Genomic DNA, 71,518 nt, shown 5'->3' with positions numbered 1-71,518 from the left:
AATCCCAACTTGGCTGCCCACACGCCGAGTACGCTGCTCTCCTCCAATCAGGAGCAGGATCAGCTCCTGGAGGTCATCACTCAAGTTGGCAAGAGGCAGCTGCGTAGAAGCTGTTTTCTCCTCTCCCAGCGCCATATTGTGGGAGAGCAGATGCATAGAATAAGTCTTAATTCCAGTAACAGTACAGTCCGAGTTGCTCCCCACAGATCCCCCTTTCTTTTTATTTTTTGGCGTTGATACGCGCCTGTCTTCGGTGTCCCGCGGCACACACTCTGCTCTGCTTGCTAGAGTTGCCACAGGTTCTTACAAGTCCTATCAATCAGGCAAACCGAATCCGGGTCCTCTCTTCGCCATGTTGTGAGGAGGTTTTTAGGCGCTGATGCGTGCCTGTCTTCGGTGACCTGCGGCTCATACTCTGGTCGAGCCGCCTGCTGGTGCTTACCGCCTTACTAATCAGGCAGACCGAATCCAAGCCTTCTCATTGCCATATTGTGGGGAGGCCTATTGGTGTTGATTCGTGCCTATCTTCGGTGACCTGCAGCGCATACTCTGGTCGAGCTGCCTGCTGGTGCTTATCGCCCTAATCAGGCAGACCGAATCCAAGCTCTCTCATTGCCATGTTGTGGGGAGGCCTTTCTATTTCTCTATTTCTCTATCTCCGGGCATTCCTATTTCTCCCATTTTGCTTCTGTCTGCCAACATTCCTATTTCTCTCATTTTACTTCTAAACTTCTGTTTCTCTTATCCCCGCGGCTTCCCGGCGCCCGCCCCGAGGCTGCTTCTCGGCGGCTTCCCGGCTGAGCCGCTTCAGCCCGCTTCTCTTATCTGCGCGGCTTCGCGGCTCTGCGTGGCTCGGCTTCGCGCGCACACTCCGCGGTCTCGCACTAGCCCAACATTCCCTATCTACTTGTGCCCCGCACGCTCTCTCTGCGTGCGGCAGCCTCCGCGAGTCACACAGCCCCAGCTCACGTCTCCGCCACTAGCATTCAATCCAAGTTCCCCGGGCTAACCTGGCGAATTCAACCCAGCTCACGTTTCCGCCCCACGATTTGGCTTCCCGTCCTTTGCTCCCCGGGCTAATCAGACGGATTCCAACCTGGCTTACGTTTCCGCTTCTGGTTTTAACTTTTCGCCCCTTATTCCCCGGGCTAACTCGACGAATCCCAAAGTGGCTTTCGTCTCCGCCTCGGCCTGCCCCCCGCGGCTTCAATTTCCCTAACATTTTTCTCTACCCGGTATGTTTCCCCAAGCTTTCCTCCAACGATACTCCTCCCTCATTTCTCCTGGCCTCTCCCCACAGTCCGCATCCGAGTCTGTTTGTTCTAGCTTTCACTTTCGCCTTCGACCTTAGAGATTTCTCCCAGCTTCCCCCCGTAGTCCGTATCCGAGTCTATGCCTAGGCTTTCAATAGCTTCTTCCGGCACCTTTTTCGTCCGGCTTTCCCTAGGCTGTTTGCTAGTCTCTCTCTCCGGTATTTTCCACTTCTTCCTGTTTCTTCCCTCCTAGGTTTCCTATCCGAGTCATGGCACCATTATGTCGCTCCCCCTCTTCATGGAGGAACGACACTAAACCCTGCCTAGGCTTCATATCCGAGTCACAGCACCATTATGTCGCTCCCTCTCTTCATGGAGGAACGACACTAAACCCTGCCTAGGCTTCATATCCGAGTCACGGCACCATTATGTCGCTCCCCCTCTTCGCGGAGGAACGACACAGGACCCTGCGCTGTTCTTTCGTCTGCTTGGCCCTCCCCGGGTTTGCTGCTGGTTCTTCCCGGGTTGGCTACCGACCCTTCCACCTCCGTGGAAGGGCGGTTCCCCCTGCCACATTCCCCACTTCCGCGGGGGAGCGGCACACTGCCGGCCGGCTCTCTCGGGGGCTGCACAGGTGTTCCTTCAGATGTTCCCCTTAGATGTTCCTGGTGCATGCCGTCTCTCTCCTCCTACATAGTCCTCCTCCGCCAATCCCAACTTGGCTGCCCACACGCCGAGTACGCTGCTCTCCTCCAATCAGGAGCAGGATCAGCTCCTGGAGGTCATCACTCAAGTTGGCAAGAGGCAGCTGCGTAGAAGCTGTTTTCTCCTCTCCCAGCGCCATATTGTGGGAGAGCAGATGCATAGAATAAGTCTTAATTCCAGTAACAGTACAGTCCGAGTTGCTCCCCACAGATCCCCCTTTCTTTTTATTTTTTGGCGTTGATACGCGCCTGTCTTCGGTGTCCCGCGGCACACACTCTGCTCTGCTTGCTAGAGTTGCCACAGGTTCTTACAAGTCCTATCAATCAGGCAAACCGAATCCGGGTCCTCTCTTCGCCATGTTGTGAGGAGGTTTTTAGGCGCTGATGCGTGCCTGTCTTCGGTGACCTGCGGCTCATACTCTGGTCGAGCCGCCTGCTGGTGCTTACCGCCTTACTAATCAGGCAGACCGAATCCAAGCCTTCTCATTGCCATATTGTGGGGAGGCCTATTGGTGTTGATTCGTGCCTATCTTCGGTGACCTGCAGCGCATACTCTGGTCGAGCTGCCTGCTGGTGCTTATCGCCCTAATCAGGCAGACCGAATCCAAGCTCTCTCATTGCCATGTTGTGGGGAGGCCTTTCTATTTCTCTATTTCTCTATCTCCGGGCATTCCTATTTCTCCCATTTTGCTTCTGTCTGCCAACATTCCTATTTCTCTCATTTTACTTCTAAACTTCTGTTTCTCTTATCCCCGCGGCTTCCCGGCGCCCGCCCCGAGGCTGCTTCTCGGCGGCTTCCCGGCTGAGCCGCTTCAGCCCGCTTCTCTTATCTGCGCGGCTTCGCGGCTCTGCGTGGCTCGGCTTCGCGCGCACACTCCGCGGTCTCGCACTAGCCCAACATTCCCTATCTACTTGTGCCCCGCACGCTCTCTCTGCGTGCGGCAGCCTCCGCGAGTCACACAGCCCCAGCTCACGTCTCCGCCACTAGCATTCAATCCAAGTTCCCCGGGCTAACCTGGCGAATTCAACCCAGCTCACGTTTCCGCCCCACGATTTGGCTTCCCGTCCTTTGCTCCCCGGGCTAATCAGACGGATTCCAACCTGGCTTACGTTTCCGCTTCTGGTTTTAACTTTTCGCCCCTTATTCCCCGGGCTAACTCGACGAATCCCAAAGTGGCTTTCGTCTCCGCCTCGGCCTGCCCCCCGCAGCTTCAATTTCCCTAACATTTTTCTCTACCCGGTATGTTTCCCCAAGCTTTCCTCCAACGATACTCCTCCCTCATTTCTCCTGGCCTCTCCCCACAGTCCGCATCCGAGTCTGTTTGTTCTAGCTTTCACTTTCGCCTTCGACCTTAGAGATTTCTCCCAGCTTCCCCCCGTAGTCCGTATCCGAGTCTATGCCTAGGCTTTCAATAGCTTCTTCCGGCACCTTTTTCGTCCGGCTTTCCCTAGGCTGTTTGCTAGTCTCTCTCTCCGGTATTTTCCACTTCTTCCTGTTTCTTCCCTCCTAGGTTTCCTATCCGAGTCATGGCACCATTATGTCGCTCCCCCTCTTCATGGAGGAATGACACTAAACCCTGCCTAGGCTTCATATCCGAGTCACGGCACCATTATGTCGCTCCCCCTCTTCGCGGAGGAACGACACAGGACCCTGCGCTGTTCTTTCTTCTGCTTGGCCCTCCCCGGGTTTGCTGCTGGTTCTTCCCGGGTTGGCTACCGACCCTTCCACCTCCGTGGAAGGGCGGTTCCCCCTGCCACATTCCCCACTTCTGCGGGGGAGCGGCACACTGCCGGCCGGCTCTCTCGGGGGCTGCACAGGTGTTCCTTCAGATGTTCCCCTTAGATGTTCCTGGTGCATGCCTTCTCTCTCCTCCTATATAGTCCTCCTCCGCCAATCCCAACTCGGCTGCCCACACGCCGAGTACGCTGCTCTCCTCCAATCAGGAGCAGGATCAGCTCCTGGAGGTCATCACTCAAGTTGGCAAGAGGCAGCTGCGTAGAAGCTGTTTTCTCCTCTCCCAGCGCCATATTGTGGGAGAGCAGATGCATAGAATAAGTCTTAATTCCAGTAACAGTATAGTCCGAGTTGCTCCCCACACAGGGTCATAGTCAAAGTGGAAGTTCTCTCCTCCCTTCAGAGAAAGGTACCTCCTTCTTTGATAGCCCATTCTTTCCACTGGGATCTCACTCGCAGAGATCTTTCATTTTTTCATTTAGTTTTTTTTTTTTTTCCCAGAGTGTCTTGGCTTTCCATGCCTAAAATACTCTCATGGGCTCTTCAGCCATCCGCATGCCTTAAGGGCTGATTCTGAGGCCAGAGTGCTATTTAGGACATCTGCCATTCTATGAGTCTGCTGTGTATCTCGCTTCCCATATTGGATGGTTCTCTCCCTTTTTGATTCTATCAGTTAGTATTAGCAGACACTAGTCTTGTTTGTATGATCCCTTTGACTCTTAGACCTATCAGTGTGATCAATTGTGAACAGAAATTGATCACTTGGACTAGTGAGATGGCATTGGTACATGCCACCTTGAATATTGAATAATATCATTTTCTATTCCTCTCAGAGTCAAGACTTTATTTTTACTGTGCAATTGCATGTCCGTTACTATGAGTGTGTTGGGATTTCTCAGAAACTACTGAGCCATCACCCGGGAGAAGGGTGTGGAGTGTCTGCGAGTTGACAGAACACTGAGTTGCCTTTCCTCCAAGACCCCACCAGCAGACCACTGGTTTTCTTCCTTGCTAAGATCACAGTGTTGCTTCTTCCCTCCGTGTTCCTCCAAGTCAGCAAGCTTCTCGTTTTCCTTTCCTCTTCTCTGACACCACCTCTGCCGCACCGCAGGCCTGGCCCTTCCCACCACAGGTGTGGTGCCTCAGAGGGATTTCCCCTTCAGCCTCTCCTGTGGGCTCTGAGCATGCAGCCTACAAGGTTTAAAATCGGATCCTTACTCTTGAAGCAATTAGAACAAAGTTGAGGTGACAGAAAAAAAAAAAAGACGTCAAAGTAGCCAGTAAGTGCCAATGAGTCATTCACGAAAAAACTTAAAAGTGCCACTACCTTGAGCAAAAGGGAACCATTGAGCTCCAACTGAAGAAAAAAAAAAAAAAACTACTGTCCCTACCCAAGGAAATAAAGTAAACTCTCCAAAACTTTGTAAGCATATTAACATTTTATTATCGCATAGTTACACAAAAACTATTTCCTTTAAGTTACCTGAAGAGACAAGCAGAGAGATATTCAGCTCATTTTTACAAATGAAGAAACTGAGTCAGAGAGTGAGAGAGTTTAAGAGAACAGCCAGACCACACAGCCAACAGGTGCAGCAGACAGGACTTTAGTGTGGCTCTTGAGTGCCCTGTCACTTGTGGGCCACAGGACTTTCTGCTGGAGACACTGACGTTTGTTCAATGCTAGTGTTTGAACTTAGCTTCATGTTTTCTCACCTACCACTTACAAGTCTGAAAGGTGAGTTTTATTGCTTGCATTTCAGAGATGAGAATGACTTTGGGAGGAAAGGCCAGGAAGGGAGGAAGTCTGTTAAATTATTTCCCCCCAAGTCTTAATGCCAAAAAGACATAAAGTTGGTAATATAAATCCAGGGTTCACCCAACCTATATCCTATTTTTCCACTATATTCCTTACATGGTAACGACTTTTGCCTGTGAGAGCAAAACATAATGCAAACAGCTAAATTTGGAACAGATGGGGGCCAGTTTTTGATGCAGTGCTGAAGACGCCAGTTGGGATGCTCACATCCCATATCAAAGTACTCAGTTCAAGGCCGGCGCTGCGGCTCACTAGGCTAATCCTCTGCCTGCAGCGCTGGCACCCTGGGTTCTAGTCCCAGTTGGGGCGCCGGATTCTGTCCCGGTTGCTCCTCTTCCAGTCCAGCTTTCTGCTGTGGCCCAGGAAGGCAATGGAGGATGGCCCAAGTGCTTGGGCCCTGCACCCATGTGGGAGACAAGGAGGAAGCACCTGGCTCCTGGCTTCGGATCGGCACAGCGTGCCAGCTGTAGCAGCCATTTGGGGGGTGAACCAATTGAAAGGAAGACCTTTCTCTCTGTCTCTCACTGTCTAACTCTGCCTGTCAAAAAAAAAGTACCGAGTTCAAGCCCTGCTTCTATTTCCAATCCAACTTCCTGCTAATGCACATCTTGGGCGGCAGCAGATGATGGCTTGAGATCTTGGGTCCCTGCCACCTATGTGGGAGACCTAGTATGAACTCCAAGCTCTTGGCTTCAATCTGATCTAGTCCTAGCTGTTTGTAGGCATTTGGGGAATGAACCAGCAGAGGGAAGATCTCCCTGGATTAGTCTCTCTCTCTCCCTTTCTCCCTCTCTGTTGTTCAAATAAGCAAATACATAATGTATAAAACCTTTGGCAGCAATGGCAGCTATATACTGGCACAACAACCATGGTTAGGCAATCCATCAGTCAGTCAAGCCTGGGCCTGGCCAGAGCGCAGAGCAAAGAGGAGGCTCTCCATGGCCAATAGTCAAAAGTGCTCATCTATCTCATAATCACTAACTACTAAGCAACTTAGGAAAGGAAAATGATTTAATTGAGTTATCACTCCACTGTTTGCTCTCCACAATGCCATGAGTTCCCCGTCCAGAGCCCTTTCAATGACTAAGGTGCATAGCTGTGATGCATAAGCCAATTCAGATCTGTCACTCAACACGAAGAGCCTCCCACAGATGATTCAATGGCTTAGGCTTTTCAGTTAAATCCAATTCTTTGTATCATAAGGGACATGCAGACAACTTTTTAAAAGTACCCTAGCTTGGGATATTAGCAATGTTTCTTTTTTTAACTTTTATTTAGTAAATATAAATTTCCAAAGTACAGTTTATGGATTACAATGGCTTCCCCCCCCATAACTTCCCTCCCACTCACACCCCTCCCATCTCCCGCTCTCTCTCCCATTCCGTTCACATAAAGATTCATTTTCAATTATCTTTATATACAGAAGATCGATTTAGTATATATTAAGTAAAGATTTCATTAGGAATGTTTCTTGAAAAATAAAACACACCAAGGAAGTTATCAGGAACGAACTTGAGGAATATGTGTTCAACAAACTATATAAAAATAAAAATGCTAATGTAGTGAAGGCAAGTTTATGCCAGGTTCTTGACATAGCAGCCTCTTTTTAGAAAGTCAAGTATAAAACTGTTTCAAGAGGTTGGATCTCAAAACCCTAAAGCGTGAGTAATTTTCTAATGGGTGCCCTGTACTTTCATGAGGATTTTTTCCTTTTTTTTTTTTTCCCTTTTCATATTCAGGCTGACCTGGTTGATGACTATGACTCAGCCGATAGACGGACTACTTGTGGTTTGAAGGGTGTCACTGCAGAATTCTGATCTGTTTTGTCATGGACCATCCCTGGGGATTCCAAGGTATTACTGGCCTTAAAGGAACTCCCCCTCCTCAATAAACCACAGCTCCCAACAAGAAATGAGCAACTTGTGATAGTGAAAATGGGACATTTTAGAAGAATTAACTAATAGTAAAACCAAGTCAAGAAAAGTCTCTGAAATTCGTTATTTACCATATTAGGAAAAGCAGTATGCGAGATAGACAGGAGTTTCATAAGAAGTAAACCGGATTCATTTTGCGACCAACTTAACCAAACACTTCTGTTCTTATTGCTTTTTACCAATAAGAACTATGAGGGGGCAGGGAGAGAACAAGAAAGGATCTGATATAATCTCCATGAGGACCAATTACTCCATTCTCTTGCGTCATACCCAGAGAAATTATTAGCATTCCTAGGCAGCCTATAATCAAATTCAAGTCTGATAAACATTTATACACACCTAAGTAAAATGGACTGGGGAGGGGCTGGCTTTGTGGCATAGCCGATAAAGCCACCACCTGCATCTCAGGCTTCCCTATATGTGGGTGCCGATTCATGTCCTGGCTGTTCCTTTTCTGAACCAGCTCCCTGCTAATGGCCTGGGAAAGGGCCGTTAGCGGAAGATGACCCCTATCACCCACGTGGAAGACCTAGAAGAATCTCTTGGCTTTGGCCTGGCCCAGCCCTGAGTGTTGAGGCCTTCTGGAGGGTGAAACAGGATATGGAGGATCTGTCTGTCTCTTCTTCGCTCTGTAACTCTACTTTCAAATGAATGAATAGATCTTGAAAAAAGAAGAAGAAGAAGTACTGGGGACTTAGTAAGGCAGGTCTTCCTCTTTGTGAAGCTCACTATCCAGTGGAAGAGTTCATGCTATATTCACAAATCTCTTAATACTTACTATTTAGTGCAAATTCCATGAGACTGCTGTACTCTGTCCTCAAAAAGAGAGACCCCCGGACAAGTGAAGGCCTCACCTCATCCAAATTCACGTGTGATCTTGTGTTTCTTGTGTCTTAATCCAGCTCATGCAATAGCACATGTTCATCTACTAATCATGCTACAAGTATAGGAGTGGCATGGCAGGTTAAGCCACTGCTTGGGTAGCCTGCATCCCATATCAGAGTGTCAGTTCAAGTCCCAGCTACTACTCTTCTGATCCAGCTTCCAAGGAAGCAACAGATGATGGTTCAAGTCTTGGGTCCCTTGCCACCCATGTGGGAGACCCAAGACAGAGTTCCTGGCTCCTGTCTTCAGCTTGGCCTAGCCCTGGGTGTTGCAGCCATTTTGGGAGTAAATTAACAGAAAAAATCTCCCTCTCTCTCTCTTTCAAATAAATAAATACAACCCTAAAAAATAATGCTACAAATATAACATGTACATCTTGGAAAATACAACATATTCATTTTAAACTGAGAAACTTAAATATCAAAAAGTAAGAGATTGTTGAGTTCAGAAAGGTGTTGATCTGAAAATGAAAATAGTGCTGGTGGGAAGATCAGCAGAGGGCCTGTGTTTGAACTCATTCAAACCTCAGAGTTCCTGGATGCCGCTTCCCTAGACAGAATGCAGAGAAAGCAGTCATGGGGTTTGCACAAGGCATTTTTTTTTTTTTGAAGTAGCATATCATGTATGAAATGCTTGAACTTTTCAGATTCAAAATTCCCAACTGCAAGAGGGATTAGGGACTTTTTTAAGGGATTGAATGACTCAACGTAATTATTCAACTTCATTCGATAAGTATTTTTAAAGCAAACAAAGACTCACACATACACATAAAACCTGCCTGATTACGTAGTTAGACAATGTACTCAAATCTTCGATGAGTTTGTAAGATTGTTGATTGCATCAAGTAGGCTTTGTAGTGTTTGCAGCTACATATTCTATTTCCTTTAACTCGCTTCTCAATGATGAGTAGTCTCAGTACTATCATAGACATTCACATTTAGTGAATATACCTTTTAAGGGTACAGAGAAGGAGAGAGACAGGGAGAAGAAAGGAGAATGGGAGGAAGTAAAGGAAGGGAGGGAGGGAGAAAGGAAGGGAGGGGGAAAGAGAGAGAAAAAAATCCACATAGGCACCAATGTGCATGTGTGTGTGTGTGTGTGTGTGATAATTTGTGGGATTTACCTTCAAAATATAACCGAGGAAATGACAATAAGCTGATTCAGTATTTTCTGAATATTCCTGCTTATAAGCATCACCAGGGACCATGTGGTAAAGGTGCTCATTTTCAGATCTCTATTGTTGACAAGCAGCTCCGAGGGATTCTTCTTACCTAGCAGGTTTAGGAAATACTGAACTAATGACTCCCATTGGCCCGCGTGTCCCATTTCACTTGTTTGATTAAGGTCTGGTTATCGTGGGTGATCCCAGTGGTCCTTTCTTCAGTGCCCACCTGCATCTATACACTCGCCTCTCTCGGAGTCTCACCCACTCCCCTATATGATGGCTGTGCACGTGCATCCCAGTCTGTGGCAACATCCATTCCCACTGATCATCCTCCCATGAGCATCCTAATGGGTAAATACATGTCCATTTCTTGAACTTTTACAACGTTGGAGAGAAGAAATAACTCTAACAGGAAAAACTGAGAATGAAAACAAAAACTTGAGGAACCGAAAATGTCTGAGGCCTGAAGTCAGGGAGCATAGCAAAGGAACAAACCCTCAAGTGTCTCGCTCGGACTTCCTCCAGACTCACTTATAAATCACTTACAACTTCTACTTCCAAGGATGTTATTTGCTGCGTGGAGCAAGTTGTCAGATATTTTTGATAATATTCATGCATTTTGATCATAATCAGCTGAGTATGTGCATGTGCTACCCGCACTAATAGGGAACCATGTGAAGAAATTTACCCACTCATTCATTTTTCATTTATTCAATGCTTTACTATGGGCCTATATCATGCCACTGTGTCATTCCTTAAACTAGTATACAGACACTAATAGGAGATAATGCTTGCCTTTGAGTAAGTAACAGTAAATTCAAAAAAAATAGATATACAAGGAAATAGTTGTACATGATGCTACCATGCAAGTATAATGTTAAGCAATAGATACAATATGCTAAGAAAGCGCAGAAAAGTATGACATAGGTTTGGGGAGAGATCACCTATAAAGAGGAGCTGAGAACTTTCGTTGCAGCTTTCTATTACTATTTCGAGTTGCATAAATAAATACAGTCCCATTATTAAGGAGAACAGTTTTTCACCATGTATGTGCATTTGTGGACGAAGGCTGTGTGCACTGAAATGCTGGCATCCATAATTGTGTCTTCCAGAAGCTTGTACACATTTGGCTTTTTCACATCTGAAATACCGTTTCCTAAAAAACAAAAATTGAAGAGAAGTTAGACTTCCCAGAATAGCCCATTTAATACATAACACTCTATTGTGATCTTACTATGCAATCATAGAGTAATCATATCACAATTAGAAATAAGTATCATTTTTCTAATTTCTCTAATAAAAAAGAAAGTGCTAAAGTATTTTGAATATTTTCCCAGTATTTATCCTTGAAGTATGAATTTGATAGGCAGCCATGGCTGGAGACGGGAAGGATGTCAGGCAGATGTCAATGGGCTAGGCAAGTGTGTTTCCTTCTGATAACAATGTATGAAGCCATTTCCAAAAGTCCATGAAAAATGTGGACAATGAAAAAAATCATGCATGGATTCCAAAATTTTCTGCACCAAAATAAACTTATCTTTTCATTCCATTGTCCTCAAGTCCTCTGCAGTGCCCTTGTAGATAGGGGCCAGGAGCAGCTGAAGTTCAGAAATAGTAGAAGACAGCAGTGCAGCAGCATACACAGCTAATTTCTCTAATTTAGAGACGGATACTCTCTTTGGGATGGCAGCAGAGATGACGAGCACAGATGCACCCAAATTGGCCTCTGGCTGACTGGGAGAACCAACATTCTGAAAAAGCAGACCATGTGTACAGCAGAGCGGAGAGTGAAAGACAAAAGCAAGAGATCAGATCCACACTTTACATGCTCGGTTGCTCTGCCTGTCTGAGACTTGGCACTTACAGCATGAAAAAGTAGAAGAACTCCAAGGTGTCCCCTAAACTCTGGACCTGATGCTGGTAAACAGGAGCCCAACAGTAACCTGGACACACGAGAATCCTCACTACTGTTGCTTCCAAGCATCCAAAGAAGTGCATGCATGGAGACCCCATTTCAGTGATAAGCACACCTTGAGAACTTGAGCTGTGTTGTGGGGTAGTCAGGAATTTGACTTGCCAATTCAGGAAATATCTATAAATCTATACTTTGCATTTCTTTTCTGAGCTATGCATCTGCAAATAAATTTCATTGAAGACCAAAGTTTTAAGGTAATTAAATTAAAATGTATCTCTATATTGTAGACATAAGGGATGAGTAGGGAAGTCTATAAACTGGATTTGAAAAGCAACAAAAGGTATTTTCAAACTAGAGTTTTATAAAATTATACCACTAACTCATGATCATGGTACAAAATGCAAGCAGCAACTTTCTTTTTTCCAAAAGTTTTCCACACAATCACAGTTTTTTGAACAGAAGCTTGGGATGTTCAGGAGGATTGTTTTAGGGGTTGTGTGAAGACTGTGTCACCAAGGCAAAGAAAGGCTGGAGAGGAAAAGCAGAGTCTTTTTATTGACAGCATTTGGTGACTGATTAGTGCGAGGGGCTAGAGCTCATTCCTAGGACAAATCAATGGGAATGGAAGGATTATGTTCTCATTAGCTGTAGCCTGGAAAGAGGGAAGTGTGCAGATTTATTCTTCAGTCTTGGTGACTTCAGGGTTCCCTTAGTTTGGAAATCCATAGCAGGTCAATTTGGTGGTCAGGAAGAGGCCAAGGAGAGAGATGCTAAGTTTGCAGCTCATTCACTTGGTGATCACAGTTGATCCATCTGTGATGGGGAAGATAAATAAATTGTGTAGTGTTAGAAAAGATTACTTCAGTAAGAACACTAAGTTAAGTGGAGGAAGAGGAGCCAATGAAAGAGATAGAAGAGGGACAAGATGAGTAGAAGAAAAAACCAGGTCAGCTCTTGCTTCCAGAAACCACTGAAAGAGAGGATTTCAAGGGAGGTTTATGAAATGCCATAGAAAAGTCAAGGCCATTGGGTCTGGTAATAGAGGGATCATTGGCAAACTTTGAAAGAGTAATTTTAGAGTAGCGTCTAGAAACCATAAAGAGAAAGAGTATTGAAAGGATAGAATTCGAAGTATCTTGAAGTGGGGACAGAAGGAAGTTTCACTTATTCAATTCACATATTTATTCACTTACCCACAGGATCCATAAGTTGTGCTTCTGCACAAGGCACTGTGCTAGACACTGGGGATAGGTGTTAGCTCCAATGGAGCTTACAACCCAGAGATGAAAAAAATAAGTAACAGGAAAATAAAATATGAGTAGTATTGTGAGGAGTGCAATCAAGGAAATAATTACGTAAAGAGGGAGTTGGGACATTGGTGGGCGTGGAGGGAAAGATACCATAGTCAGGGTGATCAAGGAAGGGCTACGGATATGGATTGCTTTATTTTAATAGAATAGAAAGAGCCCAATTGTCAGCATGAAGGAAAAGAACAAGTAGAAAGAGAAACGAAAGTTGGGCAATTACTTACGCAGCAAAGTTCAGGAGAAATGGGAACGTGTTTGAACCTCAGCATGAGAATTGAGGTGACTCCTGGAAGGATCAGGAACACTGCCTCCAAACAGCATTGAAGAATGGAGGCATAAAGATCTTTCTCTGGAGAGAAAGGAGACTGAAAGTTCCCATAGAACTTTTGCCAAGACAGAGCTTATCTTTTGGTCTAATGGTCTTCTCTGAGTGCCTACTGCACATCAGGAACTCTGTTGGGGGCCAAATACGCAGCTGAGTAGTACACAGACCCTGCTTTCAAGGAGCTTGCAGCCATTTAAAAGAAGGGTTTAAGAGCAAACGATCACAACATAAAAAGTGCTCAGGTGGAAGTATCCACTGGGTAGATGGGCATAGAGGAAGGAGAGATCAGGAGCCTGTGGAAGAGGGAGAAAGGGGGTTCAGACGGGCTCCTTACAACTTGTGCACTGAACCCCACGAGATATCCAGTATGTGTGGAGTAACTTGCATGGGGAAAGACCAGATACTCTGTACAGAGGGAGCACCATGGCAGACACAGTGGGCTGGAAGAAGACCAAGCATGAATGGGTAAAGCACAAATTTAAGAATGGGATAGGAGAAGGAAAAATAAACCTGGCAGAAAGATCAGAAAGGTAAGTGGATGAAATGATGGAGACTCTAATTTCTATACAAGGAAGTTGGACTTTCCCCTTATAAGTAATATAGGTCAATGGCAAGTTTAAAACAAAGCAGAGACAAGGATAAGATTACATGTCTGAGGTCATGGCAAGAAAAGCAAAGTTTTAATGTAGCAAAAAGCTATAGGGATCAAGGGAGGGAAACTGGAAAGACAGGCTAAGCTGTTACAGTAGGATTTTGGCCCCAGTCTGACTCCTGGGTTCCTGGGGCAGGTAACTCCAGGATGAGGTGCCCATACAGATAGTTCTCTTTCTTCTTAGCTGTCTACTGTTCTCACATTTCCATATCTCTGTCCAGATTATAGGGGAGCCTCCTATCTCTGACCCACTCCTGAGCTTCTCTGGGGAACTCAAGTCACTTCCGGGTGACTTGGCTACCGATTCATGCTGCTAGTTTCAACTTGAGCCTCTAGCTGCTTGATAACCATTTATCATTTATTGCTTATTTCATTCCTGTTAACCACTCTCAAACTTTTGACCTATGTCATTGTAACTGCCAAGCCCGTTCCCCCACCATATTTGTTTCCTTCCTCATTACACACAGCATCTGTGCTGAGATAGATGAGGAATTGGAGAAAATCCCCATAAACTAAATGTTGGGTAGCAAGAAGGGAACAGAAAGTGGGCTGAGATCAATCTGTGGGAGATGACGGGATAAGTGGCAATGGTCAGAGTAGAAAATTTCAGTGCTTAGGATGACGGACATATTCAGTTGACCTTGAATTCTAAGTGGTGGCCCGGCTCAGTGTGGATTTCTTGGACTGAGGTGATAAAGATATTGTCAGCCCCCTGTATCCACACGTTTCAAATACATGGATTCAGCCAACTGACGAGTCAATCAACCATCGATCAAAAATACTTGAAAAAAAATTACATCTCTACTGAATATGTATAGACTTTCCCCTCATCATTATTCCCCAAACAATACAGTATAAAAGTTACTGACATAGCATTTACACTGTGCCAGGTATTATAGGTCATATAAAGATGATTTCTCTTACACAGGAGGATGTGCATAGGTTACATGCAAATGCTACTCTTTTCTGTAAGGGGCCTGAGCATCGTTGGATTTGGAGCCAATGCTTTGTGGATACTGAGGGATGCGGATACGATGAGGATCTGACGTTAGAGGACAGTAGGTGTGGAAGTTGGATCACTGTGGCTTGTGGCAGGTAATATGGAGGACAAGCTTTGGGGAAGAGGAGAAGTGTTATGCAAGGATCCATCTGTCTCCCACCTGCCTCTCTTCAGACAGCTCCGGCCTGGCCCTGCCACTCCTGCCCAGCTGGTCTTCTTTCAGTTCCTTGAATGCTAGGGACTCTGTCACTGCAGGCCCTCACAAGTCCAACTGCCTCTTCTTAGAATTTCTAACACTCTTCAGCTCCTACTCTCTCTTCCTCTACTCCATTCAGACCTCATTCTGAATATCACTTCCCCAAGGAGACTTTCCCCCAACCCTCAGGCCTTAAGTCTCTATTTAACCTAGTACTTCTTAACATTGACCACAATTGTAACTCAGTAGTTTGTCGTGTCTGCTTATGGCAAGCTTCAAAGGGTACACCCTTAGAGGGTAAACCCCGTACCTGCTTTGTCAACCAACACAGCTCACCCACAACAGAGCTGCTGTTTATACATCCTTACATGCCCTCAATCAGGAAGGACCAGAAGTAGCACAATTCAATTTATGGGAGAATTCCAACATAAGATATTAAAATCATCCTACATTAAATTTCAAGTATTACATAAAATGTTCAAGTGAATGTGAAGGTAAATGGCCCATTGGCTGGTAAAATAATCTTTCCAATGAAGACATCACAGCCTAAGGGTACTTCAGAACTTTTGTGAAAAATCTAACTTTTGGGAAACATCTTAAGTGATGTTTACATTGGTATAAAAATTTTTTAAATCCATGAATGTTTTTTCATGATACATATTTCACAAACTTTTTAAAGACCTCTCATATGCATGGATTTAAGAAAAAGTATCAAAATAACATTTTAAAATTCCATTTACCATAAAATTTTTAAAGTATCTCATATACAGAACTAGATGAAGCTGCTACTCAAATGACTGCCTCACATTCTCTTCCCAAATCAGCTGTCTTCCAGCTTCCTGCTCATGCACACAACGGGAGGCAGCAGTTGATGGCTCAATAAGTTGAGTCCCTGCCACCCACTTGGGAGACCCAGATTGAGTTCCCGGCTCCTGACTTCAGCCTAGTTCAGGTCTTGCTGTGGGCATTTGGGAAGTAGACCAGCAGACGGAAGATTCTCTCTCTCGCTCTTGCTCTCGCTCTCTCCTTTTTCCATGTGTGTGTGTGTGTGTGTGTGCCTGTCAAAGAAATAATTAAATTAATTAATTAAAATTCAAATCCAGGGGCTGGCGTTGTGGCATAGTGGGTTAAGTCGCTCCCGGCAATGCCAGCATCCCATATAGAGGCCACCCACTGGGGCTGGGGGTCTGTGGGCCCCTCAGACATAGGTAGAATGTCCTTCACAAGCAGGCTGCCAGCTGTGGCTGGAAAGCTTGTTTCCAGGCTGGCCGGCATCTCCCCTACTAATAACTTCCTGTGTTGCCCGTGTGTCTTTTCAGTTTTAAATCATGCCTTCAAGTTAGTTGCAAACTTCCACCCAGGGCTAGCAGAGGAAGGGGGCTGAGCCCTAAGGCGAATCAGGCTATCTCCTAGAGACCCCAGCTATCTTCATGAGCCCCAAGCCAACCAACATAAGGAATGTAACCCCCTCCATCCAAGGGCACCCCTATAGAATGCCTTGAAAACTCTGGGCAGTTCCTGAAAGCCAGAATCCCATTCAGGCACTCCACCTGCTCCCCTCTCGGACCAGACATTTTTTCTATCGCTTGCCAATCAAATAAAATTTTTTGCTTCTTTGCAAATTTATTTCTATACTTAGCTGAGGAAAAAACCTCAGATGCAAAACTTGCTCTAGCAACCATCCCCCCTCCCCCTGCAAACAGCAACACATATGGTTGCTGGTTCCAGTCCCAGCTGCTCCACTTCTGATCCAGCTCCCTGCTAAGGCACCTGGAAAGCAGCAGAAGATGGTCCAAGTCCTTGGGCCCCTGCAACCACATAGGAGATCCAGATGAAGCTCCTGGATCTTGGCTTTAGCCTAGCCCAGCCTGGTCATTGTGGCCATTTGGAGAGTGAATCAGCAGGTGTAAGATCTCTATCTATATCTCTTGTTCCCTTTCTCTATAATTCTACAATTCAAATAAATAAAATAAATCCTAAAAATATTCAAACCCAATCTTCTGTTCAACTCAGGCATTAATTGTTTTGCTTTTCTATTAATTTGCCCGGCTCACTCTCCAATCTCCATGACTTGGCCCACAAAGCTTCCCTCTCTAGGCCAGCCCTCACCCTTCCCCAAAACTATTTGACACTGTTCCTGTCACTCAAGCCCTGGCTCAAATCCCAGTTCCTCCAAGGAGCCTCAGGCCCTGGCCATTCCTTACCTCACATCCTCTTCTGAATTCCCATGGCATTTTATGACCACAAAATAGGACTTGATTTAGACTTGATGCAGAGCCCTGCATTGCTCTGTAGAGATTGTTGGGAATCATACATATCACACAATGATTTTAAATTCCTCTTCATGTCAAGATGGACCAAAGCCTAAAATACCCTAGCGTATGTTTGTCTTCCCCCAGATTGTGACACTGGTCTCTGTCTCTGTTTACTGAATGGCTCAACTTAGAGAGCATTTTGCTCAAGAAGATTTTTCTCAAATTTCAAATTTTTTAATAAAATATATTTTAACAATCCATTCCTTTATATTTCTTCTTAGCCAAGTCTCACAGGCAAATATTAGTTTATGAGATGTGAGTGGGTTGTAATATGTTGGGTTGAGATTTTCTTGAACATAAAAATCAACATTTTATTGCCATAAGGGCATATCCCAAGTCAGTCACTAAAATCTTCTAGTGTTGATCAATGAGACTGGACCAGGGATACAAATTCCTGGAATAGAATGTGTTTTTCTAGTTGATTGCACTGACTCTCATAACATATTAAGAAACTACTTTAAAAGTATGTTGAAAGAAATTTAGGATTTTTTTCTATAACTCTCATTTAACTAAACAACTATTTATGATGATTTTCTTGGCTGTCCATCCCATAGAAATTGGGCAAACTCTGGCTGTGAGCTGCAGTTTCTTATAAAATTCAGAAAGGTCTCATACTTTAAAACTCTTAGTATTGAGTCAACCAAAAAGGAAAGGAAATCTGCATTGCAAATGACAGTCATGCATCATGTGATGTAAGGTTTACTGACATTATAGGCTGTGTGTGTATCATTCATTATTCTTTGAGAAAAAGTAGTGGAACGTTTCTAGGCTCAGTGCTCCTCTTGTGAGTAAGAAGGGAATTCTGAAATATCCAGGAAATGTGGCCTCACTGATGAGGAAATACACAAGTGTGGGCACCCACAGTGAGACCGATTTTCCAGTGCAAATGGTCTGAGGTCTATAGAGTTGGGATCTCCCTTTGTAAACATTCCTTTTCCAGATTCAATTTTAAAACATCTGTTTAGTTGTCAGAAGATGAGTGATGGGAGAAAAAGCAACAATCATAACGTGGGGAAGCACCCAAAATATTTTTCAAGACCCAGAGGGATCCAAGAAGTCAGAGGCACTAATTTCAGGAGACCTCGTTCAAATGACATTTCCCTCTGGTCCTTAAGGGGCATGTTTCTGTTTCACATTGCCTGTGCACCATCCACACCGGAGGCCAGGGTCATCACCCACACAGAAAAGATCCAGAAATATGTGTGCCACCCCCACATGCTTCTGAAAATGAATCTCTGTGGAAACAGACAAGGGCCCGGCCTTGCACAGTGGGCTGTGCTCCTGGGCCAAGGCTCCGGCTAGAGTGCTTAGTTCGTGTGAAATATGGGGACATAAATATCTGTTTCCATTTTCACATGAATCATGCTTGCTCTCCGTCGTAACCCGGCAGCATAGAAGGATTACAAATCCCCAGAGTCCCATTTGGTTCCTGGGAGAGCCCCACCCCTACCACTGTCCACACGCCTGGCCAGGCTAATTGTATCCCCAGAACCTAGAGAGCCTGGGGTAAACGCTTCCAGGATGGTGATCAAAAACAAGGATGCTGGAGCCAGACCATGCTGCCACTTGAAACAAGGGTGGTACCAGGCATTTGTTATTTACCCTCTCTGTGTGTCTTTGCCTCATCTGGTAAATGGAGATAATAATCATGCCTACCCCATAAAGTGGCTGTGAAAGTTAAACAGATTTCCAATTAAAAAAACATTAGACCAGGGCGAATGTTTGGCACAATGGTTAAGATGCTGCTTGGGATGTCCACCCTCCACATCAGGGTGCCGTTTGCGTCCCAGGTCTGTGACCTGCTCCAGCTTCCTGATAATGGACATTCTGGAAGGCAGCAAGAGATGGCTCAAGTGGTTGGACCCCTGTCACCCACTTGGGCAACCTGGATGGAGTCCCCTAGCTCCTGGTTTTGGCCTGGCCTGGCCCAGCCCTAGTCATTGTGGGTATTTGTGGAGAGATGGGAAATTTCTTTCTGCCTATCTCTGTCTCTCTGCCTTTTGAATAAATAAAAAAACTTAAAATAAAAAGTTAAACAGGGACCGGCGCCGTGGCTCACTTGGTTAATCCTCCACCTGTGGCTCCGGCATCCCATATGGGTGCCGGGTTCTAGTCCTGGTTGCTCCTCTTTCAGTTCAGCTCTCTGCTGTGGCCCAGGAGGGCAGTGGAGGATGGCCCAAGTGCTTGGGCCTTGCACCCGCATGGGAGACCAGGAGGAAGCACCTGGCTCCTGGCTCCGGATCGGAGTAGCTCCAGCCATAGCAGCCATTTGGGGAGTGAACCAACAGAAGGAAGACCTTTCTCTCTGTCTCTCACTGTTTATAACTCTACCTGCCAAAAAAAAAAAAAAATTAGACAATCACTGAGCACATGGTAAGTACCATATAAAAATGTCAGCTATCAATCATGATTACTACATTAATAACCACCTTGTCATTGTGTCTCGTGAACAGGTCTCCCAAGGATTACTGGCCCCTGCTCTAAAAAGACGTCTTTAAGAAGACTCTGTGTTGACTTCACCTTGACCTTACAGAACTACACTTAGCTCTCAGTTCTTCCAAGGGTTTTTCTCAAAATTGTGTGGTTGTCTGGGAGCACAGGACAATGATGGGCAACATCTCTCGCAGGCGATCTCTGAGTGGGGCAGCTCTAGGCCCCAGTCCTGCTCTGCAGGCCCTGCTGCTAACACCTTGCTTCTATCAGTGATGCTAACGTCCGAACACGAAAACTCACAAGTGTGTGCATCCTCTTTTTGCTTTCTCTGCTACCTTTAACCCTGTGAGTCAAGTACTCTTTTAAAAACCCCAAGACATGCACGGAGAGAGAGCAACAGTGTTGGACAATGTCACCTTGCTGAAGTGACAAAGGCTGTCACAGAAGCAAACCCAGCTGCACCTCGTTTTCTTCCGTCGGCTGCCTGTCATGGTTGGTGTGGCCTCACCAGTCTCAGACCTCTGACCACCCTCTTTCAGAAGCTTTTTATCCCCTGGATATCAAAGCCACAGAATTTTCTAGACCAGAATCCAGTGGCAGGTGGCAGGGAACTAAGATCCATGAGCTAAATGTTGGCAATGGATGGATGCTGGGAACAGCAGCCTACCCTGGCACTTGGGAGGCCTGCATCCCATACTGAAATGCTTTAGACTGAAGTCCTGTCTCTGCTTCCAGTTCAACGTCCTCTTAATGGGCACCCTGGGAGGCAGCAGAAGGTGGCTCAAGTACTTGGTCCCCTGACCCCCACATCAGAACCTGGATAGAGCTCTTAGCTCCTGGCTTTGGCCTGGCCCGGTCTCAGCTATTGGGGACATATGGGAAGTGAACCAGTAGATGGAAGATTCTCTCTCTCGCTCTGTCTCCTTCTCTCTCGCTCTCTCTCGTGCGTGTGTGCTCTCTCTCCATCTGTCTCTCTCTCTTCTCCCTCCCACTCTCCATTTTTCAAATAAATAAAAATAAAAAACTTAAAGAAAACTCTATGAAATCCAGATTTCTGCTTTCATACTATGATGGCAGAGCTAAGGAGATGTGACAGACGCCAGATGGTCCACCATGCTGAAACTACTTCCTTGCTAACCAACCCTTCTGCAAACTCTTTTAACTGAATGTGCAGTGTGGAGACCAGCAGCCTAGACGCTGATGGGCAGAGTTTTGGTCTTATCTCAAACTCTGAACCCCAATCTGAGTTTTAACAATGTGGCTCATCTGCACAATAAGGGCTGGGAAGTGCTGACTTAGGGAGAGTCGCATGTCCAGGTGGCTTGGAGAAAGGTGGTAGATTCTGAGTTTGATGCTCATGTTGCATTTCATGTCCATGTAGCCTTGGGCAAGACATTGAACTTGATGCTCAGGTTTCTCAGCTGTAAAGTGGATCTAATATCTATCTACCTTTAAGTATTACTCGGAGGCATAGTGGTACTGGACAGACCAGACCTAGACAATGCCAGCCACATAGCAAGTATTAAATAGAGTGAAACTTCAAGGTAAGCCCTTAGATTGTGGACTCTGGACATTTGGAACACATGACTTCTCTAATAAAAGCCTACCATTTTGGCTCCATGGAAGTTGAAGAAACACAAAACAGTGTCAATGTGTCAACAGATCAAATGTGTTGATCAAAAACGAAAACCCAATAATAAAGTAAAGCTTTCAAAGGATGAGTAAGAAAGTACCTGCCTACTCCTCATCTTCCTCCACCTGAGCCCATGACTGACTGCCACCAGCAGGTGCAGCCCCACCCCAGGCGTCAGGATAGCTGTGTCCTTAGTCACTGTTCAGGTGACTCAGCATCAAGTCAACCTCACTCTCCACGTGTCCTACATTCATAAAAACTGGGTGTCTGCCTTATGTGTCATTTATTCACTCAACAAGCTTAATTGAGTGCCTCTTATGGGCCAAGCAGAGGACCTGCTCTTGAAGACAATACAGCAATGAGCAAGGCAGACCTATGGGGGGCCCAGGAGCAAGACTTCCCCTTATACCTCAGTGAGTCACTATTTTTGTCTGCCAAATCCACTTCCTTTAGGAAAAAGTCCAAAATTTGCTTTTTTTTTTGGAACTGAGGTCCTCTGACACCTCGTGCAGCCACCATCCCCAACTGCTCCCAGAGCAGGTCCCCCAGATTTCATGCCTCTTCCCCTGTTGGACCATCAGTGTGACTGACACTGACCTTGCCAGTGCCTGATGTTGGATGCTGGACCCCAGACCTGCCATTCCTAATCACAGTCTTCCCTCCAGGTGCTTTGGTGACAAAGCCTAAATTCTTTACACAACAAGCCCGGCCAGGCACACAGAAGCCCAAGCTGATGGCATCAGTGGAAACCTATAAAAGGAATTCTGGCTTTGTTCATTCGCCTTTTATGATCATGGGGTACCCTTCTGCTTCATGAATCATGTTTCAGTGCCTTGAGTGTGCTCTTCCCTGGGCGATGGTTCTCCTGATTCATTGGCCACATGCTTTGCCCTGGGGGAATAAGGAATTTGCTGGACCATCTTTTCCGTTTGCTGATTTCTTTCTCAGAGGCTGTGTAGTTTACCTGGGAAAGGCCAGATGTGGGTGTGACATATGTAAGGGGTTTTTTTGTTTTTGTAACAAAAAAAATGAAGGTATTCTTAAAATAAGACAAGTGATTGAATAAAGCACTCTTTGGATATTAATGCTATGGGATTTTTCAGATCACATTTTAAAATGTAAATGTTGACCCTGGAAGGCAAATGCAGCTGAAATGATTGTTAAATTTCCCTGGACTTTTTCAGGCTGACTTTCAAACCAGGAACTGTAACCCTTTGCTGAGGTATGATTTTTGCTAACAAAAAGAATGTGTGCACCAATAGTTCCTAGCCTCAGTTCCACATGAAGGAGCGTGCACTAACATGCAGTCAAATAGAATTGCAATGCATTTTACAGTTAATCTTGTTTAACTTCTTCAAATATGCTAAATTAGATACTGTGGCCAAATCACAGACTTGGGAGGCAAGCAAATCTCTAGCAGCACTTTCGGTAGTTTCTAGATCTCTGACCCAGAACTTCAGTTACTTTATCTGTAAAATGGGATAATTACACCCACTTCAGAGTGATAAACTTGATAAAACAAGGAAAACATTGTCTCAGTCCTGAGTATACAGCGAATGTGTCCTAGGGTGTATACTAGATGGGTGCGGGGTTCTGGACGTGAAATATTGGGTGGACTCTGCATGTCATGGATGAGCCCCTACCATCCTTCAGAGGGTGATCTTCCTTTGAAACTGAAGTAAAATATCCTTGAGATTGATCATGGATCTGGCAGTATTTTCTCCGTCTTGTCCACAGTTGTGCAGATAGATGAGAAATGTGACCCCCTGACGTCCCCTCTCCCAGCTGCTGATCCCTCCCTTGGACAGGCAGGGCAGCCAGAACCAGTTCATCTCATGCAGGACAAGGATACCCCCAGCTACCCTCCGTGGGGCTTTTGGTCACCTCAACAAACCTACCACAGAGGTGAGTAGGACATAAGTGAGTGTGGCATAGGTAGGAAAAATACTTCCTATTTCAAGGGAACAGCCAACTGTGAGTCAGAACCGTGGAAATTTGAAATTATTGAAAGACCAACTTATCTTATTGAATTAGTCACACATATTCCAGGATATGGCAATAAGCGTGCATTGGTCATACATTCTATTTTTTTGGAGTATATGTTATGGCCAGGTACTGTGTATTATCTTCACTTAATCCTTCTAAGAACTCTCTAATGTAGTAACATTATAATCCCTTTTATATAATCTATATTTTATAATGTCTATAAGTAGAAACCTCAAAATGCTACGGAGGAACACAAAAAAAGTTAAACGGAGAACATAGTAGATTCTTCAATAAATAGGTTAAACTTCATAAATATGTAAAGTCTTCCTAAAGCAATTTAAAATTTTAATGTGCTCTTCATCCCCTGAAGAAACACTAATTGATTTTGTTTGAGCGAGAAGGACCATATAAATGGATTCTAAAGTTCATATGGAAAAATAAACAAGCAACATTAGCCAGAAAATTTTCAGAGATAAAACCATAAGATATTCTATTAGACATTAAAGCATATTATAAAATTCTAATGATTAAAACAAAGTTGTCTTTGCATAAGAATAGACAAAAATTAGTGGAAAAGACTAGAGTCTTCAACAATTATCAAAACATAAGGATACTTCCAGAAGTTCACAGAGACTGGAATCAAATGATAAGTTTGGTTTGCTGTAAAAACAACTGACAAAAACCAAAGGTTTTCTTTTTTTTTTTAAGACAGGTTTATTTACTTATTTATCTGAAAGACAGAGGGACAGGGAAAGAAACACAGACATACATACAGACAGAGATCTTCTATTCACTGGTTCACTCTCCAAAAACCAACAACAGCCAGGACCAAAGCAGTCTGAAGGCAGGAGCCAGAAACTCCATCCAGGTCTCCCAGGTGGGTGACAGGGACTCATGTACTTGGTCCACAGCTCCCAGTCACATTAGCAGGAAGCTGGATTGCAGGATTGCAAGTGTGGAACAGCCAGAACTAAAACTCTTTTTTTTTTAAGTTTTATTTATTTTATTTGAAAGGGAGAGTTACAGAGGGAGAGAGAGAGATCATCCATACACTGGTTCACCCCAAAAATAGCAGCAACGGCCAGAGCTGGGCCAGACTGAAGCCAGGAGCCAGGAGCCAGGAGCTTCTTCCAGTCTCCCATGTGGATGCAGGGGCCCAAGCACTTGAGCCATCCTCCACTGCTTTCTCTAACAGGGAGCTGGATCAGATGTGGAGCAGTCAGAAATCCAACCTGCCCTCTATGAGATGCCTGCATTGCCTGCGGCAGCTTTGCCTGCGGCAGCTTAACCAGACTCATTGGCACTCCAATATGGGATGTAGGTATCCCAAGCAGTGTTTAACCTGTTGTACCACAATGCCCGCTGCTCTAGTTTTTTTTTTTTTTCTAATATGCATTTTCCCATTAACTTTTTGAAGAGTCTTTTTGTGCATGGATTTAAAAATTTTCAGGGGCTGACGCCGTGGCTCACTTGGTTAATCCGCCGCCTACAGCCCTGACATCCTATATGGGCGCCAGGTTCTAATCCCGGTTGCTCTTCTTCCAGTCCAGCTCTCTGCTGTGGCCCGGGAAAGCAGTGGAGAATGGCCCAAGTGCTTGGACCCCTACACTCGCACAGGAGACCCAGAGGAAGCACCTGGCTCCTGGCTTTGGATTGGCGCAGCCCCGGCCGTAGTGGCCATCTGGGGCTGACCCAACAAAAGGAAGACCAGGAACCTTTCTCTCTGTCTCTCTCTCTCACAGTCTATAACACCACCTGTCAAATAAAAAAAATTTAAAAAGGTTTTTTTGAAACAAAATAAGTTTCTTTTTTTTAAAGATTTATCTTATTTATTTGAAAGGCAGAGTTACAGAGAGGCAGAGGCAGAGAGAGAAAACAAGAGAGAGAGAGCGAGAGAGTGAGAGAGCGAGAGAGCGAGAGCAAGAGCGAGAGAAGAGTCTTTCATCTGCTGGTTTACTCCCCAAATGGCCACAACAGCAGGAACTGCGCTAATCTGAAGCCTGGAGCCAGGAGCTTCTTCCAGGTCTCCCATGCAGGTGCAGGGGCCCAAGGACTTGAGCCATCTTCTACTGCTTTCCCAGGCTGTAGCAGAGAGCTGGATCGGACTTGAACCAGCACCCATATGGGATGCTGGTACTGCAGGTTGCGGCTTCATCTGCTACTCCACATGGTCGGCCCCAAGTTTATGTTTTAATGCCATTTGCTTCATAATTGAAGTTCTTTTCTTCCAAGTTTTTTAAAAATTTATTTGAAAGGCAGAGTTGGGGGTGAGGGGAGAGAGACACCTTTCATCTGTTGGTTCATCCCCTAAATATCTGAAACAGCTGGGACTGAGAGAAGCCAGAAACCCCATCCAAGTCTCCCTTACAGGTGGCAAGGACTCAAGTACTTGAGCCATCATCTGCTGCCTTTCAGCTGCATTAGCAGGAAGCTGGATTGGAAGCAGAGATAGGACTCAATAGCAGCCACTTCAATATGGGATGCAGACATCTCAAGCAACAGTGTAACCCACAGCACCACAACACCTGCCCTTGAAGTTTGGTTTACTCAGTGACACTGAAACAACCAGGCAGCCATCTGGAAAAAATAAATTAGAGTTCAATCTCTAATACATAGCTTAAAATTAAATAAATTCTAGATGGATCAAATGTTTAAATATAAAAAATGAAGTCACAAAATATTTAGAAGATAATTGAAAAATATAATGTTTTTTAAAATTTAAAGTGAGAAAGATCTTTCTAAAAATGATAAGGACTTGGAAGCTATAAAACAATTATTAAAAACTGGTTAAGGATGGGCGTTTGGTCTAGCAGTTAAGATACCCGAGTCCCATGTGGGAGTAACTGAGTTTGATTCCTGTCTCCAGCTTCCTGCTAATGCAGACCCTGAGAGGCAGTGATGACACTCAAGTAGTCGGGTTCCTGTCACCCATGGGAGAGAACTGGGTTGAATTCTCAGACCCAGTCCTGGCCATTGCAGGTGTCTGGAGAGTGAACCAGTGAAAGGGATCACACACACTCTCTGCCTCTAAAATTCTGTTTGGAAAATTATATGAGGTCCAAAGTTAAAAGTCAGACTTTACTTGTTAATACGTATATGTTGGTATCTACATATTCGCAATTGATACAATATATTAAGGGCTAATTTCCCTAAGCACAAGCAGTTTTACATTTTGATTAAAAAAAAAAAAACACAGAAAATGCACAAAAAGAAAATTACAGATTTTTGCTGTTACAAACAGAAAAATGAAAAAAAAAGTTCTTCAAAACTGAAAGGATGTTCAACCTCAGTTACGATGAGAAAAATGCACATTATACTACACTCAGAGGCTAACTTCACCTCCTGGGAACAGCACTCTGTGTACTGCTCCGAAACCCCACCATGGGTTTATTTGAAAGGCGGAGTTACGGAGTTGGCATTATCTTTCCAACTTCTGAGCACAAAAGATCTTTCAACCCTGCAAATGCATTTAATGTAAGAAGGCATCTCACAGAGCCCTATTCATATGTGAGAAATGACCAACCCACGTGGTAGCATTGGCTCAGGGAGCAAAAGGCTGGATGCAGCCTAACTATCCATCAGAACAGCCATATAGTGGAAGGCTGTGTGGCCGTGTAAAAAATTATAAAGTAGATTACATGTGCTGTATGGATAGTTCCAGGATATTTTAAATAAAAAATCATGTAAATCTAAGGAAAGATGCTTCCAGAGGTTGAGAGCCTTGCCTAAAATCACATTGCTATTTAGGAGGGAGGGCAGTTTGCTCTGAGTGCAAAAGTTCGCTTGTAATAAATACTGGGCACTGCTGTGGAAAGCCATTGTATTGATAAGGTAGTGCCGGTCGCTGTGGCGCAATAGGTTAATCCCCTGCCTGGGTGCCAGCATCCCATATGGGTGCCGGGTTCTAGTCCCGGCTGCTCCTCTTCCAGTCCAGCTCTCTGCTGTGGCCTGGGAGGGCAGTGGAGGATGGCCCAGGTGCTTGGGCTCCTGCACCCATGTGGGAGACCAGGAGGATGCACTTGGCTCCTGGCTTCAGGCCGTAGCGGCCATTTGGGGAGTGAACCAACGGAAGGAAGATCTTTCTCTCTGTCTCTCTCTCACACTGTAACTCTACCTCTCAAATAAATAAATAAAATCTAAAAAAAAAAAAAAGATAGTGCTAGTCAATGAATGCCAGACCATTTGTGACTATGGATCCGTTGTTTTTTTGGGTAGTCTTTCAAGGAGTGGAAGGAAAATGTGTGGGCGCGGGTATGAACTCCAGGCCTCTGGTCTAATTAACTGCTTCTGGAAGAATTTATTGGAGCTCTCCCCTGCAAATCTGTTAGCACAAGCAACGCAGCTATTGCTTACTGGATTCCTCCCCTGGTCACTGGAACCAGCTAGAAGCTGAGGGATCTCGCATCTCGCCTTGTGAAACCATAAATTTGGCCCCTCTACCCTCTGCTCTTTGGAGAACATTTTGATCCTTATGTCAAAACCTTTTCCATTCTAAAGGGAAAAACACTCAGCAAACAGGAGCATGAACACTTTGTGGAGAGGTGTGTGGTAACATCACAATTCAGTTCACAAAAGGAAATGAAGGCAGAGCTCTTATCTAATTAAAACAGCTTGGGGAAAGAAAGTGGGCAAAGGGTAATTACTGCACCTAACTTGGCATTTGGCCTGGAAAGGAAAGATTAGTATTTCTTTTCTTGCAAAAACTGTCAGGAAACTTCAAATTATAATGCTTGCCTTGGAGCTGTAGGGAGTTTTTTATCCTTATACCCCGTTGTAGTCGACACATATGAATTATTTGGCCCTTGGAATTCTTCCTAAACAAGCAATTATTCACTTTTCTATGGATGGGGAAGTTACATGAAATTAAGGTTGTGAAGAATTTACAAAGCAACATAAAGGCCCGATCTCTGGTGTCTTATCTAACCTCTAAATTCTAGTTCCTTTGGTTTGGTCTTGGCTGTTTTTATCAAGTGGAAGAAACCTTGGTTGGTAAAAACACGTTGGTATTTCCTAGAGACACTCTGGGTTTTTTGTCTTTTTTTGATTGTTGTTGTTTGTTTTTGCTTTAATCTTTTTGAAAGTTCCCATGGTAGCATGGTGGACTGTGGTCTATTGAACAGTCAGGAAACCTGGGTTTTATTTCTGGTCTCCATTATTTTATGAGCTCACTATGTGTTCTCGTGCGTATCAATTAACCTCCTTGGGCCCCAGTGTTTTCAAGGGGAAGAAACTCAGTGAGAAACTTGGTGTTAAATCAGATACAGTTTCATCAAGAATTGCGGTGTACAAAGCAGATGGGAGCAAAGCCTCGGGCTGAAGCAGAGGAGAAACTTGGAGGCTCATCCCTGCGTGACCCTGAGGATGACCTTCATGTCACCTCCAAGGACCTCTAGGATTTCTCCTCAGAGCTTCAAGAATCTTCAGTCTGGATGACTGCTAAGCTCTCATTAGGTGTTGACTTTCTATGCTTCTCTATTTATTAAAAAAAAAAAAAAAGAAATCAAGATATAAAGGAATTCTTGAACTCTTTTGCAAGATAGAAATCGTCTTTCCCCCCAAGTATGGAAAATAATCATGAAATGCATTTTTATAGCTTTTAGTTTGATTACTTCCAAGCAAAACTTTAAAAAAAAAATCTTTGTCTTGTCGCTGAAGTAAGCAAATAAGTAGTGCTTATTGAATGTTTACTATGTACCAGTCACTTCTGTGAGTATGTCACATGTATTAATTTATTTAATACTCTATATAATCCTAGAAACTGTTGTTATCTCTATTTCCCAAATGCAGGAGTAAAGCAGTAACTTGCCCAAGTTATTTGTAATTAACAGGTGCCAAGGATGACCTTTGAACCCAAGCACTCTATACTTAGATTTCTGTATTAATTGCAAATAAGGGGTCTTCAAAAAGTTCATGGAAAATTGAACTACAAGATAATGTGAGTTTTCCACTAACTTTTTGAAGTCCTGTTTTATTAATTCATATATGGTTTTCTTGATGCAATCAAAAAAGAATAAAATACTATACTTATAATTATCCAAAGGTCCAGTGTTCCAAATCTTTCCTTTTACAAATGAGCACAATGAGGCCATCTCTTAATCTTTCCAGCTCAGCTGAAAAGTCCACCATCTTTCCTAAAGATCCTCAGAGCGATTTGCATTTGAACTTGTAATTTAAAGACAAGTTTTAAAAAACTTTTAAAAACAAGTATTGACTCGGACAGAAGCTTTAAGGCTTAGATAGGTGGTCTTTAATTTAGGAGGTTATTTATGCTTTGTTGTGGTGAGTTTTCCATTCAAACCATCTGATTTACTTCTAGAGAGGCACTTTGCAAACACAGCAGCATCCAGAGCTCTGCATGGATAGTTCTGGTATCATAAAGGAAACTCGGGTAGCTAGAAAATGAGACATATTGGCTGTGCATTTCTAAACAATTACAGTTAAAATGCCAGAACCAAGAATTTTACAGATACCTATTATAATATTTTTCCTGAACTTCGGAGCAATAGATACACACACTAACACACACACACCTAAAAATATAATATATATTATATATTTATATGTATTAATATAATATTAGATGTTATATAATATTACATATTAAATATATATAAAGTTCCTTCATTAAAAAATCTCAAATAAACAATGTTGCTAAGCAGAGGGTGGAGGCATCCTTGCCTAGCTATATTTACTTATTCAAATTAGAAAGAGAAAAATGACCAATCTGACCCGTCTCAAGACACACAGTCTTATTTAGAACCACACCGTTTTCTTCTAAATTTTATCAGCCTGCTCAGTAGGGTGTTTGGGAGCTTAAAATTGAAAAGCTCCACATGTTCTTTTTTCTGTTTTACAGGTGTATCTATTTATTTGAAAGGCAGAGATACAGAGAGGAGGGAGAGGGAGAGAGTGAGAGAGAGAAACTTCTATCCACTGGTTCACTGCCCGAATGGCCACAATGGGCCAGGCCAAAGCCAGGAGCCAGGAGCCTCCTCTGGGTCTCCCACATGGGTGGCAGGAACTCAAACACTTGGGCCATCTTCTGCTACTTTTCCCAGGTCATTGGCAGTGAGCTGGACCGGAAGTGGAGCAGCTGAGACATGAACCAGCACCTATATGGGATGCCCATGCTGCAAGCGGAGGCTTAACCTTCTACACCACAGCACCGATCTCACACGTATTCTTTTCTAGTCGTCTCTTTATTCTCCAACCTCTTTAAAAAATATAAATAAATAAATCGCTTAACAGGATTAACTTGACACCAGGCTGAGAAAACTGTGTTGATTTGTTTGGACTCTCAGAAGACTATATTTCCTCAATTTCACAGCATACTTTTCAACATTTTTAGCATGATGAGTGACTTAAGTTTTTGTGTAAAACAATTCAAAGGCCAGGGAATACAGTGAGATGTTGTCATTAGCTGAGTGTTTGCAAAGTCGAAAACGTACATAGAGACGGTGTCTGTTCATTCATTCCATGTGTCTAAAAAATTCTAACTTATTAGGTATCTACCATGTGTCAGTCACACTTCTGGACACAGCAGGGCACAGAGGTGAACAATCATAGGCCAGACTCCTGCTCTGAAAATTTCATTCTATTCCAGAAATAACGATCAGAGCAACAAACAAAGAACTTTCAATAGTGATGGGTGCTCCAAAGAAAGTAACACAAACCAGAGTGGGAAGTTGCGTAGCCAGGGAGGTTTCTCTAACTGATCCTGTGAGCAGAAAACTGAATGCTGAGAAGTTAGGAGGGCAGTCGCTGCAAAGAAAATAGGACATACTAAGGTCCTAAAGCAGAAGACAGGAAACCAAGACTCTCTCTGTTGCATTATTTGCATTTCTAGATGAACAAGCAGTTACATTTAGCTGAAATCTGAATTCCTGTTTATTGAATCAAGCACATTTCTAAAGATACATTATGCTGCTGCACTGCAGCTCCAGGAGCAAAACAGAAAGCCAAGGTGCGCAGAAACCCTCCATGGGAAGCAAGAGTTCGTCGTTCGAAGATTGTCTGCTCCTCCACTGTTTCTGCAGCAGCAAGAACCAAGGCCCATATTGGTTCAGGACATGGAGTGAAATCCATCGAAAGGCACCACGGAGATCCAGGCCAATTCTATGATTAAAAGCTTAGACAATGCCAAATGCCTCTCGAAACTGAGAATACGGTTGCTGAGCAGTGGGCCTTCAACAGAAGCTCAAAGGAATATCTAATGTTATACTCGATCCTAAGATCTAAAGAAGCCGGAGGAGCTGGGTTACTAAAAAGAGCCTGTCTCATCTTTGCCATCCATGATGGTCAGGGGCCTGAATCAGGTAGAAGAATCACAGATTCCAGAAAGCCTTAGGTTCTAACACGGATGGTGACGGAGAAGACCGGCTCTGTAGTCTCACCAATAAATGTCGGCTGATTGTGAGTCAAAGGAGAACCGCCTGCACCTTTAATACAATGAGCTTGTCTCCTCCTGTCCATGTGCTTGTTAAATCCGCGGTGTATCTCACAACCACAGACTCACGGAAATACAGCAGCTCCTTCTCCCGCCTGCCAAGGTGCTTGGAATTTCCACCATTAAGCTCTGGGGTTGTCCTGGTTTCAACAGGAAAGCCTTCTCAAGAAATGCAACACAATAAAACATTGCCGTGTGTTGGAAATAATGAACGTGCGTGACCTTGGTCAACAGCTGTTCCCAGAAAACAAGGCCCCAGGGAGAACAAAAGACCCAGGCCTCCCCAGTGATGGGGAGAGGGGCAGCAGTGGCACCGAAGTAGGGTTATGGAGACCCCAAGCTGGAGTGTGGGGAATAATGGACAAATGAAGAGAAAAGGGAAATCTTTACAACAGCCGTCTTTTCCGAATAAAAGGAACTCATCCAACTTAACGACTAAAACCAGCATTGCTCATCAGTTCCTAATAACACCCATTTCAGGGCTTTTTGTCGTTGGTCCTATTTGGTCATTAATAGCAGCAGAAACAGAAATGAAACCAGGAATTAAATATTCATATTCCTGATGTGAAATGAAATTATGCTTTGCCAAGCATTTCAGCCAAGTGTTGACAGGGAATTAAATCAGAATTCACAGGGGCAATGAATTTTCTGACAAGTGTTGGATTTCAGCATTCCTTGCTTGCAGGCAAAACGGGACAAGAGGAGTTGTGCTTGGCATTAAACCAACTCCTCCCTACCAGGAAGAGGGTCTTTGTTCCTGTTGAGAGTGACTCATTGGGTTATTTCAGCTGTCCCTCCACCCTGGTGGGTCTAGCTTTTTCCATTCAACCCAGATAATACCTGTAAAGGATCTGAGGTCCCCAGATAAGAAGTGGCATTTCAATAGAATTTGGTATTCATAGGATGATGAAAATTATGACATCATTAGTCCAGTTCCTGTGGCACAATAGTTTGAGTCCACAAAGGGCTTCAGTTGTGTTCTCAGAAGTAGCCCTTGTAGTGAGCTCGTAAGCATAGCATTGTTGCTTTGTAATCTCAAAACTCAGCCCACAGTTGCTAACATTTGAAGCAGTATTCAAAGACACGACATCATAACTGAATGTCACCCTGACATAATGCTATTTCAAGGTATGTCTAATATATATGTCTATTCAGGATAGCACAATGCTATGATTTGTGTATTATTTGCCTCCTGAACTCATGCAAATGTTTAAAATCCAAGGTCTCAAGTTAACGGAACTGAGAGGGTGGAAACTTAACACGATTCTCATGTTTAGCAGATGAACCTAATGGCAAGTGCTTAGAACATTGGGGGTGTGCCCTCAGAAGGTGGTTCTCATGGAGAGGCTGGGTTTAAAAAGCCAAGTTGGGGGAGAGGGGCAGTGCTATGGCTCAGTGGGTTAAAGCCACTGCCTGCAACGCTGACATCCCACGTGGGCGCTGGTTCGGGTCCCAGCTGCTCCACTTCTGATCCAGCACCCTGCTAATGGCCTGGGAAAGCGGAAGAAGATGGTCCAAGTGCTTGGGCCTGTATATCCACGTGGAAAACCCGGAAGAGGCTCTTGGTTCCTGGCTTCCGATTAGCCCAGCTCTGGCCTTTGTGGCCCTTTGGGGAGTGAACTAGCAGATGGAAAGTCTCTCTCCCTCTGTCTCTCCTTTCTCTCTCTCTCCCCCCTCTCTCTGTCTCTCTGTATCTGACACTGCCTTTCAAATATATAAATAAATGTTAAAAAATGAATAAAAAGCCAAGTTTGCCCAGCTGCTGTCTCTTTCCTCCTGACTCCCACTGCCATCCACAGCCCTCATGGATGTGAACCTCCAAAACCGTGAACTGAAATAAATCTCTTATTCCTTCATAAATAGCTTTTCTCAGGAATCGCACTGGAATTCTGAAATGTTGAAAAATATGGAGGGCAGTCACATAACGTATATAGAACGTCCGATTTTAGCATGACCCATGATCATGGGCACCAGAAGCCTGTACACTCTGAGAAAGGCATTGCCACTGATTCTCGATTAAGAAGTTACTGAACTGCATCCAAGCTGAGCCCGATCCGTGTCCTAGTGATCCCACTTGCCTCTCTTGAATCAGGGTTCGCCTGATCCTCACTCTCTTGGGATGCACGTCCTGTTCCTTGTATGGTGTAAGCGGGCAAGGTGCAGGCACGGTCACATGGATACTGTTTAATCCCAAGAGGTCTCAGGGGCTCGTGTGTACAGTTCATGGCATAGGAATGCTGGCAGTGCCGTGAAAACGGTACACCACTCAGGAGCTCTCCAAACACTCTAACTGGAATTCGCCTTTCCTCTGAAGAGCACATTTTCTCCTACGTGCTCACAAGATATTAACAAATATCCCTTCCTCTTAACAGACCTCTGTCTATATTGACATGGTCTACAGCAAGAAATTAAATCCCTTTCAAGCCTTGTGGGTCTTTTAGATCTCTTTGGTTCTGATTAAATCAATTCATTGTTATATCCCCTTTTGCAGAAGGAATCATTTCCACATTCTTCCCTTATATTCTCTCTTCCCTGTTTTTCACCACTGAGAAAATTCGTATTGGTCTTGTCCATGTGTTTAGAAAGGGTGGGGCCAGCGCTGTGGTGTAGTGGGTTAATCCCATATGGGCACCAGTTCGAGTCCAGGCTGCTCCACTTCTGATCCAGTTCCCTGCTAATGCGCCTGGGAAGGCGGCGGAGGATGGCCCTTCGGCCCCTGCACCCACATGGGAGACCCAGAAGAAGCTCCTGGCTCTGGCTTCCATCTGACCTAACTCTGGCCATTGCAGTCATTTGAGGAGTGAACCAGAGTACGGAAGATATCTTTCTCTCTCGGTCTCTCTCTGTCTGTCTGTCTCTCTCTCTTTGTAACTCTGCTTATTCAAATAATAAAATAACCTTTTTAAAAAAATAGAAAGGGAAAAGTTAAGTGGACCCACCAAACAGAGCCCTGCTCTGGGAAGTGGAAAGAACAGCTAAGACATAGGCAGGGCAGGACTACGCACACATCCTTGTCTTTCCAGAGATCATCTCTCACCCTGTCTCGGGCACAGCCCATGGGAATCCATTAGCTCAGCAGTAGAGCTGTGAAAAATGGAGAACAAGACGAGGGTTGAGGACCACTCCTGCCTCTGACAGCTCCAGCATCGTCTCTTATCCTGGCAGACAAGATGGCACACAGGCACGCTGGGACAATCGGAAGTGGCAGGTATGAACATGGCCTTTCGGGCTTGTTATTCCTTATGACATTCCTAAATCATCAAACCAGGGAGCAAGATGTGAACCAGAAAGCGGTTAATTGAAGCTGCAGAAGGAAGACAGGGGTTGGGGCCAGGCAGAGATAAGACAGAACAGGCACATTCTATTTACAAGGGAGTGCCAGGGGAGAGTGCTCTGAGGACTAAAGTTCTGTGAAGCATGTTGTTTTACACTTATCATTTTTTTTAATCATTGCAGCAAGTCCAGGAGGTTTCCTGAGGATGCATTCAAGGCCCTCCTGCCCTCAAGCCCCCTTTCTGCCCAGGGCCCATGTTTGCCTGCGTGGTGTGTTTGTGAAGCTGGGGGCCAGAATACCGACAGGGCCCCTGAGACTCTAGAGAGTGGTCTCGAGTCAGGATTTACCAGTCTGCCCTTGGCTAAGAAGGACCTAGTTCCAGCGGCGACTCTGCCACTTAACCCCTTGCGCAGAGTCCAAATGGCCTCAGTATCTTCAGTTTCATATAAAAGTAGCAGGTGCATATTCAGTAAATGTCATTTTACACATGTCATTTGGCGACTCTTAGCTGAGTGTTGGTAGCTGAAGACATTTGTGAATGAGGACTAAATGATCCCAGGAGATGTGGAGTTGGGAGAAATTCTAGCCATCAGTTTGAAAAGACTAGAACTAGGGGCGATGTGCGACCCAGTGGCTAAGCCACACTAGGATGCCCACACCCTGCATCCGAGGGTCTGGCTCCAGTTCTGACTCCTCTGCTTTCCATCCAGCTTCCTGCTCATGCACACTGTGACAGGCAGCAGGTGTAGCTCAAGTGCGTGGAACCCTGCCACCCACACGGGAAGCATGGATTGAGTTCAGGGGTTCAGGCTTCAGCCTGGCGCAGTCCTGGCTATTGAAAGCATTTAAGGAATGGACCAGCAGAAGGAAATGCACTCTCGCTCTCTTTCTCTCTGGGTCTAGTTTAGCCATTGCAGGAACTGAACCAAGGGGCACTGGGGGCACCCCAACTCCCCAGCCCTCACCCACCTGCCACGGCCCAGGCACCTCCAATGGCCCAGGAGGCGCACCTAACTTCCAGGTGACGCAGGGTGCCAGGGAAACCTGCAGGGCCGCGGTTACATGGGAATAGCGGGAGGCGGCCGGGAGGAATAGCAAGGACGCTTGGCCGTAGACCTTGGGGTAAGTAATTGTCAGGACGTCTAGGAGCGCACCGAATAAAGCCAGGGCGAGAACGCCCGTGGGCGCAGGTGATTTCTGAACGGAAGTGCTCTTTGAATGCCGGGGCCTAGCGAGGGCGGGGTCAGGGGCTTGTCTGACTCAGTTTACCCAAGACCGGCCTTGCTCCCCCCACCCCCGCCTCCAACGCGCCGCCAGGACGATCCAGAGGGCTCGGGGGTCAAGGGCAGGGCCTGCTTCTTTTTCTTGAAATTCCCGCCCGGGCTCTGGCCAGGACTCTCCCCTCGCAGCTCATCACGTGCGCAGCCCGAACTGTGCAAACCCAGCCCGGGGCCCGGGTGGTTTTTCGGGTTTTCTTGCTTTCTTATTTCCCTTCGTCTTCTCCACAGTGGATGATTTTCTGCAGAAAAACGGCTGCGAAAAAAAAAAAAGAACCGATTTCATTTCCAGTTCCCATCACCGCGATTTCCACATGGATGTGACGTCGCATCCCCGCTTCCGAAATGCCCAGGTGACTCACGCGGGGACACCCCGCGGGGCGGGGCGCAGGAGTTTCTGAGCCACGCCGGGGCGGGGCGGGGCCAGGCCGCCGGGGGCGGAGCGTCCGGGCGGAGCGTCCGGGCGGGGCGGGGCGGGAGCGGCGCGCGCCGCGGGCCTCCAGCGAGCGCCGCGTCCCCTGCCCCCTGGCGGCCGGCGCCGGCTCGGCCAGGCGGGCGGCGTCACGTGACTGGAAAGTCCCCGCGGAAATCCCCCCGGCTGTCGCGGTACAACTGAAAGGGTAGAAAGGAAACTGCGCAGTCTGCAGCCCTCGCAGCCGAGCGCCAGGACTTTGGAGTGCGCGGGGGCGGAGCGGCGAGCGCGGCCGCCAGAAGACATCACACACACCCCCACCCCGGCCGGTGAGCGAGCCCTAGCCCCGGCGTCCATGGGACGCCGCCTCGTGCCGACCCCCGCCCCGACCGCCACCTGCGGCGCGCGCCTGCGGTGACCGGCGCTTTGGGGAACTTGGGACTGACTCTGGGAGAGGATCGCGCCGCCCGGAGAGGTAACCCCCGCGCGCTGTGCACGGGCTCTCTGGGGCTGCGGGTGCGAGTCGGCCCGCCTCCCTGGCCTTGGCTCTTGCAGCGTCCCCCGGAGAGGAGTCTGTGGCTCTTGTGTACCCGTGCTGAGTTTTGGAGTGTTGGGCGCTGCGGTCGCCGCGCCAGATGTTGGGGTGACAGCCGGCTCTTGCTTTCCAGTAGTGCAGAGAACCTGAGCTGCAGGTGCCTGGCGCCCCTTGCTCGGGTGGTCGTTGATGCTTCGCCCGTTTCTTTGCCTCTTTTTTAGGGGAGAGGTGGAGGGGGTGGAATCAGGCACTGCATGTTCTCGGCCACGTAGGCTTTTGCAGAAGCTGTGCGGCTTCCTAGATTTTGCAAAACCAGCCAGTGGCGGTGGGATTGTCCAAGGGGCCAGCGCTCTCCCCCCGCCCCGGGGACAGCGTCCGGGCGCTCAGTGGGCTTTGCATCGGGGTGGGCTCGCGGCACGGGGTCCCGCTTTTCGGCTGCAGCGATGGAAGAGAAGTGTGCATGGAGAAGTGGCTGGCCGGCTTGCTTTCGGGAGTGGGGAGCGGGATGCACTCCGGGAGCGCCGTGCAGGTCCCCGCCGCACCACACTCGGTCTCTCTCTGTACAGCCTGGGTCGTCTCACATCCTGCCACCTGGCTTCTCAGGAAAGCAGTGGTATTAAGTAAAGAAGGAGCTCAGCTCTTTCGGAGCTGGCTTTGTTTGGAGTTCCCTCTGCTGAGCCTTCCTTGGAAAGCTGGTCTGCTCAGGTGTCACCGGGCGGCTTTTGGGGGGAAGCATGTTAATGAGAGCCTTCCGGACCCTAAACCTGCAACACCGGCTTGCTCAGCGGCCAGCCAGACAGACAGCCGTGTTGCTTTGACGTCTTGGAGATTCTTTGTACAATTTTTGACTTGTTGGAGCAGTGCCTCTCAACGGTGGAAGTATTTGTTGGTAAATCATTCATAAGTATCCGTATCGCAGACAAAAATGTTTGTCCAAAGACTTCGAGTGAGGAATGAGTGCAGTGAGTTCAAGAAGAATCTCATTGATCCTAGTGACCAAAAATAACGGGAGGGGAGGGATGATCTTTAAGTAAGACTCTGGGGTAACAGATGTAGGAATTACATGGGAAAGGTATTACTACATTTTTTTTGGCATGGAAGAGCATTATAAATGTATCAGATGAATGTATATTTTAATCTTAAATGTGGAGAAGCCCCAGAACTGGAAACTTGGGCAGTAGGTTTCTCTTTAAAGGAGTCAGACTTGGAGGCTGTGCACACCTGAATCCGTGAAGGAGGCCACGCTGGTTATGAAATACTGTCTTTACGTGTCTTGCATATGGTTTACAGCTCTCACTGGTTTAGATCCGTGCTGAATGATCCCAAGATCCAGACAACAGGAGAGTGAGAAAGGCAAAACAAGGCAGCCCCTCATTTGTTAGAACTCTCCCTACTGCCTGTCTGTGTTCATCCAGGAGTGCCAGGCCCTGTGGCCACAGGTGTGCTGCTGTGGGCATGGAGGGTGCAGGTGTCGGGAGACCCGGCTTCCAAGGCAGGACTCTTCCGGCATGGCTGTGGGGCCTGTGCAGGGCCTGTGACACTGTTGCCTTGGCTGCAGACCGAGGTGGTTGTATGAATTCAGAGAGGGGAGTAGAGCCTACTCCCCTTCTTGGCTTTTAGCTCCAGCCTCACCGTGGCGTTGGCCTTCAGTGGGTGACCAGACAGCCTTGTTGGCTGGGTTCATGGGTGGATGCATGGATGGATGGAAGAGCGGCATTGTGAAAGAGACCATGCTATGCCTCGAAGGAGACATGTGTGTCGTATTTCTGTCCCTTCCTTGTGTCTGCAGTCCCGTGGTGATTTTGCCCAATCCATCTGCTGGGAATGTTGGCTATCACAGAAGAGAGCACCATGCCACCCAGAGAGGGACTTCTCCCAGACCCCACCCAGCAGTCAGGAGAAGAATCCCAGTCCAGAATGACCACCAGAAAGCTCCTTGACAGCAGTCGGGCACCGTCTGCTTCCCACCCACCCTCCTTCTAGTGGGCCACAAGAATTCAGGCTGTCGGTGGCTTCCCCAAAATCTGGGTTTCTTCTCCCTTACACAAAGGTTTAGCATCTTCCTCAAGGGGAAAGTTGCCCTGACAAACCGTATGATGCAGGAGTGGGATTGACAACTGTTAGGAAACTTCCCAGGGATTTTTTTTTTATGCTCTGAAATTGTCTGCATCTTCTTGGAAATTCACCCTTCCCCGGGACTAGTGATTGAGAGCTGGCTCTCTGCACAGCTCCACCCTGGAGAGGTCCCATGGTCACTCACATCCTTCCGTGCTGTTGGCATGGGTTATTGATGCCAGCCTTTGCCCTTACTCCTCTTTGTCCCGAGTGGCCACCTTGTTGAAAGTTTCTTCCTTGCATGCATCCAGATTTTCATTTCTTCCACCAAGTGATGACGCGTGAAGATTTTAGGGTGCGAGGCGGGCTGGAAATGCATGCATATGAGTGTGGGTACCTACGTGGTGGTCATACACTCTGCTTGGCAGTGGCATTGAAACGATGGAGCTCCTATGTCTGTTGTCGGATGTGTAGAATTTCCTAGTCCGTTGTCATTCTTCGTGTCTTACTTGGATGTAGTTAAGCTCAATGGCCAGGTTCTGAAGGGATGTTCTTGAAAATAGCAAAGCTTCTTGTTGGACATAAGCTTCTTGGTTGGTTATAAAAATGTTTGGTTTTAACCGGTTATAAATATCATCATAAACTTCACAAATAAGCCCTCTGTGCTTCTTCTGGGCACTGGAGAGGAAACCCCAGTCAGCAGGCTAGGTGACAGCATGAAGCTGCCGGTTTCTCATAAGACGTTTACCATTCTCCCGGCGTAAGGAGGGAGTGCTTCAGAGAGAAGTCGAGACTTGCCCATGAGCAGAGATTACCCGGTGGTGGGCTTGGGGAGGTAGCCTCGGTCTCATCTTTCTCTGCTCCTGAGATGGAGCAGCTGTTCCCAGTGGCGTCCCCGCGGCACGGGAGCTGACATGGGTTTGTGGAGCAGGCCCTGGTGCTGATGCACACTTGGCTGCCTGGCAGACATTACTGAAAACATGGGTTATCCCCCTCCTCCTCGGCATCCACCCCCCCCCCGCACCCCCCCTTCTCTTGTTTAGACTAATCTGTAATGGTGATGTAACTTACAACAGTCCAGTGTGAGTTCATCTTTGGGGCCAGCTAGTATCCTGGGAGTCGAGTGACTAAGATCCTTGGCCTCCAGATTGGGGTAATGGCAAGATCAAACAGCGGGGTTTCCTGCAGGTAGATATATAGGAGCAGCTTCAAAGGCTAACGGGTTCTTCCCCCTCCTCTTCAGGTGGTGGAGAGCACCATGGCTGAACAACTGCTTCCTCAGGCTTTGTATTTGAGCAACATGCGGAAAGCTGTGAAGATCAGAGAGAGGACCCCAGAAGATATTTTTAAGCCCACCAATGGGATCATTCATCACTTTAAAACCATGCACCGATACACGCTGGAAATGTTCCGGACTTGTCAGTTTTGTCCACAGTTCCGGGAGATCATCCACAGAGCTCTCATTGACAGAAACATCCAGGCTTCCCTGGAAAGCCAGAAGAAGCTCAACTGGTGTCGGGAAGTCAGGAAGCTGGTGGCTCTGAAAACCAATGGTAAGGGGGCCCCTTCGGGTTGCCTTTGCCTGGGGCAGGGGAGGTGGGGAGCTGGCTCCCCTGGTGCTGGGTCCTCATTCCTTAAGTTTTGGTAGCACCAGCCCAAACTCAAGTCTCTTGGGGCCATAGACCCCATAGTGTAGAACCTCTCAGAGAGCAAGCTTGTTCTGAAAACATTTCTCTTAAGGCTGTTTTCTATGATTAGACTGCAGCGTGCACGCAGGCCTAGAGAATGCCTCTCCGTTTAGCTGATTTGTGTTTCTAATTCTTGCAGTGATGCGATTCCCTAGCCAATAATGAAAATATTAAAAGGCTTTCAGTTCAGACACAAGGCATGGTGTGCAAACTGGCATTACTCTCCTGAGCAGATACTGTGTGTGGTGTGCTTGGACTCTGGAAATTAATTGGTGGCATTTTGTGGGTTTAACCAGTGAATGGCTATTGTGGATGTGAAGGGCTTGTCTCCGCCTACCTTACCTAGGTCCTATTGCCTCTGGTTCTAGCAGATGAAATAGAAAATAAGTGAGATTTTTAGTGTGAATTTTAGACCTCTGCTTCATGACTTTTGGGGATTCCTAGCCGTTGGATTTCTTCTATGCCTGTCTGCCCCAAAGGTCTTTTCTCCATAAGCACTGTTTCCCACTCCAGGCTTTACTCTGATTTTTTAAAATTATTTCCATTGAGCAAGAATGTGTGCATGTTAGAAACATCTAAGCATAATAAAGGTTCTATTTTTTGGATATAGATAATTGTTTTAAGAAGTAGACTGTCCAAGACCAAAGAAGAGCTGGAATCTCAGGTCCTTATATCTGTGACAGTCTTAAACTGTCTGACCGAAATAATAAGTCCAAGAGCAGAAAATCTTGGTTGACAATGGTTCTGAAAAGAGCATGAATTCATTTAATTGGTCCATTAACTTTGGCTGTTTCTGACTTGGATCACTTAGAGTGATTGGCAAATGTGTGTTTTGCTTTATTTTGATTCTGGGTCTTTTGTACATCACCTCAACATCTTGCCTATATTTATGGAAGCTTAGACTCTTAGAAACATGGGTAGAGAGCCAGCTGGGGATAGCTCTTGTCTACTTTGTTCTTGGCATTAAATCAAGTGATGAATAGAAGTAGGTAATTATATTAAGTCCTCATCAAGGGGCTTATATACCTGACAGTTTGTGGTTTCAGCTCTCCCATTTTGTTAACAAAAAAAAGGGTGGCATTGGGAGAGTTAGTTGGAAACACAAACACTGCCAAATTAGAATTGGGATGGAAAGGGGAAAACTTTACTATCATTCACTGAAATAACTAACATTTTGCTGTATTTCCTTTTATAAAAAAAGGACTGTAAAATAGTAAACACTTACTTTGCCAATGTCATTTAATTAAATCAACAAGGATCCATGCTATGAATAAGACTATAAAAGCAAGTGCATTTTGATAACATTTTCTGGGAAATATGGTTTTTTTTTTTTTTAAAGGCTCAGAATCCCTTTATTGCCCACTGTCAAGAAAATTCCTTGAAATTCCCAAAAAGGGAAGATGTGTTATTTAAGGGAGGAGAGAAGTGACTTTCCTTCTCTGTTTTGTTAGTAGCACTCTTTTCTTCTAAAAGCCTTCCCGCTGTAGGAGAGGTCTTCAAAGTCAGTGGTCTCTTTGGGGGCTGGGGGTGATTCACAAGTTTGCATTTGAGGATATGAGACTGCGGTGAATGAGGAAGGGAGTAGGTGGCATAAAATTGAAACTTCATGTGAACAATTCCAGCGTCTATTGGCTGCAGCGATTTCACTTGTATAATGAGTAGCCTTATTCCAGCTCAGCCTGACCACACCCCCTTGGAAAGTCCAGGGTGCAGTTGGCAGTTTAAATGTCTACACCCCAGAACAAAAAGTACAATAGCTTGTTGCTCAACTGCTAGTCAAATAACTGAGCACTGGGGAATTCCAGATGTTACTTAGGGAATTTCATACTGGTGTATCTCAATAAAGAACTGAAAGTAAGCACATGAAGAAGAAGAAAAAAAGCCTTATCTTTGCTCTAGATTTTGCAAAGGGGAAATTTCAACAGAATGCAACCATTGCCACACTTTTGCCAAGGCACAAGGCTTGAGCTATCTTTTGTGTTTATTGGTTTGAATTCTTTACTTAGCTGATTCTTCTATGTGGGTAAAATTGAAGAGTTACTGGCTGTGGATGTGTTTATTTGAGTTTTTTGTTGATTTTGCTTTTTAATACAGTTTGGCTATAATTCAAATTTGATAAAAATTTCAATTAGCTTCATTGCCCTGCTTAGGGAGTGATGTAAGAAGACATTTAACTTTGTTTACAAAAAGCTATTTTGCACTTGCCAAAGCAAGTGTGCGTTATTTTGCACATGCCAAAGGAATGTGCATGAAACATTCAGGAGTTAACTTTTTGCATTAAACATTCTCCCAAAATGTTTATTATTGGGGCAACAGGGGGTGGCTGAGAGAAGGTGTGATCTATTAAATGTGTATCTTACCCTGGAAAAGTCAGAAGTGAAAGGAATAAAAGCAGACCCTGATCTCCAAATGCCTGCCCTAAACGCTGAATTATTTTCAAATGTAGACATCCAAGTGCTTTTGAACTTTGCAAAAGAACTTTACAATTGCTCACATGCAGGTTCACCTAAGGCGCTCCTGTGGCTGGTCCTGGCAGGCCATAGGTAGCCTTACTTTGCATACCAGCCCAGCAGCCTCCCAGTCCCAAAGGCTAAAGTGCAATGGTCAAGTCGCTCACCGCTGTCCCTGTCTAGTACACCCAGCCCCAGCCCCAGCCACGCCTGCTTCCTGCTTTGCACCTGCTGCACTCTGTTCTCACTGGGAGCTGGAGAGCAGCCGTGCCAGTGCCTCAGCCAGGACTGTTAGGAAGGGATGAGTCTGTGGGGATCCCAGTGCAATGCCCTCACTTCACAGTAGGGAGAAACACCTGCAGAGCTTGCGGACTTTCCCCCAAGGTCACCTACAGGAGGCAGGACAGAGCCAGGTGGGAGCAAACCACTCTCCCCTAGCTCCCTTGCTGTTGGCAGTCCTGAGAAAGAACAATGACAAGACCTGCTTTCTCTCTGAAGCGCGTCACCGTGTGACATGCTCTCAGTGGCCCCTGATTAGCAGAGCCAGTTTATCCTGGAAGCCCTAGCTGGCCCTTACACGCTGGTTCCCTCACTTTGCCTCCCTCTCCTTCCCTGGGGTGTGCAGGTGACGGGAACTGCCTCATGCACGCCGCGTGCCAGTACATGTGGGGCGTGCAGGACACAGACCTGGTGCTGAGGAAGGCCCTCTTCAGCACCCTCAAGGAGACGGACACCCGCAATTTCAAGTTCCGCTGGCAGCTGGAGTCCCTCAAATCCCAGGAGTTTGTGGAAACGGGGCTGTGCTATGACACCCGGGTATGTAGCATTCTGCTGTCAAGCCTCTGGTGGGGGAGGGGTGCCCTGGGCATGGGATTTACAACAAGGTCACATGAATTTGGCTGAGCGAAGCGTACTGGATGGAAAGCACCAGCAGCCTCCTGTGGGATGAGCCTGAGGCTCTGGCCAGTCCGGAGGCCTTGGGGTGGCCAGTTCCCAGGCGTGGGGCTCTTGGTTTCAGCAGAGGGTCTCGATCACCACCTTCTCCTGGGGCGTTGTTTGCTGTCGCTCAGTGTCACTGCCTTGCCCATGCTCTGCTGAGCAGCCAAATAGACATGCGCCTTACTGCTCTCAGCCACAGGTGTGGAGTTTTTGCGTATGTTTGTGACGAGCTTCAATGTGAGGCCTCATCAGGGAGAGTTTTTTTTTTTTTTTTTTTTTTTTAAGAGCAGGTGCTGTCCTCATCCTCCTCCCCCACGTTTGAGTTTGCCTTGTAGTGGAAAAAAAGTAAAGGAAGAAAACCAAAATGGGGGAAAGGGCAATCGTCTGAATGATTTCAAGAAAGGGGGCTATGGGCTGTGTTACCTAAATGAAAAATTGCAGAGTGAGGTCAGAGTGACTTGGCAAGGCCGAGTATGTTCAACCTTTTCTCCCTTGTACCCTTAGAACTGGGACGATGAATGGGACGACCTCGTCAAAATGGCATCCACAGACACCCCCGTGGCGCGAGGCGGGCTGCAGTATCACTCCCTGGAAGAAATACACATATTTGTCCTTTGCAACATCCTCCGAAGGCCCATCGTGGTCATTTCAGGTAAGACACCCGCAGGTCACTGCCGTCTTCAGTGCCACGCGGCCTTGGTGCTTCGGCTCTTAGCAGAGGCCCACGCGACCCAAGTTAGAGGTGACGCTAGCTGGGTGGAAGCTACTGGAAGTCACCTGAAGCCCTTCATTTCCTTTCTCTTTCCTTAAACAGACAAAATGCTGAGAAGCTTGGAATCAGGTTCAAATTTCGCCCCTTTGAAAGTGGGCGGGATTTATTTGCCTCTGCACTGGCCTGCCCAGGAGTGCTACAGATACCCCATCGTCCTCGGCTACGACAGCCAGCACTTTGTGCCTCTGGTGACCCTGAAGGACAGTGGACCCGGTGAGAAAACTGAGCGTCAATTCATGTGACAGTTCCATGAGCTTCCAGATGGCAGGGAGCGTTTAGGAGCATGGAGGTGTAGTGCTTTCAGTAGCAGGAATCGTGATACCCCCACATCTCTGTGGCCGACTGCCACGTGCTGTCAGCACGGTCATAGCAAGTAGGACATGGACACACATACGTAGGACTGCTCTGACTGCTGTTGCTATGTGGTAGATGAAGGCGCACACAGGGCCGGACTGGGCTGGCTGTTACCTTCCTAGGGTTATTTGGTAGCGGGCACTGTGCTTTCAATAGGTTCTATTTCTTTCATTCCATCTGCACAGCATCCCTGTGAGATGCAGGCATTGACAGCGTTAGTTCACAGGTGGGATGGGCGAGGCTCCCAGAGGCAAATCTGCACCTCTTGTAACGAAATAGTGACGGAAGTAGGATTCTAACTGAGGTCGCTCTGATGCCATAGTGTGGGAAATCAAGCCATAGGATGCACCACTTCCACGCCACTCACTATTCCATTAGCTTCCTGGAAATAAGCGTGCCTGACACATGGCAGGGTTTGGCGCTTTCTGTTTTCCTTTTTGCGTTTAACTGTGCTGAGATAATGCTTTGCTGTTCTTTCTGCATTTTCCAAATGTACTCACTGTTTGCTTGACTTTCCCTAGAACTTCATTTAGTGGCATTGTATTTACCTATGTCCTGTTTTCTCCCACAGAAATCCGAGCTGTGCCCCTGGTTAACAGAGACCGAGGAAGATTTGAAGACCTAAAAGTCCACTTTTTAACAGATCCTGAAAATGAGATGAAGGAGAAGCTCTTGAAAGAGTACCTGATGGTGATCGAAATCCCAGTGCAAGGCTGGGACCACGGCACGACGCATCTGATTAACGCCGCGAAGTAAGCAGTTTGCGTGTAGCGCCCTTCTTCATCCGTCACTTTGTGCTTCGGCTGTGTAAGCTGGTGCCACGGCCAAGCTCAGCAGCACAGTTCCTCACAGCCAGTTTCCTCCGGGGTGAAACAGATTCGGTGTTCAGTGCACGAATGGGTCAGGGTCAGCCACAGGAGAACCAGCTTCAGTTTCAAATGGAAAGAAGTCGTTCGTCCACACTGGTTTTCCTGGATGTCTGGATGTGGAGAGTTAGAACTGTGGGTTTGAGATGTGTGTCTAGTGGTAGGTGTTCAAGCTCACTGAAGATGGCACATTAGGGTGCCTGAGTTCGAGTCCCAGCCCCAGCTTCTTGCTGGTGTAGGCCGTGGGAGGCAGTGGTGATGGTTCAAGTCATTGGGTTCTTGCCACCTGCCTGGGAGGCCTGGGTCATGTTCCCAGCTCCCTGCTCTGGCCCCAGGCCAACCTCAGCTGTTAACAGGCATCTGGGGCATGAACCACAGGATGGGAGCTTTCTGTTTCTCTTTCTCTCAGTGTCTTTGCATGTCATAATTTTTTATTTAAGTGCATTTATGTTAAGGATAGTTTCCTTGTTGTTCTTAATTGCTCTAGTACATTCAGGAGTTTCCAGAAGTTCATAGAAAAGTATAACTAAAAGATAAGTTTGAGGGCTAGTGCTATGGCGAGGCCGGCTAAGCCACCACCTGCAATGCCGGCATCCCGTGAGAGCACAGGATTGAGTCCCAGCTGCTCTGCTTCTAATCCAGCTCCCTGCTAATGTGCCTGGGAAAGCAGTGGAGGATGGCCCAAGTCCCTGGATCCCTGCACCCACATGGGAGACCTGGATGAAGCTCCTGGATCCTGGCTTCACCCTGGCCCAGCCCTGACCACTGTGGCCATTTTGGCAGTGAACCAGTGGATAGAAGATCTCTCTTTCTCTCTATCTCTCCCTGTTTCTCTGTAACTCTGTATTTCGAACACATACTTTTTTAAAAAAATGTTTGTTTTGGTGCAAAACAGTTTTAAAATCTGGCATAGTTTGTTTATAATACACATTTTCCATGACCTTTCAGAGGTACCATCATATTAAAAAGACAAGCAAGTGAACACTCTTAGAAAGAAGCCTTTTTCTCTTGGCTTTTTGACAAGGACAGACCCAGAGTGGCCTGTAGAGTCTGTTTATGTGACAGTCCATGATTTTGTCACCTGGCAACAGGATGAGAGCCCCAGGGTATAGACTGAGTGGATATCAAGTCTTTTTTTTTTTTTTCAAAGATTTATTTACTTATTTGAAAGTCAGAGTTACACAGAGAGAGGAGAGGCAGAGAGAGAGGTCTTCTGTCCAATGGTTCAGTCCCCAGATGGCTGCAACGGCTGGAGCTGCGCCAATCTGAAGCCAGGAGCTTCTTCCCAGTCTCCCACACAGGTGCAGGGGCCCAAGGATTTGGGCCATCTTCCACTGCTTTCCCAGGCCACAGCAGAGAGCTGGGTTGGAAGAGGAGCAGCCGGGACTAGAACCGGTGCCCCATAGGATGCCAGCGCTTCAGGCCAGGGCATTAACCCACTGCGCCACATCGCTGGCCCCGGATATCAAGTCTTTAAACCCTGGCTTAAAGAGCTGCCTGTTGCTGAGACCTGGAAATGCACACGAGATGGCAGTGAGGGCAAAAGAGAATCACTTTCTCAAAGTGGAGACTTGCAGATGGCGGACTCAAAAGTAAATACGGCGCTTGGGAGTCTGCCTCTTCTTTAGTCATGGCAGTGAAGGCTGGTGGAGACGAGGCGCGAGGTTAGAATTAATAACCACAAAATAGAGAGGACACAATTCCACAGTGGACTGTACTCGTCCCAAGCGAACGGCCTGGGTTCCGTCTCACTGCACATTTGGCCTCCCAGAAGTGAGAAAGGAAAAGTGGCACAGCGAGCTTTGTGAAGAAACCAGAGAGTGAGCAGGTGCAGAGGCAGCCGCGGCCGAGCCCTTTCCTTGGAATTCCCGGTGACTGGCTGCACCAGGACTGGGTGGCTGAGGTGGTGACCTCTAGCAGCTGCAGACTGGTTCCTGCGATGTTTGCCTCTGGAACACATTAGCAGATGTGTCTGACCACATCACACTGGCAGGGCAGGCCCTTGGTGGGGACCGCGTTTCAGTGACTGGTTCTCAGCCCCGCTCGTGTGTGGCTCTGTGTCATCTCATGTGTTTTCCCTTTTCATCTCCAGGTTGGATGAAGCCAACTTGCCCAAAGAGATCAATCTGGTCGACGACTACTTTGAACTTGTGCAGCACGAGTACAAGAAATGGCAGGAAAACAATGACCAGGGGAGGAGGGAGGTGCACACCCAGAAGCCCGTGGAACCTTCCAGGCCCCAGCTCTCGCTCATGGATGTCAAATGTGAAACGCCCAACTGTCCTTTCTTCATGTCCGTGAACACCCAGCCCCTGTGCCACGAATGCTCCGAGAGGCGGCAAAAGAACCAGAACAAACTTCCAAAGCCGGGGCCAGAGGGGCTCCCGGGTGTGGCGCTTGGGGCCCCTCGGGGAGAGGCCTGTACGGAGTCCTCAGCCTGGCGGCCCGAGGAGCCAGCTGGGGGGCCGCATTCGGCGCCGCCGACAGCCCCCAGCCTTTTCCTGTTCAGCGAGACCACGGCCATGAAGTGCAGGAGCCCTGGCTGCCCCTTCACGCTGAACGTGCAGCACAACGGATTCTGCGAGCGTTGCCACCACGCGCGGCAGCTCAGCGCGGCCCACGCCGCGGGCGACTCGAGGCATTTGGACCCTGGTAAGTGCCGGGCGTGCCTCCAGGACGCCACCAGGACGTTTAATGGGATCTGCAGTACTTGCTTCAAAAGGACTACAGCAGAGCCCTCCTCCAGCCTCAGTGCCAGCGTCCCTCCCTCGTGTCACCAGCGCTCCAAGTCAGACCCCTCGCAGCTCATCCAGAGTCTCTCCCCGCATTCTTGCCGCAGAGCTGGGAACGACACCCCCTCTGGCTGCCTCCCCCCGGCCGCACGGACTCCAGTGGACAGGACGGGGACAAGCAAGTGTAGAAAAGCTGGCTGCACGTATTTCGGGACTCCAGAAAACAAGGGCTTTTGCACCCTCTGTTTCATCGAATACAGAGAGAACAAACGTGAGTGCCATGGTTGATCTCCCAAAGCGGGGGTTTGTTCCTGATCTTCGAAAGGGGGAGTCCATCCGGGCAGCTGGTTGGAATGGTCAGAGCCCAGCCTGCTTCTGTACCAGGGGTCAGAGTGGCTTGGCCAGCTGCACAGGGAGGCAGAGGGCATGGTGGGGTCGCAGCAGCTGCGAGGTGCCACCACATTTCCAAGAACCCGTGGTACCCTGCAGATGGAGCACATGAAATTGGTTTTCGTAATGCCATTCTGTGTGTGGCATTTACGAGAGAGTTTCAACTAGACTTCTGCAACTTTGGGCTAATAAGGAAATCTGGAAATCTAGGGGGTAGGACAGCCTTGACTGACAGAAGGAAACATTTGGGGTCTGGGAAATCTGAATTTGAAAGGGACACAGGCAGTAAGTGTCTGCTGTGTGTCCTGGAACCATCCCCGGTCAGCGTGCCTTGTGCAAGCTGGGCAACTTGTAAAGCAAAGGTGTTTCAGAAACGGTAGTATCATTTCGGCTGCGTTTGTAGCAGTCTGCTCGCCGCATCTGTGTTTGGAATCCATGTATTTCTGTACCGTGAGTGTCGCTGGGGCCTCGTGGTGACCCGTACATTGTGCTGATCAGCATCCACTTTCTCGTAGATTTTGTAGCGTCCTCGGGGAAAGCCAGTGCCGTGGCCTCCAGGTTCCAGAACACCATGCCATGCCTGGGCAGGGAATGCGGCACCCTCGGCAGCACCACATTCGAAGGCTACTGTCAGAAGTGTTTCATTGAAGCGCAGAATCAGCGATTTCACGAAGCCAAGAGGACAGAAGAGCAACTGGTGAGCAGTCCTCCCCCAGTGCAGGTCAGGCCTCCCCTTCGGGATCAGCTCCTCCCACCTGTCACAGGCAGGCTCTCTCCCCTCGGGCTCTGTGTCCCCGTGATAAAGGATCATTTTACAAAGTCACGGGGCCAGCATTGTGGCACAGCAGCTTAAGCTGCTGCCGGTGATGCCAGCATCCCAAATATGAGCACTGCTTGCAGTCCCAGCTGCTCCACTTCCGATCCAGCTCCCTGCTAATGCACGAGGGAAGCACCAAAGGATGTACCTGGGCTTCTGCCACCCACTTGGGAGACCAGGCTGGAGTTCCAAACTCCTGGTTTTGGCCTGACCCAGCCCTGGCCCTTGCAACCACTTGGGGAGTGAACCAGTAAGTGGAAGATTCTCTCTCTCTCTTTCTCTGTCTCCCTCTCTCTGTCACTCAAGTCTGCAGGAAGATCTAAGGGATAAAAATCCCATTCACCTTATCTTCCCAGATTGGAGGGACTGCTATTGATTTCCTTGAACTAAGTATACTTTAGAAGTCATTTTATAAAGCAGATAAAATCTGCCATAGAATAAAACCTCTTCAAGCTTCCAAAAAGCCAGGTAGTAATCCAAGATTTCTTGAATTGTGGCAGAAACACAGACATCGCAAAGGCAGGCTTCTTCAACGATCCTTTATCACAGGGAGAGAAGGCAGAAGCCAGGGGATTCCGCTTAGCGGCCTCAAAGCAGGCCTGCAGCTAGCTGTAGAGCGGTAGGAATTGGCTAAGTAAGCACAGCCGGTCCTCAGTCCCGATAGAAGAGAGGTGGGCCGGCTTCACTGCCAGTGGTGGTGGGCTTGACCTCCCCAGGGCGAGGTCCAGTTTCCTGGGGATCGGAAGGCCATGTCCAGCTCGCTGACAGCACCTGCCCGCTGCTCCCTTGCAGGGGTGTGGAATCTGCTGTGTCCAATGAGATCTTGTGCCCTCCCTTTGAAACACGAGCCACAAATCTGTCTGTTCTTCCCACCCAGAGATCGAGCCAGCGCAGAGACGTGCCCCGAACCACACAGAGCAGCTCCAGGCCTAAGTGCGCCCGGGCCACCTGCAGGAACATCCTGGCGTGCCGTAGTGAGGAGCTCTGCATGGAGTGCCAGCACCTCAGCCAGCGCGTGGGCTCCGGCGTCCCCCGCGGAGAGCTCGCCCCCGAGGAGCCCCCCAAGCAGCGCTGCCGGGCCCCAGCCTGCGACCACTTTGGCAATGCCAAGTGTAATGGCTACTGCAACGAGTGCTTTCAGTTCAAGCAGATGTATGGCTGACGGGAAACAGGCCAGCTGCCGTCAACGTGGTGCTATACTCCAGGCCTCCAGAGCCCACTGGAGGGGCAGTGCCCGCCACGGGGAGTGGGCTCAAGCGTGGCTGAGCAGGGAACGACAGATAAGCTCTTCATCCAGGCCGTGATGGGGATGGGCTCGGGTTTGGTGACCGGGGCGTCCACCCAGCAGAGCCGGGGACTGGATCCTCCCATGCCACCATGTGGAAGGCCCGGAGCATCTCCGGACCCGGACCCTGCCCATCGGGACTGCCTCGTCGTCTTGTTGAGGAAAGGGAGAGCTCACCCAGGCGGGTGGGCTGGGAGAGCCAGGGCCTCGCCCCCTGCCCTGTCACCACCCCACTCAGAGGGGGGAAGCTGAAGCCTCGTGGGACAGAGGCCCTCTGCCCGAAGCTCAGGGAGACGCCCACGTCCAGAGAGTGTCAGGAGTCCACCGTGTCCCCACCTGCCACGTCCCCTTCCCTGTGAGCCGGCCAGAGAGCAGAACGGACTGTGACGGAGCTGCTGGGACCGACGCTGTCAACGATGGAAAGGAAGCAAGCTGCTCTTTACAACGTGCACCTTTGAAAACTCAGAATATTTTAGTGGGAAAATGTGTAACTCTCTTGGTTATCATTGTCTGCTGAAGAGGTTCGCTTGAACCAAGGTGTGTGTAAATCTGTGTACATAGGTGATACACCCTTATGTATGAGGGATTTTTTATTATTATTAATAATAGAGGTATATGTGGGAAGACTGAATAATAATAACCTATTTTCTGGTTGTTGCTGGGGCACCACCTGTATACACAGCTTCCGTGAACTCAACCAGCTGCCTTTGGAAAGGGAGCACTCCAGTTGTGTCTGTGTAATCCGCTTTATTTATTTTATTACCAATGTCAAGATTATTTAAATGAAGCTGTTTCCTCAGCTCTGGGGAAAGGCTGCAGTATCTCCTGTGAGATAGCATCTTTGCTTTGGTCGCGTTCCGGACCCAGGCGAGCTCCTGACCACAGCAGGGAGTGGAGCTGCCTGCAGACACCTTGCTGCTTGCCTCCCTTGGCGAGAAGGAATTGTATCAGGAGGAAATCCATTCGAATCTCATGCCTCCCCCTCTGATTTGCTAAGAAGTTGTCCTGTGTTATGGGTGCTTCTGAGTATCCTACCTCCTTGGAGATATGATAGGCAAGAAGTAGGCATGAGATGGGGAGGGCGGTCACAGGGCAAGATGTGACTTTTCGTCGTGGTTTCATTTGCTGTGTTAATGCTGTGTCCTGGGGTTTTAGGCAGTGGCCTTGAGTCCAGCCGTGGGACACAGAAACCAAGTAGGAAGCAAGAGGATGAGGATGTGTGTGTGTGTCATTGGCCTGCAGTTTCTCTGTGTGCTTTGTGTTATTGTCATTGTTACTCAGAAAAAAAAAAAAAAAGAAAAAAGAGGGAAGTGTGTTTCTCCCAGGGGTAAAGGCTGCCAGTTTTGGGGTCTAGAGTCGTCACCCCAAAATATCTGTGATCCATAACTCTACATAGCCTTCCCTCGTGTTACCTGACATGTCTGTTCGCTGATGTAAATCTTTATGATTTCTTGCTAAAGATGTCAAAGAAACATCAGTGTGTTCACCTAGTTCCTTTAAAGTTGATAGCCTAATATTTTGTCTATCAATATTTTCTTTCTTAATGTGAAAAGAAATGGAATTATTTATACTCGCTATAGAAAATATTTGAAATTTGCACATTTAGTTGTCTCATACTTTGTTGAATTCCTTGGTTTTCCCGAATAAGTGTAACTTTCACAAGAGTCAATATTAAAAAATAAATTATTTAAGAACATATTTTGATGTTTTTTTATTGATGAACACTGAAACAAAGCCTCAAATATGAAAACAGCTTTCTAAGCAACTATATTTTGGTGTACATTTGGGCAAAGAATACTTCCCTCATCCATGGATAGTGAAGTTGCTTTAAAAAAATGATACGACTGTGTGAGGGTAGGGCTGTGCTGTGACAGACTGGCTGTCCCTCGGCAGCATGGTCACCAGTGTAGCTGTATTGAAAGGGGAGGACCCACCTTGAAGAGGTTGGATCTAGTGCCAGCTATTGGGGTGTAGTAGGTTAAGCTGCATCCGGAATCAGAGTGCCAATTCAAGTCCTGATTGCTCTGCTGGTGAGCCAGCTTCCTGCTAATGCTTCCTGGGAGGCAATGAATGCCTGGGACCCTGCCACCCTATGAGGGACTCAGATGGAGTTCTGGCTCCTGGCTTTGGCCTGTTGCAGCCCTGGCCATAGCAGGCATTTGGGAAGTAAACCAGTGGGTGAAAGATCTCTGTCTCTCTTTTCTCTCTCTTTGAAACTCTGCCTTTCTAGTACATGGAAATAAATACAATATATTTTTAAAAGAAGTAAGCACGTAGTGGGAAGTAATTAAGCCATGGAGACACCACTCAGAATGGACCAGTGCCTATCTCTTGAGAGTTAAGTTGGGTATCGTGGGACTGGATCAGTTACCACCAGAACAGGTGGTTATAAAGTGAAATCATGCTAAGTAGAGACTGGTTATTACTGCCTTTTCATTGTTAATGTTTCTTAAGGCTGTTTTGTTTTATTACATTGCTTTTTTTTTAAACTTTGACATGGTCTGTTTATTTATTTATTTTAAAGATTTTATGTATTTATTTGAGAGGTAGAGTCACAGGCAGTGAGAGGGAGAGACAGAGAAAGGTCTTCCATCTGTTGGTTCACTCCCCAGATGGCTGCAATGGCCAGAGCTGCACCGATCTGAAGCCAGGAATCTTCCAGGTCTCCCACACAGGTGCAGGGGCCCAAGGACTTGGGCCATCTTCTACTGCTTTCCCAGGCCATAGCAGAGAACTGGATTGAAAGAGGGGCAGCTGGGACTAGAACTGGCATCCTTATGGGATGCCTTTGCTACTAGTTTGTCAGAGCAATTGAGTCATTTGTAGGTATCCCACGTTGGAGATTTGGCTGATATGCTTCCCTGGGGTGTCATTGAACTTGTTCTTCTATACTTTTTTTGAGTCAGGGTCAACAAGGCAGGAATCATTGGCAGAGGTTGCTCTGTGTGTCCTGTTGCATGTTATCTGATACAAGCCATGTGAATACTTGTTCAGAGAAATCACAAAGGATCAAGGGAGGGGTCAGCACTGTGGCACAGTGGGGCTAATGCCCTGACCTGAAGCGCCGGCATCCCAAATGGGCTCTGGTTCGAGTCCCGGCTGCTCCGCTTTCCTGGGAGCAGCTCTCTGCTATGGCCTGGGAAAGCAGTGGATGATGGCCCAAGTGCTTGGCCCCCTGCACCTGCGTGGGAGACCCGGAAGAAGCTCCTGGCTCCTGGCTTCGGATCGGCACAGCTCCAGCCATTGCGGCCAATTGGGGAGTGAACCAGCAGATGGAAGACCTCTCTCTCTCTCTCTCTTTCTCTGCCTCTCCTCTCTCTGTGGGAAAAAAAAAAAAAGGATCAAGGGAGACCTTCTCTCCTTTTTACCATTCTTTCTCCCATCTATCACCCAGCCTGAAAAATTTCAGTTCTTCAGTCAACATGACGAACATAGCATTTGACCATAAGTCATCAGGATTTCTAGAACAGGAAGTAACTTAAAATTAGCAAGTTACTCTGACTCAGAAGCTTGGCACACAGGGAAATAGAGCAGGGTGGAGGGCACCAAGGGAGTCAGCAGGGCAACTGGGGGCTGCAGGCCCTAGAAAGGTTAGGTAAAAGGGCACTTCACAAAGTTCGTGGAAAATGGAAGTCTCAGTTTATTTTGGAGTCAAAGTTTTTGTTGGAAACCATGTTTTTTCATAATGCATATTTTCCGTGACCATTTTTATGACCCTCGTATAGTTCCACACTGCAGTGTGCGCATTGGTTTTGTCCACTGGGGTCTATGGCTTTCTTCAAAGTCTCAAATAAATAAATGGTTTTCTGAAAAGGCAAAGAGCCCAGGCATTAGAGGTCTAAAAAGTAGAGCTTGGAAGGAATGGGCTTTGCTTCAACTTGCCCAGAAACTCACTCCCATTGCTGCAAAATGTCACCTATAGACTAGGCATGAGGGAAGCTTAGATCACCCACAATTGAACTCATAATACTTGATGTCCATCCCTTCTTGCCAGGCTCGGGGAAGGGCATTCTTAGCTTTTTGACCACCTCTAGATTCCCCACCTCCCACACCCAGACTTCTGTGATGTGGTCTTCAGCATGTCCCCCAATCACTTCCTCCCTTTGCTCGTTGCCCATGCTTATAAATCACTGACCTGGTCATGGGTTTCCTCTAAGTTAGACCCCTGGCAGCTTCCTGTTGGTCCCAAAGCTCTCCCTTTGTCAGCACCAGTGGGTCACTGTCACGTGAGCAGTCTGGAAGTAACTGTGAGAGTGACTCAACTTAGGGAGTGTCAGTGGCTACTTCATGCATTCATTCAAAAATAGTGTAGCTTTGCTATCTACCAGCTCTCTCTTATCCACACATATAAACTTGGAGACCAAATTTCCTAGTCTGTTAAAAAATGACTGAAATGAAGAGTTTCAGAGGGTTTTGATTCAATTTGTTGGGAATATCAATTTATCTTTATATCTCTCAGCTAATTGATATCAAAGAAAAAAGGCATTTACCAGCTGAGTTTCGACAAATATTTACATATCTGATAGCTGGAAATTAAATATAATTAATTATTAATTAAGAGGAATAACAGATGATTTTTTTTCTGTCCATATTATATATTTTTTCTATTAAGTTTTCTTTTTCAGTGTGACAGTCATTAACATCAAGGATCACATTAAAATGAACATAGATTTTGGCATGGCATTATCACAAAATGATAGGTGATTTTGAGAAAAATATTGCGTTGTGGAGCAACAGGTTAAGCCACTACTGATTGCATCCCGCGTCAGAGTGCCAGTTGGAGTCCTGGCTCCTCTACTTCCAATTCAGCTCCCTGCCAATGAGCTCCCTGGGAGGCAGCAGATGGTGACTCAAGTACTTGAGTCCCAGCCTCCACATGGGAGACCTGGATGGAATTCAGGGGTTTCTGACTGATCCACCCCTGACAGTTGTGGGCCTTTGGGGAGTGAACAAGCAGGTAAAAGAACTCTCTCTTTCTCTGTCATCCTACCTTTGTCAAAAAGAATGAAGCATGTTTATTGTTAATTTTGATTTTTTTTTCCTTTTTGAGGTCAAAAAGTATTTTACTATTAATAAATACAATTGGTTTTAAAATTTTGCCCACTTCATCTTTATTTCATTGTTTTAAAATTCCTTTATCTTGTGATTGTTTTATACTTACAACTGTGCATTGTAATTGATTTAAACTTTATACATACATATATACATATATGTATACATGCACATGCTCATCAATGCTTTTAAAAATGGTACAAGATCAAAAGCATCTAGAGGCCAGCGCCACGGCTCACTAGGCTAATCCTCCACCTGTGGCGCTGGCACCCCAGGTTCTAGTCCCAGTCAGGGCGCCGGAATCTGTCCTGGTTGCTCCTCTTCCAGGCCAGCTCTCTGCTGTGGCCAGGGAGTGCAGTGGAGGATGGTCCAAGTCTTTGGGCCCTGCACCCGCATGGGAGACCAGGAGGAGGTACCTGGCTCCTGGCTTCGGATCAGCGTGGTGTGCCGGCTGCAGCGGCCTTTGAGGGGTGAACCAACGGAAGACTTTTCTCCCTCTCTCACTGTCCACTCTGCCCGTCAAAAAAAAAAAAAAAAAGCATCTAGAGTCCAATTTCCATCATTATATGCAATATTCTTTATAGTTTGAACCAATGAGCTATTTTAAATTTTAATTCCTGTTTTCTGCAGTATCAAGGCTAGATGGTTAGAATGGGACATCTTTTTGGCCTCAGGACTCCTTTATACTGTTAAAAATTATTCAGAACCCCACAGAATTTTTGTGTATATGTGTTGCACTTTTATATTTACCATTTGAGAAATGAAAGCGGAAAAAATGTTAAATCATGGAAAATGAAAGCAAACATTCCACTAGCTTCCAGAAGGATGACATCATCGTATGTTATGGGGCTTCTGAACACTTCACTGTACCTTCTGGATGGCCATCTGCTGTCCACTTTTTCTTCCTTCTTCCTATCCACCAGAATCTGGCAAAGTTCCTGCCTTCTGTTCTGCCAGATGTCAGGAGAAGAACTTGATATTTTGTCAAAGAAACATTTAGGTTCAAATCCTGGCTTCTACCTGTGACTAACTCAGCCTTGAAAAAGTTGCTTCATGTGTCTGTTTTTCAGTTTCCTCATCTGTTAACTGCTCATAAAATGCTTTAAAAATGTATTATGGAAATTTACCCCTCACCCAAACAGAAAATGCTCCTTTTAAAATCAGTAACCCACATGATGTTCTCTACCTTAGGGACATACTCGAATCACTCAGGACTTTCCAATGGTGCTGGTGCTAAGAGGTTCTCATCTTTGGCTTGGGATGGTGCTCTTGGGTATTGGTTTTGGGTGATTTTTTAAAAATTTATTCATTTATTTGAAAGTCAGAGTTAGAGAGAGGGACAGACAGACAGAGGGAGAGATCTTCCATCCACTGGTTCACTCCCCCACGTGTCTGCACTGGGCCAAGCTGAAGCCAGGAGCCAGGAGATTCATCCAGATCTCCCACATGGGTAGCAGGGACCCAACCACTTGGGCCATCCTCCATTGCTTTCCCAGGCCAGTAGCAGGGAGCTGCATTGGAAATGGAGCTGCTGGGACATGAACAGAGGCCCATATAGGATTTTGTTGTCACGGGCAGTGGCTTTACCACTATGCCACAATGCTGGCCTAAGTGACTTTTTTTTTTTTTAGCTTTTATTTAATAAATACAAATCTCATAGGTACAACTTTAGGGATATAGTGGTTCTTCCCCACTTACCTGCCCTCCCACCCCCATTCCTGTCCAACCTCCTAAACCCTCTACCATCCCATTTTTCATTAAGATTCATTTTTAATTATCTTTATATACAGAAGATCAACTCTATACTAAGTAAAGATTTCAACAGTGTGCACCCACATAGAAACACAAAGGATAAAGTACTGTTTGAAGATAAGTTTTACAGCTAGTACAACTCATTAAGGACAGAGGTCCTACATGGGGAGCAAGTGCACAGTGACTCCTATTGTTGATTTAACAATTGACACTCTTATTTACGATGTCAGTGATCACCCAAGGCTCTTGTCATGAACTGCCAAGGCTATGGAAGCCTCTTGAGTCCACAAACTCTGAAATTATTTAGACAGGGCCATAAGCAAAGTGGAAGTTCTCTCCTACCTCCAGAGAAAAGTACCTCCTTCTTTGATGGTCCCTTCTTTCCCTTAGGATCTCACTCACAGAGATCCTTCATGTAGATCATTTTTTGCCACAGTGTCTTGGTTTCCCATGCCTGAAATTCTCTCATGGGCTTTTCAGCCAAATCCAAATGCCTTAAGGGCTGATTCTGAAGCAACTGTTTTTTAAGTCCAGTGATGCTAGTATATAGCCAGTTTGGAACCAATAGCAACCTAAAGACTACCATTTCATAGAAGCAGTTAAGAGAAAGGGAATACAATTACACAAGAAGAGGGCAGGTTTCCTTCATCTTATCAGCTCACCTGCACCACGCAACATTCATTATACTATCATGAGTCCACTTTGGCATAAAAGTGACATAAAGACTCACTACCCCAAGGATAGTGTCATATTAGATCAGAGAAATGCAACTCCATCAAAAACGTACATGAGACCCATCATTATCAAAGAGGTGTGAACACTTCACTAGCTGGCCAGTGCCCCTCTTGAGAGGCAGACTCCATGGGAATCCTTATTATCAGGCAGCCTGAGGAGCTTGGAATGAGGTTGAGGGGAGCTGGCGACACGTCCGTGATTGATGCATCCTGCTGCAGATGGCCATAGGTATGTCACCAGGCCCTAGCGGGTTGCAGCTCTTCTGCTTATTTGGCCAGAATCCATCAAGGTGCTGTCTTCACTTACAACACTTGGGTGGGCACCACCAATGCCTGTCTTCCAGAACTTGCCACCATCTGAGTGGTCTGCTTTGCTCTTATCCTGTCAACAACTGCAATGAAGTCACTGTCTTTTTCTGACAACTTAGTACATTTCTGAGCCAGTTTATCATTTAGCACCCAGAAGGAAATCTCATTTCCAAGCTACTACCTCTTCCACTAGTTACAAGTCCACTTGGGGAATCCTTAGAGGCTGTTAGAATGAGATTTGATCTGTACCACTTTAAATTGTAAAATCCTTTATTATACGAAAGACACCCAGCTACTGTTGATTCAGTCTCCACAGGAGTCAACACAAGAGGAGCCATAATTTACAACCTAAGGAATCACAGCAAACACAAGCACAGTTTTCTAGTATTAAGAATGCGATGACTAAGGAAAGGAGTAGAAAAATAATCTTTCTTCACTGTCCACCCACCCACCCACTCTTGCCTTTAAACAGCTCTCGGGTATTTATCTGCGCCTTCTAACATTTTCCTGCCCTTCACTTCAGTGAAATTCTGCTCAGGTTTTAGGGACCGGTTTTGACTCTGAAACCGTCCAGGTCCAGGTTGTTCCACACCCCCTCACACCAACTGTTTTATAAAGGTTAAATCAATTAGCATCTTGGTTGAATATTTGAACTGGTTTCATGAATATATAATAATTCTCTGTGAATTCCGGCTTTATAGCTTTTTCCAGTAGAATAATGAGTCAGAAAATAGGAAGTAGCTAGCACTTAACACGTCTCATGATCTATAGAAAAGATATATTTCAAAGTGACTTCAGCTTAACTACAGACAAGTCAAACTTAAAATGACTACCCAGAAGGCTGCTGGTGGGTTTATTCCTTCTTGAGGATTTAAAGACATTAGTAAGTTTGTGGTTTTTAAAGCAGATACTTCCAAGCAGAAGCAACTGGCACTTTACCAGGTACCTTGTTCTCAGTTTCCAAAGTAGTATGTTTCCTAATTCCTGTCTGAAGTCATTTTTTGCTTAAAACACCATATTCACAAGGAAGAATGCTTTCAAAGTAGGAGACTGACATTTTCATCTGCATCTGAGACCTCCAGCTTTCTAATAGACACGAACAGATTGGAAGAGAAAATTACTGGTGGTAAAATCATGTATTTAATAAATATTTTTCTTTAAAAAAAGAGCAGTCTTGGAATGGGTGTTTGGTGCAGCAGGCACATCCATTATTGGAGTATATGTTTTGAGTACAGGCTCCTCTGCTTCCAATTCAGTTTCCTGCTAATGCACACCCTGGGAATCAACAGATGATAGATCAAGTATATGAGTCCCTGTCCCCCATGTAGGAAATCTGGATTGAGCTCCGGCTCCTGGCTTCCCGGCCTCAGTCTGGCCTGACTCAGGCTGTTGCAGGCCTTTGGCGAGTGACCCAACAGATGAAAGCCCTCACTCTGTCTCTTTGTCTTTCAAGTAAAATGGAAATAGATTTGAAAACTTTTTAAAGGAATAGTCTTTTTCATAGTGAATGAAAAAAGAAAACAACTGGGAGTAGTTTCCAATAACCCAAAAATTTTTTAAAAGATTATTTATTTGAAAGGCAGAGTGACAGAGAGGAAGAGAGAGAGAGAATGAGAGAGAGAGAGAGAGAGAGAGAGAGTCCTCCATCTGCTAGCTCATTCCCCAAATGGCCACAACAGCTGGGGCTGAGATAGGAGGAAGCCAGAAGCCTGGAACTTCATCCAGGTCTCTCACATGGTGGCAGGGACCCAAGTACTTGGTCCATCTTCTGCCACTTTCCCAGGGGCACTTGCAGGAAGCTGGATTAGAAGCAGAGCAGCCGGGGCTCCAACCAGCACTCTGGTATGTGGTGCTTTTGTCACAAGTCAAGGCTTAACCTGCTTCACCACAACACCAGCCCCTGATACAAAGGCTCCACAAAAGGATGAATCCCATTGGCCCCACACAGGTGGTCCATGACCCTCAGAGGTAGCAGGGCAGTTTGTCTGAAAAATGTGCTATAATTATTGAACCACAGAGTCTAGAAACACCACATAGATGGGCTTCATGTTTCTGTTGTTCTGAATGCAGGATTTTGTATTTTTAAGAAAAGGAAAACTTGGTATTCACACCTAAGTAAACACTCTAATGCCTTTCCTAACTCCAAAATACATGAAATTAAAAAAAAATCTGTGATCTCCACTAGTCTATCATGCCTATCAACTTCCTATCTGTCTCCCCAACAGCTTCGTAACTGGTCTTTTATCCCCAGTCATAACCTCTGCAAACCATCCCCTGAATGCTGCCAGTGGGCTCTGCTGGATCAGGTTCTTCCCCCGGGATCCCTGAAACACCTTAGACTTAGAAGATTTAGGGACAAGGACTGGACTGAAGTCCAGATTTCCAAACTCCAAGCAGAATCTCACAAAGCACAGGAGTTGATTTTGATGGTCCTTGATAGTTCTCCAACCAAGACCCAGCTCCCTGGTGTGCCTCACCAGGCTGTTTGTGATGGAGGCAGTGGCCCTCTGCCTCCACACAGACCACACAGAGCTCAGGAATGCCAAGAGCCCTCAGGCCACAGGCTGCCTCTGCCTTCCCACTACCTACACTGTCCTTATTCCCTAGCCAACTCCTTTAATACTTCTAGAAGTGACTCGAGAGTACCCTACACATGGTGTCTCACTCTCTCTCGTCTGATTCAGTTGCTTTCCTTCAGTCTTATCCTGGACTCCTGGGCAATTTCTGTCAATATTTTGTAATAACCAGTTAAAGTACTTTATCATAAATGTGAATTTCTGCAGGTATAGGAACTTTTTTCTTCTGTCTTTCAAACACAATCTCTGATGCGGTCTGGATGTTCTCCAGAAGCAAACGTTGAAACAGTGGTTATGGTGTTGGGTGTTAATTAGGATTCAAATTTCATGTTTAGCCCAGGGTTAGCCCTCTCTGTTTCCAACTATGGGCTGAGTGAGAAAGTTTTTCAAAATATGAGTTGTTTCTCTTGTGAAGACCGCTGCTTTTGAATCTCAATAGAATTCTTGTCTCCATTGAACTGCACATTAATGGAGCTGGACCATGGTAATCTTCACATTGTACAAATATTTTTTGAGATTTTTAAGAGGTTAAACTTTGTTGTAAAAAAATTTTCTTTGGGGGCCAGCTCTGTGGCATAGCAGGTGAAGTAGCTGCCTGCAGTGCCAGCATCTCATATGGGCACTGGATCAAGTCCTTGGCTGCTCCACTTCTGATCCAGCTCTCTGCTATGGCCTAGGAAAGCACTGGAGGATGGCCCAAGCTCTCGGGCCCCTGCACCCACATGGGAAACCTGGAAGAAACTCCTGGCTCCTAACTTCAGATCGGTGCAGCTCCAGCCATTGCGCCCCTCTGTGGAGTGAACTAGTGGATGAAAGATCTCTTTCTCTCTGCCTCTGCCTTTCTGTAACTCTGTCTTTTAAATAAATAAATAAATAAATATTTTTTTTTAAATAAAGGCTTTCTTTGCATCAAGTTTCTGAATCAAGACTGTGCTGTAAATGCTAACCAACTAGTTGACCCACACAGCACAAGTTAAGAGTTACAGAGCAATGCTTTGAAGATTTCTTTTCTTCTCTTCCTCAGAATAATGACACTTCTTGACTTGCTCCAAAATACCACACCACCCACCCCCATTACTCTTTACCCTTTTAGCACCATTTATTGAGTGCCTTCTCTATTGCAAGCACTGAGGATACACAGATAATAAGACACATTCATGTCTTCAAGAGCTCCTGTCTTGGGAAAGAAACCAACATGAATGTCAGAATTATGCCAGCAAGAGAAAGGCATGGTCATCCATCAAGGTTCATTTGGAAGAAGAAATACCACACTAGAAATACTAAACCAGAAAGGATTTCACATGGGCTGTGAGATGCTGAGATCATTGATAGAATACTTGGGAAAGAGAAGCTCAGGGGAAAATTGTTGTTGACTTTTGAAAAGTGCAACAGTGCAGGGATTGCACTTTCTTCCTGTCTATACCCACTGCTTATAGCTGTCACCAGAGGATAGCAGCTTCTCCATTGCAAATCTCTGGTGAGCTTCTCTCAGAAGGGAACTCTAGACAGGAATTCCACCAGAAATTGTTGTTTCTTGGTCTTCAGCCCCAGCATATAAAGGAGAGCATGGAAAGGCTTTCAAAGATGTGGTGACAAACATTGCCCCTACTCCGAAATAGCCAAGTCAGCGTGGATCTGCAGAAATGCTGCTGTACAGAGCTTTCCCCATGGCAGACTCATTAAGAACCAGGATCTCACACGAGGGGCTGGCCTCCTACAGAAGAAACCAGGAGAAATTTAAGCCATATTCCACCAACTCTACAGTATCCCCTATTTAAAGCTTTTGAGTGATTATTTGGGAGTTAAAAGTATTTTTTGGGAGGCCTAACACATTAATCCTTTACACTTATTTTAAAATTCAGAACTATAATTGGAAAACACTCATAAGTATGATTTCAAAAATTTTTTGAAGTAAAATAAGCTTATCTTTAATTCCAATTTTCCACACACTATTCAAAGTGCCTTTGTATATGCAAAGATATTTTTGTAAATAATAAATGTTCCAAAGATCAGAACCCAAGAAGGCTTGCCTGAAAAGTATGCTAGGATGATTGACAAGGGGGACATGAGGATGGAAAAGGAAGCCACAAGCATCGGGAACTGACCTGGCTATAGAACTGAGATGTATAACAGATGGCTATGATTTCAAGTTAAGTGTCTAGAAGGATAAAGTAAACTTACTATACTATTAGTATCTAAGAGGCCCAACTTAGGGCAAAACAAGTAAGTGCACTGAGGCATTATAGAACCATTGGACAGGACAACTGGGGTCTGTTTGGAATGATGTCACAGTAGCAGGTCAAATTCAAAAGTTAGCATCCTCCATGTTGTCACTCAGCACAGTGCAAGCAATCATTATAACTTTTATTGACTTGACCTAGTGATTAACAGAATAAATTAATAAATATCTGACAATGAGAAATCTTGTTGTCAATGCCCCAGAGAGGCTGAGTGTAGTTCATGGCCAGGGTCTTGGCCCACTCCAGTGATTTCAGTATTAATCAGAACAAGCCAGAAAGAGGAGAAAGAATGCAGCCCAGTGGGCCCAGAGATGTTGGAGCCCAGCCCAGAAATTATGACTTTGGATTTAATGTTAACTCAAGATTGCACCGATGAGTAGGACTGGGCACCTGGTATACTTCAAGGGGTCGTCAGACTTGTTGGATCAGGACCAGTATAGAGCTAAGAGTGAAGTTGGCTGGTTCCGGAAGCTTAACAGGAAATGAAGATACATATGCATATAGTATCATATTGAGTTTTTAAACATTAACCATTAACTGAGAAAAGATAAGCCGATTTTTATTTTTATTGGGGATCCAAGAGGAATTTAATATGGGTATATTATAATAATTGACTTAATATACAGCTACTAAAATCCCTGATTTTGAAGAATATTCAATAGCATGAGGAATCAGAAATAAGTCGTGAAAGAGTAGGTAAAATGGAATATATTTACTATCATAATTCTCTATATGTGCATATGTATGTGTATAGATAGATGCATAAAAAGAAAATTGAGCATGGGTTTGTCCAAATTTGTGCAGAGTGACAAAAATTTCTAAAAGAAAAAATACCATGATATATTTAATAATTCTTTATGGATGATAATGTTACAAATTATTTGTGTATGTTTTTCCTTATAATATTGGGTGTTTCTTAGTATGTCTGCTAATGGCTGTATATTGAGGTTTATAATCTTCAAAAAAAAAGTTTCAGTAAAACCTATGCCTTATATCTGCAATTCATAGAGGTAAAGGAAACATGCCTAAGAATTCAGTATGACCTCACTACTAAGACTGGACCAGAGAAGGGAAGATTACAGCCCTAACTCAGCCATCAAAACAGATTCACAAGTAAGAAATAAGGAGAAACCAAATCTAACCAGGTCTAGAAAGGTATAGATCAAGAGCTAGCTGGATTTGTCCTAGAAGAAAAATTAATAATAAATGATACAATTTGATATTGAGACAGACACAGACCAATTTTCCATTGAATACACCGAAGAGGACAATTAAATAGATATAAAATGATTTCTCAATAGTCCTGATTTGCATTTCCTTGATGACCAGTGAGACTGAGCATCATTTCATATGACACATATATAGATGAAAATTTGCCACACACTCGGGGGTGACATAGCTGAGTAGTAGGAAAAGAGAGAAATCTCTAATAAACAGACTGGAATCCTGATAATAATTACAAATAAAGTTGAGCTTGGAGTCCTAGCTCACACCACACTCATAAATTAGCTCTAGACAGAATAACGAATTTGTAGGTCAAAAATAAAATTTTAAGTATCCAAAAAGAAAAAATAGGTGAATATTTTCCTGACATGAAGATAGGAAAGAATTTTTTTAAATAACCCTATATAGAATATCCTAAATTAAAAGATTGATAAATTCAATAAATTACACTACACTCCTTTCTAGTTCCTACTTCCAAAATTCTAAATCCAGACCTCATTTTTTCAACAAAATGAAACTACCTGTGCTACTAGCACACATCCTCCCTAAAAGGCACTGAGGGTATACCTGTAAACCATGTTCATATTTTGAATGGTGTTAAATCACAAGAGCTGTGTGTCTCCAGTTCCCAAGAAGGCTGTTTGGGAGAACCGAATGTACAAAGGCTAAATCTCAATTTTCCTCTTGACGTAAATGTTAACATTGTTAAGAAAAGGTCAGGGCCAATTTTCTTAGTTGAGAACAGTCTATGTCCAAGTATTTCCTATGGATCTTCTGTGAAATGCATTTAATGGATACACTCATATTGATCAGGGTGTCAAATTCCAAAGCAGGGATTTCCCAAAAGAGATAAAAAGAGGTGTGAGACTCTCACTAATGCTCTGGGAACCAAGGGCCAAACAAATCCCTGGGGCTCCTTTCTCCTTGATGACGGAGCAGACTTTGGGCATTTTCTGGAATGTTCTGTCATATACTGGCAGATGATAACAGTGAATTTCACACTGTCGTGCCCTGCTGGAGTGAACAAACATCTGAGCTAGTTAGTTACTTTAACAGTTATAATAACAATAATCAATAACAATAATCCATTCTGCTCAAGAGAGTAAGCCCTGTGAGATTTTAGCATAAACAGTTGGATTAGCCCTGGCTGCTCTGCTTCCAGTCCAGTTTCTTACTAATGTGTCTGAGAAGGCAATGGAAGATGGCACAAGTACTTGGGCCACTGACACTCTTGTGAGAGATCCAGACAGAGTTGCTGGCTTTGGCCTGGCCATCTGGGGAGTGAACCAGAGGATGGAAGCTTGCTCTCTCTCTCTCTCTCTCTCTCTCTCTCTCTCTCTGTCTCTCCCTCTCTCTGCCACTCTGCCTTTTGAATAAATAAATTAAATAAATGAAAAAGAACAGTATTGATTCTACTCCAGTTGTCTGAAAGGTTCACACTGCTGGTGAGTGTGAAGCTCACCCACTAGAAATGTATCCCTAAACAAACATCATCCTGAGAACATCAACAGAACTGAAAATGACAGTCAATGGATATCTCACAGCAGCAATCAACAGGGTTTCCTCTGGACATGTGCATTGTTGAAGGTAAGTTTTTGGGTTTCAAAAACCCAGAAAGCAGGTAAGAGGACTAGAAACTGAATTTATGATTAGACCCTTGAATCAGAAATGTATGGATCAAGGAAGCAAGTCCATTGCCCTGGAGTTGCTATCTGGTCTGTGGGTTACTGGAGGGCATGTCTCAAGAGGTTCAGATTCCACAGATACCCAGAGGGCCACTTTGTCAGTGTCTACAGCTCCTCAATCACTCAAGTTGCCTCATTCCACACCTCGATACGGCAATTGCATTGAAACTATTGCATCACCTTGCTTCAGTCATGCATGATTAAGAAGATATGCTGGAAAGAGAGAGGAAGGAGATTGATGACAGAGCTTAAGCAGTGTCATTTATTGTAAAACCCATTGTCCTTAAGTTTGGAATGAAATCAATCACAGGTGATGGTGGTTGGTCCAACACACTTTAACTGGTTGGATTTCTACATTTCTAAATAGTTTCTCTTGCTCATTTTTTTTTCAGCAGCCCCAGAGAAATCTAAAATAAAATTTTGACTCTGGGCACATAAAGGGGACCTGAAGTATGACAGTCACTTTTGTTCCAGTGTTAATTTTCAAAAACTCCAGATGTCTAATATTGAAAGCCAGTCCAGAGCGTTCAGAGTTAAAGAACTTGCTACCCACCCCTCCTCCGGCTGCCGGCTGAATCACACTGGGGGAAGGAAAGTCTGGCTCACTGTGTTATTAATTCACTACTGTGATTTCTTTCTCTGTTGCTACTGGGGAACTGAGGGTGAGGGATGGTAAGTTGAGTGGGCAGCCAGGAAATACGGTATTTTTCTTGATTCCTTGTGATTGGAGGAAATTCTGTCTTCTTCTTCTGGCTCAAAAGTTTTAGCAGTGTAACCTTTTCTTTTCTTCTTTCTTTCTGATTAATTTTTTAAGGAATTTGACTTTTGTCAGTGGAAGCTACTCCAAGCCCACCTGTCTGGGGCTATGAAGGCAATTCCCTTTGATGTACTTTGTCAAATGAAGTCACCCAGATGATGTGCCCACACAAAGTGCTGGCCTCTGCAGGAGCCAAGTCTCTGCCTGTCTCCTTGTATCATTCAAGGTGTCGCTTTTCCAACCAGTCTGCTCAGACTTGTCTCAGATCTCCTCTTAGAATTTTCCCTTCTCTTCTTTTGTTGGGAGGCAAGCTATCCTAGAGATGTTAATCAGTACTTTCGTAGAATACCCATCATAAATCTTCGTAATCAAGACTGTTGGGATGGGAAAATGACAAGTCATGTGTGAATGTCCCATGAAAAGTGAGCTGTGAAAAAATTTAGGTGCTATAAGGAAGCTCTGTGTCCTTTGGATAAAGCACAAGCCTCAGATTTGGGAGCGATATTGTACATAATACAGCACTAAGTTACTAGAAGCTCTGTATAGTTTGTTTCGGAAGACTGGTTGTCATTTCTACTTTCATTTATTTTTTTAAAGAATTTGCTATTATTGCATAGGATTTCAATAATGATATTAGTAATAGACCATTTATTTTACCTCTTTCTAAGAGCTAGGGTATTTGAAGAGGTATGACCTAATTTTGTCCTAACGCTACACTATGAGTTAAGTATTGCCTCCATTTGACAAATGATTTGACATGATTATACAGTCAAGTTTACAAGCCCCATGCCATCTATCTCAAAGCCTATGCTTTGCCGTCCTGGGGAGAATTATTGTAGACTATTCAAACTGATTCTAATGAAGTTTTCTCTCATTTTTAATGTTTTTATGCTTCAACAAAATAAAACTATAAATATTTAATACAAAACAAGTATATTTATGACATATGTACATGGTGTAAAGAATAATAACAAAAATGATGCTCATAGACCCAAAACTGTACCTAAGAAATAAGAGGTTGTCAGCACCTTTGCTGCCCCCTGAACCCGCCCCCCATTCTGTCCATCATCACCATTCCAGAGTCTGGCCTTGGAGTGCATGTGAGGGACCCATCCCCTCAGCTAGAAAGGAAGTTCTTGATCACTTTTTGTTTGGCTTCTTAGTTTTATCACATATCTGTTTATGCGTAAACAAAGTAGTGTTTGGTTTTGCTTGGCTTTGAACTTTAACTTTTGTGACTTGCTGTGTTCCTTTAACACTTTCTATATGGAAGAGTGTAGTGTATAATTTATTATTTTAACTGTTATGTAGTATTCAGCTCTCTGGACAGAGCACACTTATTTACCCATTCTCCCATTTTTTCTTCATTTGTGTTATTTCCGATTTTGGCTGTTATAAAGTAAGGAACATTCTTGTCCTAGTCTCCTGATACATATGTACAAAATTTTCCCTTGGGGATATAGTCAGGAGTAAATTTGGAAAATTGAAGGGTGTGTGAATTTTCAATTTTACAATGATATCAATTATTTTTTCAAAATGTATTTAAAATTTTTTCCCACTATCTTCCTATATTTCTGTTTGTCATTCATTTTCCTATTAATTTCTGGCTGTCCTTAAGTATTTTTATTACTATCTTTTTATTAGACATATGTGCTGCAAATACCTTCTCCAGATTTCTAGCTGGATTTTCACAAAGTCTTTAATACTGTCAAAATTTAATTTTTCCCCTGTATGAGCAGAATTCTTATTTAGGAAACCTTTTCCCCCTAAGAGGTCATGAGGGTATTATCCTACATTGTCATTTAAAATGTGATGCTTTTTATATTTCAATCCTTGACGTCTCTGAAACCGATTTTGAGATATGGTAGAGAATTAGGAGGAATTTTATTTTCCTGTGAATTCAGAGGAGCCATACAGTCTAAAACCAGACCACTTGGGTTAGATAATTACAATGTTAAAGCATTCTCCATAATCTTCTTGCTCCTCTCTTGAAAGAGGTTTTTCTATGCTTTTAATTGCTTTTGTAATTAAAATGTTATTTTTCTAAATTTTATTGGTTCTGTAACTACCTTTTTAAATTACATTTTTCTATTTGTCTTGTTATATAAAAGCACAATAGACTTTAATGTAAAGATTTTGTTTTAATAAATCATCTAAAATTTTTTTGGGTTCTCCATAAACACAGTGATAACATCTGAAGCATGATTTTCAAGTTTGGGATGTGTGGGATTTTCAAATGTAGTGTGCATGTGCGTACATAAATATATAAAAGAACATTATTCTGTTTTTTTACCACTTAATAGTAAATTTCAGTTTTACATACTTAATTTTTGTCCATATACAGTTTTTTAATTTTTAAATTACTATCCATTGGATGCAGAGAATTAAGAAAATAGGTATAACAAGAAAAATAGAAATAACCATAATTCTATCACACAATTTGGTAAAGTTCAACAACATATGTGTGATCCAAATGCACTATTTATTTTTCTTTTTTTTTTTTTTCAAAAATTTTGTTTCCTGGTTAACAACTGCTGTAAAATTTTCCATGTTCTACTCATTCCAGCTTTTTTCCTAGTAATAATATATATTTTATAACAAATGAAATCAGAATAATACATGTAATCATTGTTTTCACATTACTGAAAATTCTTCTACAACATTAGCTGTGTGTGTGCACACACACGAGGACTCTAAGCTTGAATCTTTAAATGGAACCAAAAACTTCCTGAAAGTTGTATTAAAACTACCCAGGAAAACTTTGCAAAATTACCCACTATAGAAATTGTTGTGTTCACTGCCACTGAATTTTTTAAGAGTGTGTATGTGTACGTTTTTGAGATTTCTATGCACTTTTGAACAAGATGACTAGTACATAAAACTTTATTTCTCTTTATAGGGTAGAGACATGATATTTGTCTTAATTGCATTATGTCTGATGGAATTCCTTCGTGTATATGTTGCTTTGCTTCTAAATATAAGTATGACAAGCTCAGTGCTCTCTGTGGTCACAAAGGGGTTTTTGGAAACAGTTTTAACTCCGGGCATACCCCTGAACGTGGGCAGCACCCACACATTGTCATCTTACCCCACTCTTACCCTTTTGGGAAGTCCTGATACCCTCAAAGGGAGCTTTTTTTTTTTTCTGCTTTATTTTACCATTTTCAAGTCAACTGGGGGGTTTCCTTGTATCCCTGCCCAAGCTTAACTTACCCATTTTAATAGGCGGTACTGTACCAAGACTGCGTCTTTTAGAAGAGTGGTGCTCACCTCTGGCTACAAATTTACTCACTTACGGAGTTTTTAAAAATATCCGTCTCTGAGCTCTCTCCCGGAGCTTCAGCTCTGATTGGTTGGTGGTGTCACGTGCGGCATGGGGTTCTGTGATGGATTATGTTGATCATGCTTCCAGATGATCAGAGCAGCCTCTTGGGAGGAAAATGAGAGGAAAGGGAAGGGAACTGAGGGGTGGAGAGGAGACTCATGGAGCAGCAGTGAAAGTCTCTCCCTTTCATGGTAACACAAGATTCAAAGTCGAAGGTTAAATCGTGTTGGTTTATGAAAATTAGGTGATGTGAGAATTTCATTTCATTACTGCACTTGACACTTCCACTTGTGCTCAATAATCTACATAATAAATGAT

General features: G+C 45.3%; 1 protein-coding gene across 3 annotated transcripts; it reads left to right on the top strand.

The window, feature by feature from the left end:
* The first annotated feature begins 36,800 nt into the window (after positions 1 to 36,800).
* On the top strand, positions 36,801 to 53,244 carry TNFAIP3 (TNF alpha induced protein 3). 3 transcript variants are annotated; one of them, XM_017345389.4, is made up of 9 exons: positions 36,801 to 36,992; positions 40,497 to 40,806; positions 44,017 to 44,207; positions 44,835 to 44,982; positions 45,145 to 45,315; positions 46,028 to 46,208; positions 48,415 to 49,325; positions 49,960 to 50,141; positions 51,139 to 53,244. In XM_017345389.4, exons 2-9 carry the CDS (start codon positions 40,512 to 40,514, stop codon positions 51,421 to 51,423), a joined length of 2,364 nt encoding a protein of 787 aa, XP_017200878.1. In that variant the 5' UTR covers positions 36,801 to 36,992; positions 40,497 to 40,511; the 3' UTR covers positions 51,424 to 53,244. The 3 variants fall into 3 exon arrangements, with proteins under 3 accessions (XP_017200878.1, XP_008261794.1, XP_017200877.1); XM_008263572.5 differs by having other exon boundaries at positions 36,843 to 37,138; XM_017345388.3 differs by lacking the exon at positions 36,801 to 36,992 and having other exon boundaries at positions 40,478 to 40,806.
* Positions 53,245 to 71,518: the final 18,274 nt, after the last annotated feature.

Source organism: Oryctolagus cuniculus, chromosome 5 (genome assembly GCF_051225735.1).
Source record: "Oryctolagus cuniculus isolate XC-2025 breed Fujian yellow rabbit chromosome 5, ASM5122573v1, whole genome shotgun sequence".
Taxonomy (NCBI): domain Eukaryota; kingdom Metazoa; phylum Chordata; class Mammalia; order Lagomorpha; family Leporidae; genus Oryctolagus; species Oryctolagus cuniculus.
The sequence above is the reverse complement of the archived record's forward strand: the minus strand, read 5'-3'. Positions and strand labels throughout refer to the sequence as shown.

Bases quoted from the DNA above. Each gene is read 5' to 3' on its own strand.
- TNFAIP3 (XM_017345389.4), top strand. From the start codon at position 40,512: ATGGCTGAACAACTGCTTCCTCAGGCTTTGTATTTGAGCAACATGCGG. The intron at 44,208-44,834 runs GTATGTAGCATT...TTGTACCCTTAG, and splicing joins GGCTGTGCTATGACACCCGG to AACTGGGACGATGAATGGGA. The intron at 44,983-45,144 runs GTAAGACACCCG...TTCCTTAAACAG, and splicing joins GCCCATCGTGGTCATTTCAG to ACAAAATGCTGAGAAGCTTG.